This window comes from Urocitellus parryii, chromosome 15, assembly GCF_045843805.1.
Source record: "Urocitellus parryii isolate mUroPar1 chromosome 15, mUroPar1.hap1, whole genome shotgun sequence".
Taxonomy (NCBI): domain Eukaryota; kingdom Metazoa; phylum Chordata; class Mammalia; order Rodentia; family Sciuridae; genus Urocitellus; species Urocitellus parryii.
The window spans coordinates 17,386,266-17,448,435 of NC_135545.1; the positions used below are offsets into that span (position 1 = coordinate 17,386,266).

Consider the following 62,170-nt stretch of genomic DNA (forward strand, 5'->3'; position numbering starts at 1 on the left):
GGAGGCATTATGCTTCCAGAAAAATCTCAAGGAAAAATATTGCAAGCAACAGTAGTAGCTGTGGGATCAGGCTCTAAAGGAAAGGGTGGAGAGATTCAGCCAGTTAGTGTGAAAGTTGGAGATAAAGTTCTTCTCCCAGAGTATGGAGGCACCAAAGTAGTTCTAGATGACAAGGATTATTTCTTATTTAGAGATGGTGACATTCTTGGAAAGTATGTAGACTGAAACAAATCACTGTTGAAATGGCATCCTATGAAGCTGCCCATTCCACTGAAGTTCTGAGATCTTTCATCATGTAAATAATTTCCATGTGTCTTTTATAATAAACTGATGATAATCTAATAACATCCACTGTCTCAAAATCTTAGTTTCCCTGTACTTGTGTAAACATTTCCAAATAAAATATGTAATGAAAATAAATAAATAAATAGATAGATAAATAAATAAATAAATAAATAAATAAAATAAAAGTGCTTTGAACGAAGTGATCACAAAAACTAAAATATCAGAATCCCTGGAATGAAACAGTGATCAGATGAATATCTATATCCTAAAGTACCTCTATCAGAAAGAAGCTAGGTTGACAATCAAATTATTTTCAAATTAAGTAATAGAAAGGAAAAAATAAGAGTAGGAGAAGAAGTATATGAAATAGAGAAGAAATAATACAGCTAAAAGTTGATAAAAATCAAACAAGTCTAATAAAGAAAAAAGAACACAAAAATTATATCAATGGAGAGGAAGCTATCAAAATAACCCTATAGATGCTAAAAATATATGAAGGTAGCATTACAATTGCGTGCCAACAAATGTGATACCTTACATAACATGGTCTACATTAGAGAAGGATCTGCATGCTGCTAAAAAGAAAGACATTGATGGATGAAATATTTTATATATGTCTGTAAAGTCTAAATCATATATTGTATTTTTAGTTCTATGACTTCTTCATTTAGTTTTTAAAAATATTTTTAGTTATAGATGGACACAATACCTTCATTTTGTTTAATTTTTTTCTTTTGTTTAAATGTGGTGCTGAGGATCAAACCCAGTGCCTCATGCATGCTAGGCAAGTGCTCTACCACTGAGCCACAACCCCAGCCCTTTATTTAGTTTTTGTTTTATTTAGTTTTATGCAGTGGTGACAGAGGCATGTTAAAATCACTTAGTATTATTTTGTTGTGGTCTATCTGATTCTTGGGAGCTAGAAGGGTTTCTTTGATATACATAGATGATCCATTGTTTGAGGAATAAGTATTTATGATTGTTTTGTCTTCTTGAAGTATAATTCCCTTAAGCAGTATGAAATGTTTTCCTGTCCCTTCTGATTAACTTTGGCTTGATGTCCACCTTATCTGATATGAGGATAGAAATCCCTGCTTGTTTATGAGATCCATGTGAATAATGTGGTTTTTTCCCATTCTTTCACTTTCAGACCATGAATATCTTTGCCTATAAAGTGAGTCTCTTGGAGACCCCATATTGTTAGGTCTTGTTTTTTAAACAAATCTGCCAGGCTATGTCTTTTTTTTTAATCTACAAACTAAGAATATATATATATATATATATATATATATATACACACACACACACACACACACACACACACATATGTACATATATATGAAATATAAATAGAAATATATGAAATAGAGAATAAATAATACATATATAATATATAATACATATATATTTCATATATTAAATAGAGAAGAAAAATAATTCATATATGTATTTCTTAGTTTGTAGATGGACACAATACCTTTATTTTATTTATCTATTTTTATGTGGTACTGAAGATTGAACCCAGTGCTCAGGCTATGTCTTTTGATTGATGTGTTTAGTACATTTACATTCAATGTAATTATTGAGAAATGATTTTTATTCCCTTCCATTTTGATTTCTGGTTTTTATTTTGAAGTAGTTTCTCCTTTCATTTACTATTCTTCTAGTTTTGTTCCTCCCTTTGTTGGTTTTCACTTTTATTTTTCATTTCTTCTTCATAAAAATACTTTATTTGTTCTGTTGTGCAGGCTTTCTAGTTGTAAATTCTTTTAACTTTTGTTTATCATGGAAGGCTTTTATTTCATCAATTCTGAAGCTTAATTTTGGTGAGTCTGGTATTCTGGCTGGTATTCTTGGCTGGCATCCATTTTCTTTCAGAGCTTGGTATATATTATTCCAAGACCTTCTAGCTCTGAGGGTCTAGGTTGAGAAATCAGCTGAGATTCGGATTGGTTTCCCTCTAAATATTATCTGCCGTTTTTGTTTAGAAGACTTTAAAATTCTATCCTTATTCTGTATGTTAGATATTTTCTTAATAATGTGCCTTAGTGTATATACCACATTTTCTTTATCCATGCATCTCTGTTGATAGGCACCTGAGCTGGTTCCATAATTTGGCTATGGGAATTGTGCTATAATAACACACATGGATACACATTTATCTCTAAAATATACTTTAATTCTTTTGGATAAATACTAAGGAGTTGTATGGTTAAGGCCAGATTGCAATAAATCACCGAGTCGACTTTAAAGCAGGAGATGGAAACTTTATTCACCAGTCTGTGGTCCGGATCCAATAGCTGGCAGGCCAAGGGGTAAGCTGCAGTCTATAGACTTTGACCCACTTCCAGGGTTTGAGTACCATATTAAAAACCATATTAAGGCATAAATGGCTGTTGCTATGATTCAAAACCATAAACAAACATCATGAGATTTAAAATCATAAACAGAAAAAAGAATGGGCCACAACATCCCTAGTTGTGTACAAGTTAAAGAATGGTTACTAACATCTAGACAATCACTCTCTGACAGGGTCATTGTCCAAGAAAAATGGGAACCAAAGAGATAATACTTTTATATTGTATAAGAATTGCCATTTTGTGTTGCCAAATATGCTATGCTAAGCAACTATTGTTGGGTGAAGAGGTGGGGCTTTCCCTGGGAGAAGGATTTCTTACATGATATGGAGTCTCAGGCAAAATGGAGTCTGTTTGGTCATTGCCCATATAGCCTGGCCCATAACAGTATAGCTGGATCATGTGATATATCTACTTTTAGCTTTTGAGGAAACTCCACACTGATTTCCATAGTGGCTGTATTCATTTACATTCCCACCTTATTTCAAGCATTTGTTGTTAGTCATATTCCTTTTGAAAATATCTTTTTAGTTGTAGATAAACACAAAATCTTAATTTAATTTATTTATTAATATGTGGTGCTGAGGACCAAACCCAGTGCCTCACGTGTGCTAGGCAAATTCTCTACCACTGAGTCACAATCCCAGCCCTGTCGTATTCTTTTATTATTAGTAGTATTATATATTTTGATTGTAACTGGACACAACATCTTTATTTTATTTATTTTTATGTGGTGCTGAGGATAGAACCCAGTGCCTCACCTATGCTAGGCAAGGGCTCTACCACTGAGCCACAACCCCAGCCCCTTGTCCGTTATATTCTTGATACTTGCTATTCTAACTGGAGTGATTGGGATCAAAAAGCTTTTATTCTACTGCTCTGAGGCTGCAGCAAACCTTATTCTGTCACTATTGATTACAGAAAAGATGAATCAAGTACTTCCAGGAAAAAAAATGCCTAATTCTGACTTATCAAAATACTTTAAACTTTTGTTTTTAAAAATTAATACCAGCCAACTTCATAAATACATATATATCAAGTATATGATTGGATATAGACTCCAGAGAGAGAGAGATAGCCCTTCAATTCATCTAACACACATCTTTTTTTTTTCTTTTCTTTCTTTCTTCTCAGTGCTGGGGATGGGACCCAGGACCTGTGCATGACAGGCAAGTGCCCTACAAAGAGCTATGTGCCAGCTCCCTTGAGGGAGCACCTACCATGTGTTGGATTCTGTCCTAGTCCTAAGACACACAGCGAAGCCCTTGCTCTCCTAAGAGAGTGAAGGACAAACAACAAATACTAGAAGGCCGAGCCAAGGGCCTCTGTTGACTCAGGAGCTAGTCTTCTTCCAAAACACACATCTCCTCCTTCCACAGCACCTGGCACTTCCAAGCTGTGGCCTGGGAGAGGGGGAAGAGTCCTCAGACACAGGCCCTTCCCTGTCCTCCTGTGGCACCCAGAGCAGGTATAAAAGGGCCCTGGGCTTGGCAGGATGCATCTGCCACCTGCACCATGAAGCCAGCTAGTGCTCTTGTGCTGCTGGGCACTGCTCTCCTCCTGATCTTGGGTGCAAGTGGGTGCCTGGGTCACCACCCCAGATGCCTGGGGATGTGGGTTTCTGAGGGGTTCTGACACCTTCCCAGGGCAGTTTTGATCATGCTGGATGGAGCGGGGTGGGGTGGTGAATGTGTTCTGATGTGTGTCTTTCAAGGGAAGCTCAGCTTGTCTTTGTGTTCCAGATTGTGATATTTGCCCGGCTGTGAAAAAGGATGTTGAGATTTTCATGAAGGGTACTCTCGAAGAATATGTTGCATACGTGTCAAGATTCCAAAGTAACCCTTTAGTATTGAACAACGCTAAAATACTAAAGCAATGCATTGATGCCAAACTGACAGAAGAGGATAAGGATCTGGTGCTCAGTGGGCTGGTGAGTCTACTGAACGTGTCTGGGCCTCTGTGCTGGCGGGGACATCTGCTCATCCCCATGCAGTGGGTGGGGGCACTCATTCTCGTCCCTGTCATGGCTCCTCCCTAGGAATCTGAAAGGAAAAACTCCTTGTGGATGATGGGGTAGGGGCGGTGGGACAGACACCTGCAGTGGGGGGGAGGACCAGGGGAACTCGGGGTACCCCGGATCGATGGGATGGGCCCTGGCTATTCAGTTTGCTGGACCCACCTGAGAACGTCCAGGATCCTCTGTCTGCAAGGCACCACGTGGCTCCTGTGTCAGAACCTTGACTCTGGTCTCCCTGACTCCAGCTCCCCTAAACTCTGCCATATCCCCTCAAGCCTCTTTCCCTTCTGTCCCAGACTCTGCTCCCACCCTCACCCCAGCAGGGCGGACCCTCCCCTCCTCTTTGCTGTATGGGCAGGAGTTTTATAAGAGCTTCTCAGGCACCCCTTGGGATGCTCTGGTGATGCAGGAGATTTGGGGAAAAAAAAACATCTTCCTTTATCTGCTCAGATCCAAGAGCCATGCTCCAGACAAGGCTGCAGGCTCTGCCTGGAAGTACCCAGCAGAATGTGCCCTGTGGCCTGATGTCTTTCACCCCTGACGCCTCCTCAGGCTTCCTGACATTCTCTTTGCAGGATAAAATATACGCAAGCGATCTGTGTTGAGGGAGCCATCTTTCCCAGGAGACCCAAGGAAGCCATTTGCCCGATCACTATGTAGTCCCAGCAATCCACCCTGTCCAGGTGCCTGACTAAAGATTCCAGCAATAAATTCCTTGCAATGCATGAAAGAGTCCTTAGTCCTTGGAAGCATGATAAGGCCTTCCGGTGGGAGATGGGACATGGCACAGCAGGGACAACTAGTGTGACTTCCACCTGCAGCTGGATTTGAGTGCTGTGAGAGGTTGTTCCTCCACTGGATTTAATAGATTTGTCGAGGTAACAATTTCCAACAGCCAGAGTTGTCTAATCATTTCTGTGGACTGGATCCTTAGGTCACATGCATAATCTACCAAGTTTTAGCCTCCCAGAAACCTTGAGAGATGAGAGTAATCTTAGTCTTGCAGGTGAGGGAACTCAGGCCTCAGAGAAGTAATGTATCTGCTGAAGACCATGTAAGTTCTGGGCAGCAGACCCCCTCTAGCCACTGCTGGGGGGGACCCAGGCTCACTGTGTAGCTATGCATGTCCAATAGTACTTCCCTGAGCCTGATTCAATAATACCTCCTCTCTCCACAGCTGTGGTGAGGCCAAAGTAAAATAATGGTCGAGAAGGGGCCCCTTATTTAAGTATCTAACAGGGGAGAAAGAGCCAGAGGGTTGAGGTGAAGTACTGATCCTAGCCAGGACCAGGAAATCAACTCTCACGCCCCAGTTTATCCTAATGCAAACCACCAAACTGTGGGATCAGCTTCCTCCTATGATCACATTACAAGCTGTGTCTTACGCACAGAGTGGGGATCCAGGGTCCTAGAGTGTCAGAGCTCCTCCCATGATTCTCTGTCATGATCCTGGAGCCTTTCTCAGGCCTTGCTGTCTCCTATCAGGCTCCTGTGTCCTGGCCTCTGCCACCTCCTTTACAACTCCATCACAACCCACTGAGAGTTGCACAGATTAAAGTGTGCTGGACACACACCACAGGGCTTTGCCCAGGAGGGGTCCTCACAATAAAGAGCCTTACAGAAGGCCACAAAGGGTGATCCTGAGAGCACCTCTTCTCTCCATGTGGGGCATGACTTGAGGGTAGTAGGATATGTTAGTTTGTTTCCTGTTACTATAATAAAATGCCTGAAGCTGAGTACTTATAGAGAAAAGAGGTTTTTCTTAGCTCACCATTTTAGAGACTGAAAGTCCAAGACCAGGTGGCCCTATCTGTTTGTCCCCTGATGAGAGACACCTTGGCTCTCCCAACATGATGAAATAACAAACAGAAAGGGAACTGGGCACAGGGCCAAGCATGTGGGGTGGCCTCACTGAATAACCTCTCACTCAGGAGAACTAACTTACTCTGAGAGACCAACATTAATCCCTTCCCAGAGCAGCATCCCCAGGACCTAACACCTCCCACTTACCTCACCTCTTGACGGTTCCACCACCCTTCACCTCGCCACACTGGGGCTCAAGCTCCTGAACCCTTGGGGGATACACTCAAACCGTATTCAGCCCAGATATCACAGGAGAAGACCACCTTGCCCAGAGTGAGGCCTGGCTGTCAGCGACCCACTAATCTAGTTCTTGAGGGTCTGGCTGGAGGCTGCTTGTGAAATAGGGGGTTCCTGCCTCTGAAGGACCCAGGGGAGTTTAGGAGACACGAGAAGACTGTGGGGCAGAGACCTTCTAATCCCCCCACATGTGGGACCCAGGAGGTGTATCCCACCGCTCCCCCACTCTACAGAGTTAAAAGCTCCAGGGCGTCTAAGAACTGGGGTGCAGCTCAATGGTAGAGTGTTTGCTGAGCGTGTGCAAGGTTCAGGGTTTGTCCCCAACACTGAAATAAAAAGCTCCAGGGCTTCAGAAGGAGAGCTGCCACCCAGATGAGTGGAGGGGGCTGGATCTCCGTTGTCTTGGGCACCTGAGTTTGGAGGTGTGGCAGGTGCCCTATCTAAAGATGAGGAGAGATGAGTGATAAGGAGTTTGTCCTCGGGTAGAACACGGTCCTTGGGCTACAGCTCAACTTCCCCAGTCCCTGGGGACTCCTGGACACCAAAGGGACATCTTGATATTGTCCATGTGCTCTCTCCCCTCTCGTCCCTTTCTCCAACCTGTCGAATCTTTGGATTACCTGTGATGGGGAGTGGGGGGTGAGTGGGGTGAGGATCAGATGTCCGGCCAAATCTTTCTGTCTGACATCCAAACCTAGGGTTTAGATGACATTGTCAAAAGTTTATGGGTTTTGATCTCTTATTCTAACGGGACATTTCCTCCAGAGTCATTGAAGTCCCCCCTCATTTCCACCCCCACCTACCTGGGCCACCTGCAGCTGTGGCGGACTGTCCCCTACAGGCAGATCTCGGTCCACTGCTGTCTCCAGCACCTGGGAACCTGTTAGGCTCCCTCTGAAAGTATGAGGAGTTAATGTCCACGGGGCCACCCTCAAAGGAGGCAGACCCCAGGCCCCTTGGCTTCTGGAGGACTGGCTCTGGCATGAGTCCCTAGTTGCCCGTCCCATGTCTCTCCTCATTTTTCAGTTTCATTTTCATGTGAGCACCCTGAGATCACCTCCCAATAAACTGTCTGCTCCCAAGTCTTTGTGTCTGGGACTCTTTTGATGGGAACACAAATTAACCCTGGGACCCACGTTCGTCGACCTACTCAGGAAGGAAAGGTGACCAAACAGAAGAGGTTCAAAGAGGGCAGCAGGAGGAAGGGAGTTGGGGTCTTCTGGTTGGCTCTTCAGAGGCTTCGTCCTCTGCCATAATAAGGAGGGATGGGAAGATGCCCTCTCGCCACGTCCTTCTCTAGGGACCTTGTATCCCGGGATATTCCCAAACCTCCTACACACTGCAGTGGTGCACCCCCTGACCCCTGCTCAGGGGACTCCTAGGGATTCCTGGCAGAAGTATAGACTTCTCTACGGGTCAAGGCCTGGAATCCAGGAAAAGACAGAGCCAAGGAAGCAAACTCTGGGTACGGGACTGAGATTCCCACCAAAGAGGGAGAGACCCCAGATCCAGCACACAGCAGGATTGCCTCCATGGCTGCAGTGAAGTTCTGCATTGGTGAATGCACTCCTTGGTTGTCACCACCTTAGCAGGAAATTTCTCTTTGCTTTCTTTTCTTAAAAATTAGGGGCTGGGAGATGGGGTTGTAGCTCAGTGGCGGAGCGCTTGCCTCTCACATGTGAGGCACTGGGTTTGATCCTCAGCACCACACAAAAATAAATAAACAACCCGGGCACGGTGGCTCATGCCTGTAATCCCAGCAGCTCTGGAGGCTGTGACAGGAGGATGGCAAGTTCAAAGCCAGCCCCATTTTCATGTGAGCAAAAGTGAGGCCCTAAGTAACTCAGGGAGACCCTGTCTCTAAATAAAACAAAAATAAGGCGGGGGATGTGACTCAGTGGTCGAGTGCCCCTGAGTTCAATCCCTAGTACCAAAAAATAAATAAATAAACAAACAAAATGAAGATACTGTATCCAACTATAACAATATATATATATATATTTTTTTTTTTTTTTTTAATTAGGGGCTGAGATTGTGGCTCAGCAGTAGTGGCTCACCTAGCATGTGCAAGGCCCTGGGTTTGATCCACAGCACCACATAAAAATAAATAAATAAAATAAAGGTATAAAAAATTATATAGCACTGACTCATGTTTCAAAATTATAACGTATTTCCACGCATCCTCAGTCTGCAGTGCTAGCAGACCCAGGAGTCAGGAAACCTGGCTCAATCCTCAAATCCAGTCTCTGAAAAGGACTGTTAGACCAGGATGCAAGAAAGGACCACTGACTCCAACTAAGATCAAATTAAAGCAAGCTTACTATTTCGACCGGCTGGGCTGCCTCTCCCAACAAAACCCAAGGGAACAAGACAGCCCCACAGCTTTCCAGCAGCCCAGCTTTATAGCCCAGAAAGTTACACAAAGGGGGTTACAGATAACAAAACTCTGATGAGCATCACACAAAGGCTAGTTTACATTTTTGCTGGCCCCGATATCAGAATTCATGAAGGTCATTAGAGCCTCAGAGAGGGTCGTTATCTGGCCAGCGAAGGCCAAGATTTGTGAGGAGTCACTAAAGTTTCAGAGAGGGCTGCTCTCTGGTCAGAGAGCCAGGCAGGGGTGAGTTCAAGGCACGGGCAGGCGTTCCAAGCAGGTTCAGAATTCGCAGTAAGTTATAGTAAAGCTGAAAGTAGCTTTTCATGGCTTTGTGGCGAGATGGCTCCCAATTTTAAGAGGGAATCAGGCTGGATCCATCAGACCACATGGAAGGGACAGGTGTTCTTTTGTGTACCCCAGGATGGCCTCCTCAGGAAGGCACAGAACTTCATGAGTCCTCAAGGGGACTCAGCAAAGGAAATAGTTGAATAAAACAGAAGTACACTCACATCTAGTGCCCTCTGTGTGTGATATGAATTGTAATGCATTCCACTGTCGTATATAACAAATTAGAATAAAAATTTAAAAAAAAAATATGCTCACATCTCATGGACACTACAGAAAGAACATGAAGACTCATCATCTCCTTCCTCACTTTACTGAAGGAACTGCAAACCCACAACCCAGGTGTGGGCAGCAGCAGCAGAGACGCTGGCATAGGCCACCACAAGACGCCAAAGAAAGGCACCCTCCCATGAGAGAGGGCAAGCCCCGGGACAGTCACGCCACCCTGAGGTCGGCTCCAATCATCAGAGCAAGACCTAAGATCTGAGGGGAAGACCCAAACTAAGAGAGACCCAGAGGAGTCTCAAAACTCATCAAGGCCTGTGCTAAAAAATGGGTGCATTCAACTACAAATGAATTGTCAACAAATGCATTGTTCCACTACTAAAACTACACATGCCTGCAAACACTCCAACACCTTTCTAGATAACACGTAAAGAAGAGCGACTTAGAATGAGAAGAGGGGAAAATTTTAACTGATTATGTGTAAACATCTTATTTTTTAATTTAAAAAAAAATATGATTATGTGAACATATTGTTGTGTCCCTTTCTGGCAACTGAATTGTCCTCCGAGAGAGTCAGGGCACCTAAATGGATGCTTCATTAGCTTTATGATCAAATGTGCATCTGCACTGGAAGCTGAGAGTTGGAAATGGGTGAGATAGAGCAATGCACAAGGATTTTATTTTTAATGGTTGAGGAGAAGTGAAGTAAGCTGAGGTTATGTATCATCAACATGTATTTGAAGTTATACACTAGTTTTTTTGACATTTTTGTAACAATGCTCCAGCTCAACGGGAATGGTATGATTCATTTTTCCTGATACAGGGGTTGTCAGCAGTACCCAAAGAAACAGCCTGAGACAAGGCTTACCCCAGGGTGCGGAGGGCCAGAGAGATGAGGGAGGTCAGGAAGGACAAGATCATGTGCAAACATGAACAACTGAAAGGTCGGGGTGTTTCAAGGACCCTGCAACCATCTTGGTAGGTTCTAATTTACCACCACTTGGTCTTGGAAGTCCTTAGAGAGGCTCATCTCCTGGGCACTGCTAAGAAATTTCTGGATTCCCAAAGAGACAGCTGATGCCCCTTCCAGGCAACCCCATCAGGTTAGGTGGCCTGGCCGAATCTAGGAGTTGCCAGAGGAAACTTCCCGGCAGCTCACTGAGTATCTTTAGTACTGGCTCAAGTCCCTTCGGTCCGTCCAGCCAGAACCATCCTTGATAAAAGTAGGCGCCCAAAAGCACGATGGGAAGCAGCCCTGGCACCCTGGGGCACAGATGTCAGCTCCCCTGCCTGACACAGAGAAGCACCCACATGGACCCAAACGCCTACAGGAAATGCCTACGGAAAGAGACAGCACACTCCCAGGTTTGTCACATCAGGACAAACTCATCTAGAAAATATTTGTTGAGCCCGACTAAGAGGAGAGCAACATTGGGAAAGGAGGGTGGCCCCACCCTTCCCTCTTGCTGCCCTCCCTTTCCCAGCTCCAGACGTTTGCAAAGGGGGGTTTCCTTGAACTCTGACCTCGTGGCTTTTCTGTCTCTCTCATCAGCCACAGCAGATGCTTGCCTGGGTTTCTGTCAATTATTTGTGCATATTGCATGAGAGTCTGCCAAACACCAGCCCGACTTGTTAACTGTGCAAACTCAAGCTCCAGCCGTTTTATGCCAATGACTTGGAGAAGCAAAGGCTCGTGAATAGAAGGCTGATGTTGAGTACATCCTTGAAAGATCTGCACACGCTGTACCTCCTCAAGTCCCAGGGCGTGTAGCCCGGGAGGTGCCTTTCTTTCCCTCTCCCCACATTCTGAGCAAAATACCACATCCCAGGATGCCAGGACCATACAAAACTCCCACTCACTTCAGCCTCGCCTCTTCCAGATCATGACCCAGAGGTGGAATCCTGGAGGGGAGCATCTCTGCCTGTTGCCCTTCAGGGGACCAGGCACACAGGGTCCACAGTCAGGGGGTCAACTGACTGACTCATACACAAACACCAAGTGGTCACTTAGAACAGCGTTAGTCACTGAAACAAGACAAGGAAGTCCTCTTTCACCACTTCTATTTAGCATCATCCTTGAAATCCTAGCCAGAGCAATTAGACAAGAAAGAAATTAAAGGGATACAAATAGGAAAAGAAGAACTCAAACTGTCACTATTTGCTGATGACATAATTCTTTATTTAGAAGATCAAAAAAAAACTCCATCTGAAAACTTATAGGACTCATAAATAAATTCAGCAAAGTAGCAGGATATAAAATCAAAACCCATAAATTAAATGCATTCTTATACATCAGTGATGAATCCACCAAAAGAGAAATTAGGAAAACTACCCCATTCACAATAGCCTCAAAAAAATTAAAAATGAAAATAAATACTTGGAAGTCAATCTAACAATAGAGGTGAAAGACCTCTACAATAAAAACTACAGAACACTAAAGAAATTAAAGAAGACCTTAGAAGATGGAAAGATCTCCCATGCTCTTGGATAGGAAGAATTAATATTGTCAGAATGGCCAGGCTACCAAAAGCATGATAACAATTTAATGCAATTCCTACTAAAATCTCAATGACAATCTTCATAGAACTAGAAAAGGCAATCATGAAATTCATTTGGAAAAATAAGAGACCCAGAATAACCAGAGCAATCCTCAGCAAAAAGAGTGAAGCCAGAGATATCACAACACCAACCTTAAACTACACTTCAGAGCCATAGTCACAAAAAAGGCAAGGTCTTGGCTCCAAAATAGACATGTAGACCCACGATACAGAATAGAAGACACAGAAACAAACCCTCACAAATACAGTCATCTCATACGAGACAAATGTGCCAAAAGAAAGGATTGTCTCTTCGCCAAAAGAAAGGATTGTCTCTTCAACAAATGGTGCTGGGAAAATGGGAAATCCATATGTAGCAAAATGAAGTTAAACCCCTATTTCTCACCCTGCATGAAACGCAACTCAAAGGGGATCAAAAACTTAGGCACTAGAACAGAGACCCTGAGCCTAATAGAGAAAAAATAGGCCCAGATCTCCATCATGTCGGATTACGCCCCAACTTCCTTAATAAGACTCCTATAATGCAAGAATTAAAATCAAGAATCAATAAATGGGATGGATTCGAACTAGAAAGCTGCTTCTTCTCAGCAAAGGAAACAAGAATGTGAAGAGAGATCCTACAGAATAGGAGAAAATCTTTACCACACGCACTTCAGATAGAGGATATATAATATCTTTATATATAAAGAGCTCAGAAAACTTAACACATGCACACACACAAATAATCCAATCAACAAATGGGCCGAGGAACTGAACGAACACTTCTCAGAAGATGATATACAATCAATCAACAAATATATGAAAAAAAAGTTTCAACATCTCTAGCAATTAGAAAAATGCAAATCAAAACTACTCTAAAATTTTATCTCAGTTCAGTCAGAATGGCAATTATCAAGGATACAAGCAACAATAAATGTTGGTGAGGACATGGGGAAAAAGGTACACTCATGCATTGCTGGTGGGACTGCAAATTGGTACAATCACTATGGAAAATAATGTGAAGATTTCTCAGAAAACTTGGAATGGAACCACCATTTGACCTATTTATCCCACTCCTCAGTATATACCCAAAGGTCTTAAAATCAGCATACTACAGTAAAACAGCCCCATCAGTGTTTATAGCAGCTCAACTCACAATAACTAAGCTATGGAACCAAACTTTGTGCCCTTCAACAGAAGAATGGATAGAGAAAATGTGGTACTATACACAATGGAATATTACTCAGCTTTAAAGAAGAATGAAATTATGGCATTTGCAGGTAAATAAATGGAACTGGAGAATATCGTGCTAAGTAATAGAAGCCAATCGTAAAAAAAACTAAAGGCCCAATGTTCTCTCTTCTATGCGGATGCTGAGTCACAATAGGTGGGGGGCAGGGAGAAGTGGAGGTTCGCTTGATTGGACAGGGGAGAGTGGGGAGAAAGGAAGGGGATGGCAATGGGAAAGACAGTAGAATGAATCAGACATAACTTTCCTATGTTTATATATGAACACACGACCAGTGAAACTCCACATCACGTACAACCACAAGAATAGAAAGTTATACTCCATGTATGTATGATGTGTCAAAATACATTCTACTGTCACCTGTAACTAAAAAGAACAAATTTAAAATATTTTAAAAAGAATTTCATTAAATTCAAAGCTATGGCTGAGTCACTTATCATCCTTTTGGATAAGGTCAAGTGTAAAACCTTAGAGTTGCTGCCTGGGCATTCTGCTCTCCAATATCTGGGAACCCAGGAAAGAAGAACCAGCTTTGAGGACCAATTGACCCTGATCATCAGGGGGAGAGAGGAAGGATTGCTTTTACTCAATGGAGGCAGAAGAATGTGCTTGGCTCCCACATATTTCCCTTGGGCATCCCTGGTTTGTTTGTAATCGTCAATGGACACATGTGGTGACCAGCTCCAGATCTCTTTGTGGAGTCAGTAGCATCTTTGGGGCCTACACTGGAACTTGACTTCTTTCTCTACCAAATGCTACTCACTGCTTACTACTTTGCCCAGGTGTTGCTCCCAAGGGTAGTCCTTCCTGAATAAACACCTTGGACACTAAGCTCCTTTCACAGTTGGCTTCCTAGAGAACTCGACATGCAGCAGTTTCACTAATCCTATGATTGACAAAACCAATATAGAACATGGGAGTGGATTCTGCTAAGGTTAGAGAAACAAGTTTTTCCACATCGTATGGATGGCATCCTTAGAAATAAACGGAAATTACAGAAGAAACTTTTTTTTTAATTGTATAAGATTACTTTAATTTGTGTATCTTATAAGCCAATAGTTCTCAAAGTGTTTTGCATGGTCCTTGAAGGGTCCCCAAGATTTTTTTCTGGGGTCCCATGAGATCAAAAACTATTTGAATATTGATTTTGTTTGGATTCTCAATCACTTTTCAGAGAATAAAGGATTCTTGAGACGAAAACAAATGTTGGCAAAACACTGATCTAGAGAGATGGAGTGGGGGAAGAAATTTTATTTCACTGGTCGCAGCTTAATTGTATGCTATAGACTTTAAATAGCTGAAAAGACAGCAGGATAGATGAATAGGTGGACAGCAAGGATGGATGGTGGATGGAGGGAGGGATGATAGAGTCACAGCTAAGGTTCATTTTTTATTTTATTTTATTTTTTTGTGGTGCTGGGGATCGAACCCAGGGCCTTGTGCATGCTAGACAAACACTCTACCAACTGAGTTCTACCTCCAGCCCAAGGTTCATGTTAATTTGAAACAGAGAAAGGTAAGAATTAAGGACACGTGGGACCTCATCCAAGCTCTGTGCTCTTGCTTGGTGCAGGACTTTGAGGGCAGGAACTCTGTCCTTATGACTTTTGAGTTATGTGAATGTAAATGGCAGGTCATGTCCTTGTGGTATGATCTACGAATAATCTTCTTCAAAGTCACTTTTAGCATCATAGTGAAATTTTGCCTACATTCCCAAGTGCCCACAAGCCTTGCATCCAAGGACACTCTTGAATTTTTCGTGAAGAAATGAGCAAACAATGGGCAAACTATTTTACATCCTATTGACTCTGACCTGGATGATAACAACTAATCCCCGCTCCAGGCTTAGTCCCTATGAGCCACTCACCCACCAGGCTCCATCTGAATACTCTGTCCTCAAAGTCCTCAAGGACTCTTGGTTGTTCTTTCTCAGAATGAAATTTGGACTCCTTGTGGATCGTTCAAGGACTCCATCTTCTGTCACAATTCACCGGCTGATGGAATACTGTCCCAGAATCCAAACTGTCTCTAGGAATGAAGGTAATGAATGGATAGGGAAACTTGTTTGACTGTTGTAATTATTTCACTATAATATTGTTATGGCTTGGATCTGGAAGGTCCCCTCAAAAACTCATGTGGTAGGCTGTGCAGCCATGTCTGGAGGTGAGAAGACTGGACTGTAAGGGCTCTGACCTCTTCAGGGGGTTAATCCATTTGATGGATCCATAATTTGAATAGACCACTGGGTGGTCACTGTGTTGGGGGCAGGGATGACCAGAGGAAACGGGCCTTGAGGACTATATCTGTCCCTGGCCCCTTCCTTTCTCTTCTCTTTACTCTTCCCCCTCCTCCTCCTCCTCCTTCTCCTCTTCCTCTTCTTCTTCTTCTCTCTCTCTCTCTCCTTCTCAGCTGCCAGGACCTGGGCAGTTTCCCTTCACCACACCCTCCACCATGTTTCTGAAATGAAGTTGGTTGAGCATGAACTGAAACTTCTAAAACCATGAGCAAAAATAATTTTTTCCTCCTCTAGGTAAGTTGTTCTTGTCAGATATTTGATCACAAAAACCAAAAGCTGACTGACACAGAAATTGGTACTCACACAGAAACCGTGGTCATTGGCGACTACACCTAACCAAGTGGTTCAGAAGCCTTTGGAACTGGTTTGCAGAAATTTGAAATTTGAAGATGCAAACTAAAGAATATTATAAGCAGAGGGGCTGGGGAAACAGCTCAGTTGGTAGAGTGCTTGCCTAGCATGCACAAAGCCCTGGGTTCAATCCCCAGCACCACCGAAAAACAAAAAAGAACGTTGTAAGCAGAAATTAATGGGAAATTTTGATGGGAGTTCAGCAGACCAGAGTACCAACAGAAATGTGGTAAATAATATGCTCCTGAGGTTTCAGATTTGAATGAGGACTCTATTGGGAATTGGTTTAGAAGCCATTCATGTTACATTCTGGCAAAGAATCTGTCTACGTTTTGTCCACATCCCAAGAGTTTCTGTGAGACTGGAGCCAGACACCATGTTACACACCTGTTATCTCAGTGACTTAGAAGTCTGAGGCAAGAGGATCACAAGTTTGAGGCCAGCCTCAGCAACTTAGTGAGAACCTGCCTAAAAATAAAATAAAGCTGGGGTGGATGTAGGGCCCAGTGGCAGAGCACTCCTGTGATCAGCCTCCATATTCAAAAAAATATCACACCCTTCGTGAGCTCAGATGTGCCAAGCTGAGAGTGTATTTGAAAACTGTTGCTTTGAGAAGCAAGCTCAAGTTCTGGGGGTGCTCTTATAGACGCCCTCAGAGGCTGGACAGCCATAGTCCCAGGAGACCCAGCCTGCTGAAGCTGACAGCAGAGCTTGGGGTCACCCACTGCCACGTGGATGGCTCTGTAGGAATGCAGGAACCATGGAATCACACAGTCACCCAGGCTTCCCCTGAGATTTGAAAGAGAGGCCTGGAGGCCAGGAAAAGTGTAGAGGGTTGGAATCCCTTGTGGGCCGCCCCTGGGGGGCAATACAGGAAGCTGTGAGAACAAAGCTGAAGCTGCAGTGGACAACCCCAGGATTAGGAGGTGACAAACCACGGACCTGCTGCTGAGGAAATGCACAGGCTTCAAGCAAACTCAGCCTAAGAGGGAGGCCACGTGGGTTGCAGCCAGCAAGGCCCAAGAGTTCTCATATCTAACATGAGAACTAAATATTTCACAGCAAGGCTTTTGTAGCTCTTATCTCACTACCTTTTATGTCCCAAGTGGCAGATGGAGGTGGAGCTACAGGACTTGTCTTCCCGCCTGGGTTTCAGTCTTGCTTTGGTTCCGTTCCTCCTTTCTATGCCCCAGCCCTCCCTTTTGAATGGGAATGTTTACTGCACGCCATTGTTTATGGACTCGCTTTTGATTTTTACGGAGGATCACAGCTACGAATCTGTCTTGAGTGTCCTAAGAGACTTTGGACTTGGACATTTGAGCCACGTTGGAACTGTTAAGACTCTGAGGACTCTTAACAATGGACTAAGTGCATTTTGCATTGTGAGATGGACATGAGCTTTTAGGGTCCAGGGGCAAAATGTTATGGTTTGGATCTAGAATGTCCTCCAAATTGTTGATGTGTCATGTTCAGAGCTAAAAAGATTTGGCTGTGAGAACTCTGATCTCATCAGTGAATGAATCCATTTGATGATTCTTAATTTGAACAGACTCCTGGGTGGTGGCTATAGGCAGGCAGGGCATGGCTGGGGTGAGGCTGTGGGCACTGTATATACACTATCTATCTGGCCCCTCCTTTCTCTCCCTCTTTCTCTCCCACTCCTTGCTGGCTCCCATACCTTTCCACCGGAGTCCGTGAACCAGGAACTGAGACCTCTGAAACCATGAGCCAAAATGAATCTTTCCTCCTCCAAGTTTTTGTCAGGTATTTGGATCACAGTGACTAAAATCTGACATCTTTCTTGTGATAGACCCAGGGGCTGAGTTTAGCGCTGCGACTAAACTATGAAATCTGAGATAGATAGCTATCCGGTGATACACTTTTAATATTTACAACAAAAAAAATTTCTGGGCTGAGAAGTTCAAGACTGGCCTTAACAACACAGTGAGCCCACACCTCTAAATAAATAAATAAGTTCAATTCAGAAAATACATATATTTGATCACCTCTCAGGCCACAGCCAGATTCATGTGGGAGCCAGGCTGGCCAGATGGGCAGAAGGCCCGGTTGAGTGTGCCCAGAAATATCCATCAGAACCTCAGCTCAGCTGGAAGACTGTCAAGTTCCTCAAAGGGCTGGGGATTAGTGGCAGGAAGCTTAATGTCATATCTCACCCTAAATTCCAATCCCAGCCCCAACCCTAAATTCAGCCCCAGGGAGATCAGGGTTTGGTCTATCACAAAAACATGGGTGTCTAAAGGCTAGATATCTAGTGATGTGGTTGAGGGAAGCAGATTTAGTCAGCCTGCCCCATGACTCTCTCTACTGAACAGACTTTCATCGAATAACGCTGGGTTCTGCTCTATTGTGTCATGTCGTATTGCATTGTCACGTCATATTGCATTGTCTTTTATTGGTTTTGTTTTGTTTTGTTTTGGTATCGAGGATTGAACCCATGGGCACTTTACCATTGAGCTACATCCCCAATCCTTTTTATTTATTTTGAGACAGTGTCTCACCAAGGCTGGCCTCCACCTTGAGATCCTCCTACCTCAGTCTCCCAAGTCTCTGGGATTACAGTTGAATGCCACCATGCTCAGCTGTCTTTCATTGTTCTTGCAAACCTCATGTCTGGGAGTTCTAGGGACCTGGATTCTCAGGAGTGCCCAGACACTTGTCAGTCTTCAGCAAGGCCTGTATCCCTGATGCATCTTTCCTCTGGCTCATCCTGCTTGCTCTTCACACGGACTCCTCTGCCACTTACCTGTCCCTGATCACCCTCACTTTGAGACCAGCCCCCAGCAGGAGCCATCTCTCCAACCACTCCTCCCTCTCTATCCTCCAGCACACACCTTTCTAACAGCAACGGGGTATTGCGCTAAATCCTCTCTCAGTCCCTCCACAGCTCCAGCACCACCTCCTGTTCAAATATTTGACACACGGGATGACCTCACACTAGCTCTTTATTACAGCTCCTTCTTGATGGTCTCTTTGCTGCAGCACGGGATGCTCTCTGGTCCTGGATCTTCTCTGGGCCTTTTTCTGTGCTGCTGGTCACAAGGAGAAACCCCCAGAATTGCTATTCTCCTCCTAGAATGTCAGTTCTGAGATCAGCCATGATGGGGGTGCAGGAAGAATGTCTCCCTTCTGCACTCAGTCCTACCACTCTCCACCCACACACTAAGCAGCCCCTTACCAAAAGAAGGGCTGAAGACAGCTGGAGAGAGTGGGGACATACACAACTTACCCCGTTGCTCAGCTCTGGGGAGCTGCATCCCAAGAAGTGCCAAGGCTCCTCTTCCAGGAATACTCACCCCCATATCCATGGTTGTCTTTGGTCACCTTAGACAGTTCCCAGGCTCACTCACGGTGGCTAGATTTCTGACCTACCCCTCCTATTAGTTCACATCCTCTCTTCTGACCCTAACCTTCTCAAAACCTTCAAAATACTTCTACTACATCTTCCAGAAATGAGGCTACCATCAGCAAAATGTCCTCTAGCTTGTTCTGGGGACATTTCCTTCCCCTTCCTGTTATAGTTGAACTTGACCTTTGCCTTAGTGTGTTTTGTGCTGCTACAACATAACACCTGAGACAGGGTAATTCATAAGGAACAGAAATTTATTGGTTGTCCTCCGTATTTACCTAAAAGAATTAAAGTCGGCATATACCATAGCAATACACACACATCCAGGTTTATAGCAGCACGATTCACAATAGCCAAGCTATGAAACCAGCCGAGTTGTCTATCAAGAAATGAATGGGTAGTGAAAATGTGATCTAGACACACAATTGAGTTTTATTCAGCCTTAAAGAAGGATGAAATTATGACATTTGCAGGAAAATGAATGGAACTGGAGAACATCGTGTTAAAGCAAAATAAGTCAGATTCAGAGAGTCTGAGGCCATATGCTTTCTCTCACGTGTGGAAGCTAGAGAAAAAAAAAGGAGTAGGGAGCTCAGGAAAATGGCTCTTGAAATATATTGGAAGTCATTTATGTCAGCCAGCAAAACAGATTGTTTGAACACATTACTGAAGTCACAGCATGCAGATTTCAAAACTTCACCCATGTTTGTAAGAGCTTGTTTAGCTTTTGCTGCTGCCCCTCCTGGTACAATCTGTCTGCTAGAAGGACCCATGACTGTCTGCCCAAGGTGTAAATGTCCTGTTGGCCAACACTGCTGGGCTATAGGGAAAAATGTCCCCTCCGTCTGTTATGGCGCTGATCACCTTTTTGATGGAGAATAACATGACTAATTCCTCTTTCTTGTGCCTCTCTGGGAGAAAAAAAAAACCCTGGCTCACAGTTCTGAGGTTGAGTGTCCTGTTATCAAGGTGCCATCATCTGACAATGGCCTTCTTGCTGCATTAATACATGGCAGAAGGCATCGCATGGCAGGAGCAAAACCAATAGAGAAAGTGAAAGAGGAGAAAACCCAGTCCCACAATAAAAAATAAATTAATTTTTTTTAATATTCCCCTAACAATGGTCCTGATACATTCATAAGAGCAGCACCCTCAAGACCTAAACACCTCTTCAAGGTCCCGCCTCTAAACACTGTACAGTGGCAGTTAAGCCTCATCAAGCACTGCGCAAGGGACCCACATTTAAACTACAGCATCCTTCCTGTAGGGCCTGCTATCCCCTCAGTCGGCTCCAAGGGAAGCTGTTATCTTCTTCACACCCACTTCTCTCAGGATCAGGAACCACATCTTCCTGGGCTGATCGGTGAAACAGAATCTCTAGGAATGACACAGAACGAGGTATTTATTACAGGATTCACCCTGGTGCCACGGTGACAACTGCTTATCCAGTCCATGTGAGGCTGCTGCTTCTGCCTCTGGTGCTGGGTCTGCGGTCAGCAGGCAGGTGGTCGGGGTGAGGGCTGGGGGAAGCTGAAGGAGGAGATCTAGCAGGCACCAGAGGAGCTGGAGACTAGGCTGTCTTAACATCGAGTGAGACAGAGGAGGAGCCACAGTGCAGTGCCCAGCACCAACCTTCCGAGCACAGAAATGTGGCTGCTGCTCCACGCTTGGCTTCTGAATCTCACATGAGGATATGTGATGGACACCAGTCAAGAACTATGCATGGCTGGTGCACACCTATAATCCCAACAGCTTGGGAGGCTGAGGCAGGAGGATCGCAAGTTCAAAGCCAGCCTCAGCAAAAGTGAGGTACTAAGCAACTCAGTGAGACCCGATCTCTAAATAAAATACCAAATAGGGCTGGGGATGTGGCTCAGTGGGTCAAGAGCCCCTGAGTTCAATCCCCATTATCAAAAAAAAAAAAAAGAAAAGAATTTTGCAAGGAGGTCCAGCCCAGCACAAGTCCACCACAGGCCACTCTTGACAATCTGGCCTTCGAATACACCTCCTGCAAACATGCTTAGCTTCCAGAGACCCCATTAATTATGCTTCCACCTTCAGGATGCAACTGTCTTTTGTAGAAATGAAAATGCACTAAGTCACCAAATGGGGTGCCAAGTCCGTTTATCCATTGATGAATGATGTCCATTCTCCTTAATGATTCACATCCTTGATACCCTATTACCTACTGAGATATGAGATTAACTAGGGACTGGGCATGTGACACATGACTGTAGATCCAGCTACTCAGGAGGCTAAGGCAAAAAGATTGCTTGAGCCTGGGAGTTCTGCCAGAAGCCAAGTGCCAATGTCTCAGCTTGGCTTCTGGCAGAGTTCAAGGTCAGCCTGGAGATCCTGTCCAAAAAAAAGATCAACCAGGGACCTGGGGGATATAGCTCAGTGACAGAGTGTTGCCTAGCGTAGCCAAGGCCCTGGGTTTAATCCCCAGCACCAAGAAAAGGGGAAAAAATTATATACTATTACATATCTTTTTTTTTTCTCTTGGTATTAGGGATTGAACCTCAGGGGCACTTAACCACTGAGTCACATCCTGAGCCCTTTTTAATATTTTACTTAGAGATAGGATCTCACTAAGTTGCTGAGGCTGGCTTTGAACTCGAGATCCTCCTGCCTCAGCCTCCCGAGTCACTGGTATTATAGGCGTGTACCACCACACCTGGCACTATTACATATCTTATAGAGAATGGTAAAAGAAAGAGAGAAGGGAACAATAGTTAAAAAATACACAAACATATACATGTTAAAATAAGAAAGAAATACTCATAACCACTACAGCCCACTTCTACAAATCCTCATATGCCATAGCTAGCACTTAGGATCATATTTCCTACTGCCTTTTCCACTATCCCATTTCATATCCTCTTTTCCCAGAGCAAACACAACTCCCTAGACCCCTCCCTGAAGGAGAGACCGAACCTTTATCCCAGAAGGAGGGGGCCATTACCAGTCCTGTCTGCAGTGGAGAGTCTCAGCTTTCCATTAACATCGCCACAGGTTAAGGGAGTTCTCTGACACTCCAGACATATCCTTCTTGTCCCCATTGTGCGGTAGTCACCTCTTTCCTCTTGATGAACAAGGTTAGTCACGCCAGTCATGACAACAGATTCTCTGCCTGCCCACTGGGGTGAGGACATGGCCAGGAAGTGCTCTCAACTTCGATTTCAACAGAATCGTTTCCGTGTCCCTTGGTGGAAGTATCTCATGAACTAAGGCTTCTAGATCCCAGAGTTGCAGGGACAGAAAGGAAAAATGCTGCCCCCCAGGAAGTGCCATCACACCTCTTCCAGCTGACTGACTTCCAGCACCAACCAAATGCTGGGGGACATTGCTCCAGGGTCCCCAGGAGCCACTGCCCAGCTTACCACCGTGTCTGTGTCTTGGAAAACCCGTCCCTCCCACTAGCAGCCCAGCCAATGGAGCCCTGCTCCCCAAGGTCAGTGTGACTTTTCTACCTCGCAAGCCAAGAACAACACAGCAGTGGGGGACGCGAGAGGAGAGCTGGGCTGAGCGGGGACAGCTCAGAGGAAGTAGAAGGGAAGGAGCCCGAGTCTGTGTGGCAGGATCTGCGTTCCAGAGTGGCCTTGGGACAACAGTTCCTGGCTGAGACCCACACAGCTGGGCCATGTGACCATCCCTCAGGCCCACGTCCACCTCTACTGAAGAGCTGGACCAGGCCAGCCTCATGGTTGGGATATGAGGTGTCCCCCAGAGCTCCTGTGTTCACGCAGAAATGTCTGGAGCTGAAATGATTGGATTATGAGAGCTGTCACCAATAGTCCATCCTGGTTTGAATGGACTGAGAGGTGGTCATACAGGCAGGGGACAGGGCCGAGGAGGTGGCCCTGGCAGTACACTCTACAAGGGTTCATTTTCTCTGTGGCCCCTTCACCTGCTCTCTCTGCCTCCTGCTGCCACGAGCCGCGCCCTTCCCTCAGGCCCTCCTGCCACCATGTGCTGCCTCACCTTGGAACCCAGAAATGGAGTCGGCTGGCCACGGGAAGGGACAGGCGAGTGTTCATCACAAATTATTATGGGACAGGTACACAAAGACCACTCTGAGCACACACCTCCAAGCCTCAGGGTGCCAAAGTGTCCTCAGGGAGCCTCCCAGCCCTCTGTACCCTCAGAGGACCCTCCCCTCTGTGGAGGGCCTGGGGAAGATGCCCGCCATGCTCTGGGGCCCAGAGCAGGAAGATAGACAAGTGGCGTGGGGCAGCTGTCCAGCTTCCCTGGCCCGTGCTCACTCACCTGGGCCCACCTGGCCACGCTCATGGGCCCGACCCCTTTCATCTGTCGTCCTCCACAGTTCTCTGTCCCCAGGATGCACTCATGTAGTGAGTGCTTCTTCCCTCCAACCATCCCTCAGACCTGTCATGCCAAGAGTCTGGTTTAGGTGAATGTCCCTGGAGACTGTCACCAAATCATGCAATGTCAGGAAGAGTCCCCCAGCCCTGAAGGCTCTTTCCCACCATTCAGCACCATGTCACCCACCTCCCGCAGATCTCCACCTTCCCATGTTCAGCCCTGGCACACACACACCGGCAGAGTCAGGCAGACAGTCATTCACAACCACACCACCACACAACCACACAATCACACAATCACACTCATAAAACCACAGCGACTCTAAACACAGCTTCACAGGCTCCTAAGTCCCATGGGCCCCATCAAACTCACAATGGCACATATGCCCCTCAGGGTATCCGACCCACACACTCACACACCTCCGGTGCTCACACACACACACACACACACACACCCCAAGCCTCTCACCCCAGCACACACAGTGACGGTTATACACATAATGTGCCCTATTTCTCCCCCAACTGGGGTCCTGAAATCTTATCCTGACCCTAACTACATGGAGTTAGTGCCACACCCCACAGATAAGAGCACACTTAAGAACAAAATCTTCCACGAGACCTCCCCTCACTCCAGCCACACCTGGAGACCCAGCCCACCCACACCCCTGACAAACTAGCTACAGATCTTGGGGTTCCCACAACCCCTTCATGTTTGATTATTCATCAGAACGACTCACAGAGTCAAGAAAGTGGATAAGGACTTCTAGGACGTCCAGAGAATGACTATACTCACAGGTTGGTCTGGAAAAAAAGGACCGAGCTTCTGTGTCAGTGTCCATGTTCCCTCCTTGAGATCACCCGGAGGCTGCACCCAGCCCCCATGTCCAGAGGTTTGATTGGGGTTGCCCTGTCCAGGCAGGATTGCCCTCCTGTCTCTCCAGAGCTCAGGCAGCCCAGAGTCGGAACTTCCTACTCTGGTGCCTTTGCTGCCGCTGCCCCTGGGGTGTGACCCTTACCATTCACCTGTGGAAAAGCATGAATCGAAGGGGAAAGAAAATAAAAAGAAGCAGATTCCAAAGTTCACCCTTGACTGCACTCATCCAGGAGAAGATAGAGTCCCAGGTGCTGCCAATTCCAAAAAGTTTCTCCAAGAAACTAGCAATGAGAAGCAGTGAAAGAAAAGCCCAGGACCAGACGGAGCCTCAGCTGAATTCTACCAGACCTTGAAAGAAAAACTAATGCAAATGCTCCTCAAATTACTCCAGGAATAGGAACCTATATGTCCAAATCTATTCTATGAAGTCAGTATCACCCTCATACCAAAATCAGACAAAGTCACATCCAGAAAATAAAATGACAGACTAATATTCCTGATGAGCTTAGATACAAAAATCCCTAATGAATTATTAGCAAATTGTATTCGACAACATATTAAGAATATTGTACATCATGGGCTAGGGTTGTGGCTCAGCAGTGGAGCACTCGCCTTGCACATGTGAAGCACTGGGTTCCGTCCTCAGCACCACATAAAAATGAATGAATAAAATAAAGGTATTGTGTCCATCTACAACTAAAAAAAAATTCAAAAAAGAATATTGCACATTATGATCAAGTTGATTTTATCCCAGAGATGCAAAGATAGCTTAATTATGCAAATCAATAAATGTAATTCCTTACCTTGGAATTAAGGACAAAAATCACTTAGTTATCTCAATAGATGCAGAGAAGGTTTGCAACAAAATTTAAGCACCTATTTGTGATTTAAAAAAAAAAACACACAGAAGAAACTAGGGATAGAAGGAACCTACCTCAACATCATGAAGGCTACATACTAAAAACCCAAAGCCGACCTCATAGTACATGGGGAAAAACTAAAAGCTTTTCCTTTAAAATATGGAACAAGAAAAGGATGTCTACTCTCACCACTCACATTCAATATAGTACTAGAAATTCCAGCCAGAGCAATTAGGGAAAAGAAGGGAAATGAAATGATAAAAATAGGAAAGGAAGAAGCCAGTTATCACTGTTTGCAGATGATGTGATCTCATACTTAGAAGATCCAAAACACTCTACCAGAAGACGGCTAGAACTCATAACAAAATCAGCAAAGCAGCAAGTTACAAAACCAACCAACAGCTTTCCTGTGTACTAATAATGAATCTGTTGAGAAAGAAATCAGGAAAACAATTCCATTTACAACAGCCTAAAAAAGAAAATACCCAGGAATAAATCTAACCAAGAAGGTGAACTGCCTCCACAATGAAAACTATAGAACATTGAAGAAAGAAATCGAAGACCTCAGAAGATGAAAAGACCCTCCCCACCATGTTCATGGGCAGGCAGAACTAATATTGTTGAAATGTCCATACTATCAAAAGCAATATACAGATTCAAGGCAATCTCCATTAAATTACCAATGACATTCTTCACAGAACTAGAAAAAACAGTCGTAAAATTCATTTGGAAGAACAAAAGACTCTCTACAGCAATTCTGAGCAAAAAGAATCAGAGACGTCACAATCCAGATTTCAACTTATACGACAGAGCTAGAGTAACAAAAACAGCATGGTTTTGGCAGAAAAACAGACACATAGATGAATGGTCCAGAATAGGAGACACGGAGATAAACCCACACAGATACAGTCACTTGATCTTTGACAAGGTCCCCCAAACATAAGTTGGAGAAAAGACAGCCTTTTAAACAAATGGTGGTTATCCATATATAGAAGAATGAGACTAGACTCTGATCTCTCACCCTACACAGAAACTAAAATGGATCAAAAACATAGGAATTAGACCAAAATCTATGCAACTCCTAGAAGAAAATGAAGAGTCAACACTCAAATATATAGGCACAGGCAACCACTTTCTCAATAGGACCCCTAAAGCTCAGGAAAAAATGTCAAGAGTTAATAAAGGGATGGCATCAAATTAAAAAGCTTCTGCACAGCAAATAGAACAATAAGAAGGTGAAAAGAAAACCTAGAGAATGGAAGAGAATCTTTGCTGACTTCTTTTCTGACAGAATTAATATTCAGAACCTATTACAAACTCAAAAAATTTCACACACACACACACACACACACAAAATAACCCAATTAATAAATGGGAAAATGAACTAAACAGACACTTCTCAAAAGAATAAATACAAATAGCCAACAAATATAGTTTTTTTGAATGTTCAACATAATTAGCAATTAGAGAAATGCAAATCAAGATGGCACTGAGATTTCATCTTATTCCAGGTAGAATGGCAGCCATCAAGCATACAAAGAAAACTAACAAATCCTGGGGATGATGTGAATAAAAAGGAATACTTTTACGTTGTTGTTGGGACTGTAAATTAGGACAAAACCACTATGGAAATCAATTTGGAGGTTCCCAACTATACCACTAGCTATACCACTCCTCGGTCTGAATCCTAAAGAAGAACAGTCAGCTACTATAGCAATACATGCATATGACTGCCTATAGCAGCACAATTCACAATGGCCAAGCTGTAGAGCCAGTGTAGGTGTCTTCGAACAGATAAATGGATAAAGAAAACAGATATATACACAATGGAGTTTTATGCATCCATAAATAAGAATGAAATTGTATCATTTGCAGGAAAATGGATGGAAACTGAGGACATGATGGTAAGTGAAATAAGCCAAACTCGGAAAGCAAAGGGCCATAGGTTTTCCCTGATATGTGTAAGCTAGAGAGGAAAAAGAAAAAAGTAAGTTTGGGGGTATTTCCTAAAAGCTGAAGGAAGAGATGGATCTGGAGACTATCATGCTAAGTGAAATAAGCCATCCCCAAAAAGCCAAAGGTCGAATGTTTTCTCTGATATGTGGATGCTAACACACCACAGAGGGGTCAGGAGGGAAGAACAGAAGTTCAGTGGATTAAAGGGGAATGAAGGGAAAGGAAGAGGGATAGGAATAGGAAAGGGTAGAATTAATCGGACATAACTTTCTTAGGTCCATATATGAATATATGCCCAGTGCAACTCCACATCATGTACAGCCTCAATGGGGTCCTAATTAGAATAAGTTATATTACATATATGTATAATATGTCAAAATACAACTGTCATATGTATATAAAAAGAACAAATAAAAAATTGAAGGAAGATCAGTAGAGTAGAAGTAAGGGAACAGAGAAGGAAGGAGGGAAGGAAAGGGGGAAATATTGGAAAAATTACAATACTATATTGTGTGCATGTATGAATAGGTAACAATGAATCCCATCATTATGTGCAACTATAATGCACCAATAAAAATTAAGGGAAAAATGAAAACACATAGGATGTTTCAATTAACATAAAGTCCTCAAACACTCAATACTAAACAATAAATTGTTTAAGGATACGCACAGGGGTGGTAGAACTATACAGAGAAGCACAGGAAAGATCGCCAAGACTCAGCAATACAGTAGGTCCTCACGGAAAGGATGTGATCAGAACAGGGCACACTGGGGCGAAGAGTTAAGTGCTATTTCTCAATCTGGAAGTAGACCCAGGGCATGTTCTTGTTTCCTTTAACTTGTACATGTAGAATTGCTAGCCTTAGTATATGTGGAGCATTCTTACACAGAAAAAGGGGCTGCGGGTATCTCTAAATGATAGATCATTTGCTTGGCACACATAAGGCCCTGGGTTCAATCCTCTGCACCAACAGAACAAGAAAGAAGAAGGAGGAGGAGAAGAGGAGAGGAAAGAGGGAAAGGGAAGGGAGAAAATGGAAAAGAAAGGTAAAACCATGACTCCAAGCTGACTCCTGAAGGACAGGGTCTGAGTCGAGGGAGGGTCTGGAGTGGAGGAAGCTGGAATGTGCCCAAGAGTCACTCTTCCTGTGAGGGCAGCGGGGAGGAGGCCAGGACTGCTGCAGGTCAATGAGTTTATGTTTGAGAAGGAAAAAGAGGAGCCAGCGGGCCTGGTGGCACTCACCTGTAATCCTGGCAGCTAGGGAGGCTGAGGCAGGAGGCCAGTTCAAAACCAGCCTCAGAACTTAGCAAATTAGGGAGCCCCTGTCTCTAATAAGAAATAAAAAGGGCTGGGCTCAGTGGTTAAGCATCCCTGGTACCAAAATAAATAAATAAAGGAACCAAACCTCATTTCCCCTGGCTCAAGGCAGGGGGAAGGGTCTTGCCCCAACCCTGAGCAGAGTTGGGCAGGTGAGGCTTTAGGGACAGGAAAAGGAGGTCGAGGGCAGCACTGATGGGAAAGATGAGCTCCTGCAGCACGCGGGGGCAGGTGAGCAGAAAAGAAAGCAGTGAACCCCAGGGAGGACTTGCAGAGAAGGCTCCCCAGAGGGCCCTGGACCCAAATCTCCACCTCCAGCACAGACATGGCCCTGGGGGCACCGGCTGAGGGCTTACAGCTTGCTCGTGGGCTCCCTCTAGTGATCAGGCTGAGTCAGGCAGGAACAGTGCTGTGACCTCAAGACCAGACATCAGACCACCCAGCAGGGACCATGAAGGCAGCTGCATGGTGGTTTCACATAGGTTCCCATTGCTGAGTCAAGTGTCCCTGCCAGCACACATTCTATTGAAGAGGCACAGACCAGTCACACTCAGGGACCCACATACAGACTGCAGAAATACCTTATTCCACATTCATTCACCTAAGCAATAGCAGCAACCTGCCCCGAGCATTTGTTATGTATTTGTCAGTATTCCAAGATGTTGACCTGGAGAAACCCGGTCATTTAGCCACCATTCACCCACCCTGTAGGGGTCAGATGCTGGGAAGAGGCTGCAGTCAAAGACCTTGTCCCTACAGAGAAGACGGTCCGGTGGGAAGGCAAAGTTGCAGGGTATAATCACAGACATGGGCAGAGAGCCTCACACAGAACTCAACATCTTCTCTAGTTGGAATCTGAAAGGCCCACGTGTTAAAAGACTGAGTCTCGGGGCTGAGGTTGTAGCTCAGTGGTAGAGCGCTTGCCTAGCATGTGTGAGGCGCTAGGTTTGATTCTTAGCACCACATGAAAATAAATAAATAAATATATTATATATAATATATAAATATAATACATTTATATTATATAAATATATTATGTGTATATATATAATATATTATATGTATATAAAAGACTGGGTCTCCAGCCTGGTGCTATTTGAGATGGTAGAACCTTGAAGACATGGTGCCTAGGCCAGGCCCTGTGGCACACACCTATGATCCCAGCAACCCAGAGGGCTGAAGCAGAAGGATCGAAACTTTGAGACCAGTGTGGATAACTTACCGATACCCTGTCTCAAATTTTAAAAAATATTTTTTTAAAAGAGCTGGGCTGTAGCTCCATGGTAGAGCACTTGCCCAATACTTACAAGCCCTTGGGCTTGATCTCCAGAACTGGGGAGAAAAAATAGTGGAGCCTAGCAGGACATCTTCAGGTCACTGGGGATGTGCCCCTGGAGGGGATAGTTGTGGGAGGCCAACCTCACACGTGACTGAGTTACACTCCCGGCTGGGTGCTGAGGCTCTCAGACACAGAAATGTGGCACCCTTCTTGGGTTCGAGGGTTGGTGTCTCGTGCATGGGTGTGCCTTCCTACAGCCCCATGGGTGGAGCTACGCTCACCTGTTCCTTTGTAATATAACCCCTTGCCCTGTTTAGGATAGAATCTTCCGTGGAAGTGCCTTGAGTGTGTCCCCTTCTCTTACTGTGCCCTTGGGTGTGGCCTACCCAGGTGTCAGTCAACCTGCTGACAGTGGACATCATGAAGATAGACTCAGCCCCTGAAACCTGACCCCTTGCCTCATTTGAATAGCTTCTCCTCAATAAAAGGGGTCAGCGTGTGCTCTCTCTCTCTCTTCTGTGGACCCTTAAGGTCAGAGGAGCCGTCACAGCAACCCCAAAGAAAAAGGTATTTGTGTCTCTTGTGTGGTTATTTCGTGCAGCCCAGTCAGCCCAGTTCCCCTGGAGTGACCCCTGAGCCTTTTAGTCTCGAGAACAGAAACCCGGCAGATAGTAAGACATTCCTCTTTCTCTGTGCTCTCTGGCCATGGGGCAAGCAGTTCTGCCCTGCACTGTGCCCATGATGTGCCACCTTGCCGTGAGCCCCCAAACAACGGGGCCAATCAATCATGGACCAAACCCCAAAGCTGTGAATCAAAATTAACTTTTCTATTTTTTTTGTGTGTGGGGGGGGGGGTACTAGGGACTGAACCCAGAGGCACTTTACCACTAAGCCACATCCTTCAGCCCTTTTTATTTTTTATTTTGAGACAGGGTCTCTCTAAGTTGCTTAGGGCCTCACTAAGTTGCTGAGGCTGACTTTGAACTTGCAGTCCTCCTGCCTCAGCCTCCAGAGTCACTGGAATTATAAGGGCACACATCATGCCCAGTTAACTTTTCCTCTTTATAAGTTGATTACATCAGATATTTGTCACAGTAACAGAAAACTGATGAACACAATATCCTAAAAGAATTCACCCAACCCCAAAGCCCCCATCGGCAGCTGTACTTCTCCCCAACATGCTCAAGAATAATCAGTTTCTCCCCCACTTCCTTCTCTCCCCTTATCTCAGTGGCCTCTGATCTACTTCGCCATTATTGCACTGAAGCAGCTGTCACAGATTCATGGTGGCCCGTGACCTGCGTCTTTCCAACACCATTGCTCACCCTGCTCCTCCTCTCTCAGCAGCCCCATGACTGACCGCCGCCTTCCTTCCTGAGCCCTCTTCATCTCACACTTCCTTACTCGACCTTCACTCCCTGCCACCCAGCCTCACTGTCCCCTCGGCCCTCCGTGGCACCTCTGGTCTCACACTCGACCCATGTGATCTCATTCTCAACTTCAAATGCTTCTAGCCACAGCTGCCTTCCCTGATGCTGTCTCGGCCCTGACTCTCCCTTAAGCTCCGGACTGACGTCTCCCACTGCCCACTCCTCGTGCCGCCTGTCTCCTCCACAAACCAGAATTGTAGGTTCACACTCCCACATATCACCCAGTTGCTCAGACCAAGTATAATAGAGCCTTCATGTTTTTGTAAACAAGAACAGAGAAGGAAGGAGGAAGGGAAGTGGGGGTGGGAAGGAAGGAGCTGTCCAAACCACAGGTCAGTGCCACCCTTCCCCACTGACCCTAGCAATGAGGCTTCCCCAGGGATTCTGCTGTCTTCTCTCAAGGCTTTGTGGCCTCTCCGCCCCGACCCCATTGATGGCTCCTGACCCCTGCATGCACTGGGTCAGCAGGCACAGGTCTTCCAGTCCATGTGCACAGGCAGCCCCGACTGCTGCGCTCTGAAGGAGACTCTGTTCCCAGCTCTGTACCTGGCCATGGGGTCCCTCACATCCGCCCACGAGAGCTGTCCCCCACATAGAGCCCCCCCAGTTCCCAGGGTCAGACTGGACAAGTTGTTGGAGGTGGAAAGAGGAGGCTAAGTGGGCAGGGCTGTGGGAAAGTGTGGTTCAGGAACAAGCTGAGACTCAAGGCCCCACTCTGGCCACAGGGACACATTCTGGCTCAGGCTCATGCAGTTGAGTCATGTGGCAATACCCGGCAGGGGGCTAGGCAGGGAGCCTGGCTGAAGGTAGCTGGAAACCCTCACTGGCATGGCTACCTCGACTGGAACATGGGGACCCCAGAGCAAAGAGGGTAAGTGAATGTCAGGCCTCTCTCTGCTTGGAGCCCAGGGTCTGCAGGGCTGACCGAGCAAGGAGGAGCCCAGGTGCAGGCACAGGGAGGGGAGCAACCTGGCTGTTCAACAGGTGACCACAACAGGTGGGTGGGAGAGGTAACTGCAGGCAGGTGAATGTAGAATCTGTGGGAGAGTTGTGTATTCAGAGGGCAGAACTACCCTGCCCACCCTGGGACTGTGAGGACCCCTTATGCCCAAGACCCAGGATGCTCCAAGAGCCCACCGTTGACCCAGCCACCACACACACACATACACACCCCATAGCTCTGGTCACTTAGAGGAGGTGGCCTTTTCCATTTGCAGAAGATTCCTGAGCAGAGCGACTAAGGCCGAGAACCCATCCAAATATTTCCAAATCTCCTGGCTCTGGGGAACCCCACCCCTTAGGAAGGGGGTGGCTTCCAGGCTCTGTTGGCCTCGCTGCAGGAGTTCAGTCTCCCTTTCCCTCCATCCGCCTCCACACCATTCTCTCCAACACCCAGACTCCCTCTCCACCTCTCCTTCTCCGTCTCCGTCTCCTATCCTCTCCCCCAATCTCCTGACCGCTCCCTCACAGCCTCTCATTTTTGTCTCAAATATTCAATCTTTCTCCTTCTCTCTTTCTTTCTCCCCACCTTCATGCGCGCGCGCACACACACACACACACACACACACACACACACTCATATATATACACAGAGCAGCAGCAGCAGACCCAGCACCCAAGGGTCTGTCCCCTGGGCATGAGTGCTGAACAGAGGCCCCATGTTAAGGCACCTTTGTACACATATTGCATGTGGCAAACGGGCACAAATTTTATGTGCATGTGTGCATAGTATTTGTGTAAACCCTTGCTCCTGGGCCTTTGTAGGCTGCCTATGGCTCCTTCACTGGATAGTTCAGACTAAATTTGGGCATGCTAATCAAAGGGGGCAGGGCTAAGCAGAGCACCTCTGGCTCTGGCCACAGTACCAGCCCCACACCAGGTACTGCAGAGACAAACGTGGCCAAGACGGAGCCTGTCTGTCTGTGGCTCACTACCTAATGGGGAGAAGGATGTCAAGAGAATTATTGCTCAGATACATGAAAGTACGTGTGAACAAAGGCACAGCTGGAGGTGTTGCCAGGGAGATATCCTAGGGACAGGTGGGTCTGGGAGGGTCCAGCCCATCTTCCAGGCTCTCACACTATTCCCTCAGTCCCAGATCAATGTAACTCCTGGAAATGGACTGGAGATGCTGCTCTTATTAAATAAACTTGGAGGGGCCCAAAATTCTAAGTGTCACTGGAGTGTAGTAATGGAGCCTGACTTCAGGGTGTCTGAGATCTGAAGGATGTGATGAGAAATGAGAGCACTGGGCACAGTGGCTCCAGGCAGGGGGAACTGCACAGGTAGTGGCTCTGCAGTAGGGTACAGTGGCTGTCACCAGTCCTGACATAAGGCCATATGGGGCCCAGAGAGAAAGGGCAGGGTGCCCTGAAATGAGGCATATCCTTGGTTCTGATCCTGATAAAGTATGGGGGCTCCAGACGGTGGGGACTCAGTCCACCTGGGTCAGGGGAGCATGGAACCAAGATGGAGGGGCATGGAGGGCAGTGGTGACCCCCACCGCCAGAGAGCAGGGGCCACCTCCACCGCAGACAGAGGAAGAGAGTTGGACTGAGTTTGCGACAAGGAGAAACCACGGCCAAAGCAGGTTTGAAATGGGAAGCAAAGAAGGGCACTCAGAAGAAAGCTTTGCAATGAACTGGCTAGAAAGCAAAGCACCCGGCTCCAAAAGAAGCAAAGACCAGAAACGGAGCCTCGCACTCCTGGGATTCAGTCTTCTGGTTTTGATGAAGTCCCCTTCTCTGGAGGAACACCTCCCGTATCTCATAACTTAATTATTGCATTAAGTAATTTATTAGCCACCATCAAACTTCCATGTACTTGCTTCTCCCGCCCACCAGGGGGCCTCCCAGCTCCAGGCCTCAGGGACTGGAAGTCACTGTCCTGCTGTCCTCTCCCGTGCACCCGGTTGGGATTCCTAGCACCTTGATCTTGGCAGATTAATGATTCTACAAGCAAGGAGACCTCCCCTGTAATGGTGTGTGTGTGTGTGTGTGTGTGTGTGTGTGTGTGTATGTGTGTGTGTGTGTGTGTGTGTGTGTGTGCGCGCACGCGCGCAAGAACAGCAGCCAAGAGGAGGTGGTGGTGCTTTCATTCATTCAAAACAGTCCATGAAAACCAACCACAGTTGGTCATGACCAAAGCCCCCCCACTCCCCACCCCCTCCAAGTGTAAATCCAACATCACGGGTCAGTGAAAAATCTGGGCCCCAATGCTCATGTGTGTTTCAAAGAAAAAAATCGAATCTACATTCCCCAAAACACAGTTTATGAGGTCACAGCTCTTACGACAGTGACACACAACACCCTCCTTTGCCCACTAAGTTCTGAAATGCAGGTACACCTTGTGAGGTTTTGGAGGAATTTACACAAAAATAGTTAAGGGACAATGTTGTTACCACCCCAAATCCAGCTGTGTGGTATACAATAAGACCTCTGTGAGTCTGCTGTAATTTTAAGAAATAACCACCCCAGTCCAAGTTCTTACAAGAAAACTATATTCTTTTAAAGAAAATGAAAATATCCTCAAAGGAAAAACTTAATTTAAGTCAAATCACATCCGTTTGTAGTGGAGCCTGGTACACAGCGCGCGCGCACAGGGGCTTCCCGGGCCGGCGCGCAGTGCGCCCGCTCGCGGCCGCTCCTCGCCCCCACCTGCGGCTGGAGCTGGGAGCGAGGTCCTGGCCGGGGGCTGAGGATGGTGGGGAGGGGCAAGGCCCAAGCCAGGGGCCAGGGCAGGGGAAACTGTGGCTGAAAACACCCTCGAGCCCCCATGGCCAAATCCCACAATGTTCCCACAAAAACAAGACACCCTCCTCACCCACCAGCGGGCAAGGCACTTAGGAAACACAAGCCGACCTGTGCCCTCCGCGACCCCAGGGCGCACGCTTGGAGAGGGTCCCAGGCGCCTTCCGAACCAAGGAAAGTGGCACCCCGTGGAGAGTCCCCGCCAAGGAAGGAGGACCTCTCCACCTTTCCCGCCCAGCGACCCACAGCCCAGGAGGCTGCAGGGGCACAGGGAGTCCTGGAACCGAAAGCTGGTGAGTGGGCAGGTGGGAGGCAGCAGGGCACCCGAGGGAAGTGGCTTGGGGAGGCACAGACGGTGAATAAATAGAAGTAGCTTCAACGCGGGGGTCCGGCCCCTGCGGCAGGCCAGCAGCTAGGTAGGTGTTGGATGGAGTGGGTGGAAGCGGCGGCAGGGCCCACGGGACACTGACCAGGGCCACCCTCCCTCCTCCCACGTCCACGCCCACCCCACCCCAGCTCAGAGCTCAGTGACGTGCACAGCGGGGGAGGGAAGTGGGCCGTGCCCGAGGCGCCGCAGGTGGCAACGTCGGCACAGCAGGTGGCCCTCCAGGGGATAACAGCGGCGTCCGTCCTCTCCGCTCAGCTGCAACCCGCAGTCCTAGGAAAGAACACAGGCGGGGACACCAGAGTAAGAGGGGAGGGGGCACAACCAGGATAATCGGAGGTCAGGGAGTGGGGACAGATCGGTAGGCTCTGGACAACACGGCTGGCACTCTGCCAGGGGCAGAACAAGGACCCCTGTGCGCACTGGAGGTGCCTCTTGGACACCAAGAGTAAGGCACCGATGTGGGCCCGGAGGGAGGGGACAAAAAGCTGAGCCTTGGAAGAGGAAGAGGCAAAAGAGACCGGAGGAGAAAATGCAAGCGAGGAAAACCAAACCCGGTGGGTCCTGGGGACAGGGAGGGGGCCGGGGAGGAGGGGCGGCCAGTGTGCAGGAAGTGCTCCACATCAGGGGAGCGGAATGTCTGACCCAAGCGGCTTCAAGAGCGACCTTAGGGGGACTGGGGGTATGGTGCAGGGCTGGAGTATGTCCCATAGCCTAGTGTGCAAGAAGGGGACCTGGGTTAGAGCCCCACCAGAGGGGGGAGGGGTAACGTGACACAAAGCCTCTGAGACCCAGCCTGCCCCACTCCCACCGTAGGGCTGGGCTGCCGCCATGAAGTCACAGCCCCAGGTCCCAAGTCACTCCTGCTGCAGGTCTTCTCCTATCCTTCCTCACACCCCTACCTTGTCCTGCTACTTGCCCCTGCCCACCAGAGGGGAGGAGGAAGGGAGGCTGGACCCCTAGCTCCACCCACAGCCTGGGGCAGGGGCAACAGGCCCCAGCAGCCTGTTGGGCTTCAGCCACTGGCCAAGGACTGTGGTCATCCCCTGGGATGGCTAAGCAGGCAGAGGGGCACTGAGGCCCTGTTAGTGCTGGAGGGGAAGCCATGGCCCCTCTAGAGACTACAGCTCTCCTCCTCCTCCTTCCTGGGTCCCCCAGCAGGACTCTGCTCCCACTGGGCCATCTGCCCCCACCAAACACCTCACTGTTCCTACTGCAGACCCCCCTTCTCTCCTTGGGACTCTGTAACCAACGTACTCTCCTTGGTTTCCTACCACTCCTCTGTCCTCCCTTTCCCGCCCCTTAATACCAGTATTCCTGGGGTTTTCTCCTCCCTCTACAACCCTCCCTGGAAGGCCTCATCTGTTCCCCAGCTTCCAGTGCCACGTGTTCCCTTGACAAGCTCCCCTTCCCCTGTGGCAGAGTGATAAGAATTGGATTTCCCCTCCAAACTTTTTTTTTTTTTTTTTTGGCACCAGGGAAGGACCCCAGGGGCTCTTAAGCACTGAGCCACATCCCCAGCCCCTTTTCTGTATTTTCTTTAAAGACAGTGTCTGGCTGAGTTGCTGAGGCTGGCTTTGAACTCCAAGCTACTGGGATTACAGGCGTGCACCACGGTGTCCAGCTTCCCCTCCGACTTTGACTGTAAACCAAACAGGCTCCTTATATGAACAGTGACTCTCAGACCCACAACAGCAAACAAGGCAGTCAGTGATCCCTGAGAAGGGAGGCCAGGAGATAACCTTCCACTGCCCATCTCTCCGGAATTCCTACAGCTGCTGGCGGAGTCTGATTCCAGCACATCTGGAATTCAGTCCACCAGACATCTGGAGTCTCCAGCTACCAAAAATAAGAGGAGCTCATCCCTCCTCCGTCGCCATCACTGCTGCAGCCTAGATGTGGAACAGCCCCCAAGGCCCAGCCCATGATGCCCCTGGAAGGCAGCGGAACTCCTAACGGGTTTAAGGCTAGGTGCAGTGGCACATTCCCGCCATCCCAGTCACTCAGGAGGCTGAGGCAAGAGGATCATAAGCTTAAGGCCAGCCTGGGCAAGTTAGCAAGACTCTGTCTCAAAAAATTAAAAAAGAGCTGGGAATGCAGCTGGGTGGTGGAACACCCCCAGGTTGAGGGCACACCTTCAACAGAACTTTGAACCCCACACACACTGCTTCTTCCTCCTTCTCTTCTGTGTCCCAGCCAAGAGGTCAGCAGCTTTGCTCCATCACACACTCCCCCCAATGATGTGCCACCACAGGCCCCAAATGACACAGCCAACCAATCAGGGGCTGAACACTCTTAAAACTATGAGCCAAAAATAAACCTTTTCTCTTTATAAATTGATTGTCTCGGGTATTTGTTACAGCAACAGAAAGTTGACTGTCACACTCTCTGCTGGAGTCCTGGTGGACTTCCCACCCCCTCGAACTCCTACATCCAATCACCTCCCAAGTCTAGTCCCTTCTCCTGCCTTCCTCAAGTCGGTCCACGTCCCTGAACCCAGGACTACAGCCCTGACTCTGGCAGCCTCCTCAGGACCTCCCTACTGCACCCGCTTCCACTCTCTGCGTGGATGTGTGTGTCTTCTCTGCAATCCAGCGCAACCTGTCATTCCTTTTTGTCTCCATTGTCCTCAGGCTAAGTCCGCGTTCCTTAGGCTCCCGTGTCCTTTTGTTCTGTTTTTTATATTTTCTAGTTGTAGATGGACACAATACCTTTATTTTATTTTTTAAATTTTTATGTGGTGCTGAGGATCCAACCCAGTGCCCCACACACACGAGGCAAGCGCTCTACCACGGAGCCACAACTCAGTCCCTCCTGTGTCATTTTGTCCCCAGCTCCTGCTCACTTCTCCAATGACACAAAAACCACCATCCTCCCTTTGTACCTAAGCACATTTTGGTTCTGTTGCCTAGAAATGCCCTTCTCACTGCCTTTTTTTTTAATATATAAGTCATCAATAGACCTTTATTTCATTTACTTATATGTGGTGCTGAGGATCAAACCCAGGGCCTCACATATGCCAGGCAAGTGCTCTACCTCTGAGCCTCAGCCCCAGCCCATCTCAATGCCTTCTTGGCTCTTATTATTCATCATTCAAGTCTTGGCTTGGTGTCACCTCCTCCAGAAAGCCTTCCCCGATTTTCCAAGGCCTCCCCTGTGTTCTGTGCCCTCCCCTGAACAGCACCCATCACCCTGGGCAAATATAGCCGAGTGGACATCCCTCCCGGGCAGCAGGAACTGATGATGCTGTCATAACTGTAGCACCCCCTATACTGTAAATAGCAAATATTTGATTAAATGGGAAAATGGGGGCTGGGGGGGTGGCAGAGAGTGCTGAGAGGAGACGGGCAGAATGGAGCAGGAGCCGTAAAAGAGGAGGTGGGCCTGCAGGACACCGTGGGGCAGGAGACCTGAAGAGGAGGGGACCACCCGGCCACAGGCCTTCCGGGGGGGGGGGCCCAGGCTCACCTCACAGTGATAGCATTCCACGTGGTAGTCTCTGTCCATGGACACCACGCGGATGGTGGTCTCGCAGCCCTGGAGGAAGAGTGACGGACACGTGAGCAGCTCACTGGACCTGGAGGCAGACTGTGCCAAGTGCATACCTGGCCGTCTGCACCACTCATCTACCACCCAGCCCAGCACCCCACCCTGCGGGCACAGACCCAGCACTTCCTGAGGCCACATCAGTGCCCAGGCCTCAGGCCCCCCCACCGCCATGGCCAACAGCTCCTCGGGTGTCGTGAGTGTCACAGGGTGCCACAGGGTGTCCATGTGAGTGTGTGTGACCTTCACTTCTGGAGGCAGGGAAGGTCACCCTGAGCCCTGCTTGTCCAGGCAGCAGCCCGGGACAGACAGCTCACGGGGCAGAGCCCGGCCCTGAGACGGCCGCTGTGCCCCAAGCTGGCAGCTGCCCAGACCTCCCTCGGCCTCCCCCACCCACCCAGCCTCAACCTGCAGAGTTCAGCAGACCCAGGAGCCACCTCCCTCCATGGAGAAAGGAGCGGGGAAGGAGTGGGGCAGCCACTGGTTCCTACCTGTGCAGGGAGGATGGGACGGGCACAGGAGGCACATTTTGGTGCAAAAACCCTGGAGGAATAAAGGAAACCAGAAGTGACCAACAGTGTGACCACAGGCCAAGGACACAGGTCCACCCACCCAGCCCCAAGACTTGGCCCAAGCATCAGGCCTTCCCTCCTCCTGTGGCTGCTTCCTGGCTCCCGCTGTGCCTTCTGGGTACTGCCCTTTCATCTGGCTCCCAGTTCCCCTCCACCCTCTCCCACCTCCAGAATGCCCTCAGGATCTGTCCTGCCATCTCGCTCATGCTTCCTGGGAGTTCCGTGCCACTTAAAGTCCAGGTTTGGTTCACCCCTGCTGAGACCTCTGTGAGACCTGGCTCCACCCTGAGTACCAGGGACAGGTGGCCAGGACCAACGCAAGAGAGGCAGCAGCACAGGAGCGAGCCTGGGCCTGGAGCCGCAGCAAGGGGAATGGACCACGGGCCCCAGACAGAGAGGAGAAGGGGTCTGTCAGGACTCGAGTCCCATCCTGGGGGAGAGGCCCAGCCCTGGAGTGGGGAGGGCAGTTAGGAGAGTCCCCGCCACTTGGAAGAGGGCACCCGCAGGCGGAGGCAGGCACGGCTGGTGGCTGAACTGCCCGAGAGAAGTGGTCAAAGCAGACGTCAGAGTGTTCAAGGGCGGGTCAGAAGAGGACAGACCAAGGATGGAAAACACAGACAGCCAGGCCCAAAAAATGCTCCCCGGGGTGACAGCCCGGGTGGCGCCTGCTTCACGGCAGCAGCCACTCACGTGTGATAGTCCCTGACGCAGTAGATGTTGCTGTCCACGTCCACGGTGAAGGGCACCCCGTCCAGGCACTCGTTGCACACGGAGCACCGGAAGCAGCCCGGGTGGTAGGACTTGCCCAGGGCCTGCAGGATCTGGGGGTGGGAGGCACTGAAGGGTCAGCGTGGGCAGAAGGCTCAGCAGTGCCCCCGGGGGAGGCTGTGACTCTGAGCCCCTGGCAGGTCTGGAACAGGTGAGAGGGTGGGGTCCTCAGACTCCGCCAGTGTCAGAGGGGCCCCAGGAGGCTAGGGGAGGGTCTCACCATCTCCATGATGAGGTGTCCACACACGCTGCACTTGTCAGCTGTTTGCTGGAACCCGGAGTACTGGGAAGGGGACACAGGATGCAGGACGTCATATGACAAAGGGGCACTCGATGCCCAGTCAGCACCTACCTCCTGGCCTGAGGCCTCCATGGGAGTCAGAGGGAGTCCTGCCCCTGCTCCCACCATGGCACGGCCAAGGGCACAGCCTGCACTCACCAGGAAGTCCTCCTGGCAGTACACCTTCTCTCCCACGTTGTAGAACGCCTTCCCGCGAAGTCGTCTCCCTGTGAGGACGAGGGGTGGCAAGGGGGACCCTGGAATGCCGAACAGGATGGAGCCAGCGTCCATCTCTCGGCTCTCTCCTCCAACCGATGAGAGGACGGACGGATGATGGATGCATTTTAAAATTTCCCCTTAATGTCATTATTGTTATAATAATAAGCATTTCAAAAAAAAAATCAGAACACACTGTCAACAGAACACTGGCAAGAGGCTGTCAAGGCAAATATGAGAACGATTTTTGGAGCTGGATGCCGTGGTGGTGCACGCCTGGAATCCCAGAGGCTGAGGCAGGAGGATCGCAAGTTCAAAGCCGGCCTCAGCAACTTAGCAAGGTCCTAAGCAACTTAGTGAGACCCTGTCTCTAAATAAAATTTTTTAAAAAGGCTAGGAATGTGACTTAGTGGTTAAGTGCCCGCAGGTTCAATCCCCAGTACCAAAAAAGAAAAATAACTTTTTTTAAAATTTTTTTTGCAGTGAGGGGATTAAATCCAGGGCATCTCTGATGTATGGCAAGGGCTCTAACTTAGCTATTCCCCCAGCTCTTCGTATTTGTTATTTTGAGATAAGATTTTGCCAAGTTTCCTAGGCTGCTCTTGAACTTGCACTCCTCTTGCCTCAGCCTCCCAAGTGGCTAGGATTACAGGTGTGCACCATTGCACGCAGCTACAAAATGAATCTTCTTAATCTATAAATATTAGAAATACAACTCTTTGGGGCTGAGATTGTAGCTCAGTGGAAAAGTGCTTGCCTCGCATGCCTGAGACACTGAGTTCCATCCTCAGCACCACATTAAAATAAATATACTGTGTGTTCATCTATAACTAAAAAATATACATAAAAATATTTAAAAAAAAAAAAGGGGGCTGGGGATGTGGCTCAAGCGGTAGCGCGCTTGCCTCACATGCGTGCGGCCTGGGTTGGATCCTCAGCACCACATACCAACAAAGATGTTGTGTCGGCAGAGAACTAGAAAATAAAAATATTTAAAAAAAAAAAGAAATACAACTCTTTTGCCCACTTTGAAAGAGCATTCTGGTCAGAACAAAAGCTGCAGCCAACCTGGCAGCTATCAGAGGCTTTCCCATCACCATTAGGTGTCAGTTCCTGACTAGCAACAAGAGGGAGTATCCTCAACCTAATAATGGTGTCCCTGAGAAGCACACAGCTAGCACCCAGTATGACAGTGAAATATTACATTGTTTCCGCTTTAGATTAAACTTGTACTAAAGGTTCTCGCAGTGCAACAAATGAAAAACAGAAAGGCAATAAGTACTTGGGAGGCTAAGGCAGGAAGATCAGGATTTGAAGGCTGACCTTGGCAATGTAACAAGACCCTGTCTCAAAATTTTTGAAAAAGAGAAAGGAGTGGGGATGTTAGGGATTTAGCTCAGTGGTACAGCACTTGCCTAGCATGTGTGAGGCACTGAGTTCAATCCTCAACATCACATAAAAATAAATAAAGGGATTATGTCCATCTACAACTAAAAAAAAATATATATATATATATATATATATATATATATATTTAAACTAAAGAATAAACTTGCCAGGTGCAGTGGTGCACGCCTGTAATCTCAGCAGAGCTCGGGAGGCTGAAGCAGGAGGATCGGGAGTTCAAAGCCAGCCTCAGCAACAGTGAGGCACTAAGCAACTCAGTAAGACCCTGTCTCTAAATTAAATTCAAAATAGGGCTGGGGAATGTGGCTCAGTGGTTGAGTGCCCCTGAGCTCAATCCCCAGTACCCTCCCACCGAAAAAGAATAAAATTATGGAAAGATACCTATGACCTTATACTGTAAAATCAAACTTAGCTGAGAGAAATTTAAAAAGACTTACAATAGAGCTGGGGGCATAGCTCATCAGTAAAGTGCTTGCCTGCCATAACATGAGACCCTGGTTGAATCCCCAGTACCACAGGGGGCAAAAAAAAAAAAAAAAAGACCTTTACAAATACAAAAAGACATACCATCAGTAGACAACGATTTTCCACTGAAGTTTCTGCAGAGAGAGGGCTGGGAGCTCTCATTCTGGATTCTCTTTTCAAGAATATTTGCACAGCAAACTACTTAGAAGACAAGAGAGTCCTCTGGGAACAGAGGGCAGGTCTGTTTGCATCTAGTATTATGAAAATAAAAGGTTCCTCCAGGATAATGGTCAAGCAGCTTTGCTGGCAGCCTACTATAAAACAGTAGGATCCTTGCTGGGGTGGTGGTGCATGCCTGTAATCCCGGCCACTCAAGAGGCAGTGAGCGGCAGGAGGATCATTTGAGCCCAAGAACCAAAGACCAGCCTGGACAACACAGCAAGACCCCCCCCAAAAAAAAAGTCTCAAAAAAAATGGGTTCCTTAAGCCCCTCGGCCCTGACATACACCACCCTCTGTGTGGATCGTCTCCCTAGCCACTCTGTGTCAACTCTGTGGGACTCCAGGGGGAGGCAGAAGGGAAGAGAACAGGGAGCTCAGGCAGGGAATCTCCAACCACAGGCCTCTTGTCTTCTGTCAGCATCACAGAAGAAAGGCTGGTTATCCTGTCAGCTTGCAAGAAGGGTGAAATCTCAGACCTCCACACTTTGTAACAGTCACGTTCATGGCTTTGAACCTTAGGGGATTAATTTTTCCCTAATGCCATCCAATCAAGATCTAGCACTCTCTTTTCTTTCCTTCCTTCCTTCCTTCCTTCCTTCCTTCCTTCCTTCCTTCCTTCCTTCCTTCTTTCTTTTTCTTTCTTTCTTTTTTCTTGTAAAAACTGATATGCCAACTCTAAAATTTATGTTAAAATTCATTAATAAACATGCAAAGAGCCGGGCATGGTGGCACATGCCTGTAATCCCAGTGACTCGGGAGTCTGAGGCAAGGGGATTGCAAGTTCACAGCCAGCCTTGGCAACTTAGTGAGGCCCTAAGCAACTTTGCAAGACTCTGTCTCAAAATAAAAAAAAAAAATAAAAAGGGCTGGGGATGTGGCGCAGTGGTTAAGCACCCCTGGGAACCAGAATTGCCCAAGTAATCTTGACAAAGATCAGCCAACCTGGAAGACTTATGGTACCTATTTTATAGGCTTATAGCAATCAAGATAATATTGAGATAAGGAAAGACGCAAAAAAAAATCAACAGAACAAAATAAAGTCCCAAATACTTATAATATATTTCTTTTTTTTTTTCGGGGCGGGGGGTTATAAAGAATTGAACTCAGGGGCATCCAACCACTGAGCCACATCCCCAGACTTATTTTGTATTTTATTTAGAGACAGGGTTTCACTGAGTTGCTTAACACCTCACTGTTGCTGAGGCTGACTTTAAACTTGCGATCCTCCTGCCTCAGCCTCTGGAGCTGCTGGGATTACAGGCGTGAGCCACTGCGCCCAGCTTAAACCCTAAACATTTCAACAAATACACAAGGAGGAAAATAAATTCTTCAGCAGATGGTGCAAGAACAACTGGATAACCTTATAGAAAAACAATAAAACTCAATTCCTTTCCTTACACCATCCACAACAATTAATATGAACTGGTCATCAACCTGAACATGAAACCTAGCAACTTAGAGCTTCCAGAAGAAAATTACAGGAGACGATCACTGTGACTAAGGGAGGACAAAAACTTTTTAAGTCACAGAAAGCGGGCTGGTGACGTAACTCAATCATAGAGCATTTGCCTAGCGTGTGAGAGGCCCTAGATTGGATCCCCAACACCACAAAACAAACAAACAAACAAAAAAACATCAAAGGACATCATTAAAAATGTTTTTAAGAATCACACTAGAGGCAGGCTTGGTAGGTCCTGTCTGTAATTCCAGCAACTCAAGAGGCTGAGGCAGGAGTTTGAGGCCAGCTTGGGCAACTTAGAGAGAATGTCTCAAAATAAAAACTTTAAAAAGGGCTGGAGATGTCATTTACTGTGTGCCTAGCATGTGTAAAGCCCTGGGATCAATACCTGGTTCTCAAAAAAAAAAAAAAAAAGAAAAAAAAAGAAAGAAAGAAAGAAGAAGAATCACACTAGGAGAAAATATTCATAAAACATGCATCTGACAATTTATACTCAGAATAAATATATATATGTAAAATCCTATAATTTAATAATTAAAAGATAGCTGGGTGTAGTGGCACACACCTGTAATCACAGCAACTCAGGAGGCTGAGGCAGGAGGATCACAAGTTTGAGGCCAGCCTCAGCAACTTTAGTGAAGCCCTAAGCAACATAGTGAGACCCTGTCTCAAAATGGAAATAAAAGGGGTAGGGAATGTAGCTGAGTGGTTAAATGACCCTGGGTTCAACCCCCAGCAACAATTTTAAAATTGTACCAACTCCCAATTCTAAAAAAAATAATAATAATAAAAAAAATAAAATTAAAATAAATAATAAATAAATAAAGGTAGTAGTCATGAACAAACTTTCCAAAATATATATTAATGTCCAAGAAGCAAACAAGATGTTGAACCTCATTAGTCACCAAGGAAATATAAATTAAAACCACATTAAGATACCACCCATTAAAATGGTTAAAATTTAAAAGACAAAATGCCAATTGTTGGAAATATGTAGACTAGCCGCACTCTCTTCCATTTCTACTGGGAGTGTAAAATGGAAGAACCCCTTTGGAAAACAGTCCAGTGGTTTCTTATAAAGTTAAACATACACTCACCCTGTGACCCAGAAATTCCACTCCTTGGAATTTACTCAAGAGAAATGAAAACATATGTCCACAAAGTGAACTCTACAAGAATGTTCACAGAACAATCTAGTATCTATCAGAAGTTAATGGATAAACAAACTGTGGTGTGTTCATACAATGGATTCCTATTCAATAATAAAAAGGAGTGAGTTACTGATATACACAATGTAATGGATTGGGGAAAAAAAAGGCATGCTCAGCAAAAGAAACTAGCCACCAAATGGGACATACTACACAAATGCATTTATATAAAGTTCCAGAAGAGACAAAACTAATCTGTAGCTAGAAATCAGAATACTGAGCTGGACTCAGTGATACCCACTTGTAATCCCAGCTATTTTGGAGGCTGAGGCAGGAGGAGAGCAAGTTTGAGGCCAACCTCAGCAACAACTTAAAGAGACCCTGTCTCAAATATAAAGGAGTGAGGCCAGGCATGGTGACACATGCCTATACTCCCAGCTGCTCAGGAGGCTGAGGTAGGAGGATTGCAAGTTCAAAGCCAGTCTCAGCAACTTAGGCCCTAAACAAGTTAGCAAGAACTAGTCTCTAAATAAAATATAAAAAGGGCTGGGGATGTGGCTCAGCAGTAGAGTGCCCTAGAGTTCTCCTGTACCTTAGGAAAGAAAGAAAGGAAGGAAGAAAGAACTAGAATACTGGCTGGGCAGGTCTGACAGGAAGAACACATGAGAATCAACTGAAAACTGGCAAGATGGCGTCCAGGCGTGGGGGTGCAGACCTGTAATCCCAGCTGCTCAGGAAGCTAAAGCAGGTGAATCGTGAGTTCAAAACCAGCCTCAGCAATTTAGCGAGGCCCTAAACAACTTAGTAAGACCCCGTCTCAAAATTTAAAAAATAAATAAATAAATGGTAAGTTGAACTTTCTGAGGGTGTTTAAAACTTCTTATATCTTCATTAGGGGTGTGAACGTACCCATTCCTCCAAACCCTTTTTGCTGTGTGCCTAACGGCTGGCTCTGTAACTCTGGGGTGGAGCAACTCACCTCTATGTACCTAAGATCTGTCTGTTACACTGAAAGTAAATTGTTCTCAATTGATCTGCAGAACCACAAAAATTCATTAACTAATTAATTACCAGTCGATGGGGGAGGGGCCTAAAGGAATCTCCTGGGTGTGGAAAGGCTCGACAGGATCCGGGTGGTTACAACAGAGACCCATACGTACATACATATGATAAAACATATCGAGCTGGAATATACTTAGGATCTATATATTTTTCATTTTAAATGTTGATAAACACAAAAGAGACTATCAAAAATGCTGAGGCAGATTTGGGGGAAAAAAAAAAAAGAACCAAAGGGAACATCTAGAAATATAACAGTTCAATCACTGAATTGAAAAGCTAAACAGAAGAGTTAAACAGAATATTGAACACAGCTGAAGAGAAAAATCAGCGATCTGGATTTCAGATTTTTTTTCTTTTTATTTCAGATTTTTGAGAAGACAGAGCTGAAGAAATTAGACCGAGGGGCTGGGGCTGGGGGCTGGGCTCAGTGGCAGAGCGCTTGATTGGCATGTGTGAGGTACTGGGTTCGATTCTCAGCACCACATATAAATAAATAAAATAAAGGCATGCTGTCCATCTATAACTACAAAAAAAAAAAAATTAATTAATTAATTAAACAGAATTCAACAGGGAGGAGAGGGTGGGCTCAGTGCCAGAGCACAAGCCTAGATAGATGGGAGGGGCCAGGGTTCCATCCCCAGCACCAAATGGAAACAAAGAGAGTAAACAAAATAAACAAAGGGAGGTGGAGAAGTAGATAATATGCAGGGGAGGTTAAGAGACAGAACTGCACTGTGTGCCTGTAACCCAGCTCCCAGGGAAGCAGGAGGCAGGAGGACCACAAGCTCAAGGCTAGCCGGGTGGCACAGCAGAACCTCCTCTTTCTTTTTATTTGTTGGGGGAGGGTTACCAGGGGCTGAGCTCAGGGGCACTCAACCACTGAGCCACATCCCCAGCCCTATTTTGTATTTTATTTAGAGACAGGGTCTCACTGAGTTGCTTAGTGCCTCACTGTTGCTGAGGCTGGCTTTGAACTCGTGATCCTCCTGCCTCAGCCTCCTGAGCTGCTGGGATTACAGACGTGAGCCACTGTGCCCAGCTAGTACCTCCTCTTAAAACACACACACACACACACACACACACACACACACTGGAATGAGAAAACCTCATATTTCTCATTTGGATCCTAGAAGGAAATAACTGAGAATAAGACAGAAGCAATTTTGGAAAATAAAACAGCTGAGATTTTCCCCCAGTCAATAAAAGACTTGAATATTCAGGAATCACAGTGAGTCCCAAGCAGGACAAATATAGGAAAACACACCTAAATACAGCAAACTACAAAAACACTACATTTTCTGTACTTTCTATATTCTAAGCGGTAATCCTTGAAGGTGTACATATGGCAGTGTATTGCTTTTGTTGCTACTGCTTGCCCTTCTCATCATGGCATCATTTAAAAAATAAGTTCTGGGGCTGGGATTGTGGCTCAGCGGTAGAGCGCTCGCCTAGCATGGGCGGGACCCGGGTTCGTTCCTCAGCACCACATAAAGCTTCAGCTTTACATAAAAATAAAGGCATTGTGTTGTGTCCATCTACACCTAATAAAATAAATATTAAAAAAATAAAAAATAAGTTATTTTTTGTTTCTATTTTTTTTTTTTTTTTAGTTTTAGTTGGTACAATATCTATTTTGATTTTTATGTGGTGCTGAGGATCGAACCCAGTGCCTCATGCATGCCAGGCAAGCACTCTACCTCTGAGCCACAACCCCAGCCCTTGTTTGGTTTTGGTTTTTGTTTTGCAGTATTGGAAACGTGCCAGGGAGCACTCTTACCACTGAACTACACCTCCAGCCAGCCAGGAATCTAACCATCCATCCATCTATTTATACTAGAAATTGAACCCAGAAACACTTCACCACTCAGCCAGATCCCAAGGCCCTTTTCATTTTTTTGACAACTTGCTAAATTGCCAAGGCCTGAAATTTGTGATCTTCCTGCCTCATCCTCCCAAGTGGCAGGAATTACAGGTGAGCACCACACTGATGAGTATTGTAATTCCAATGCAGCCAAAATTGTCATTGTCAGTCTCTGCTTTTACATTCAGTGTGACTAAAGAAAAACAAAAACAAAACAAAACCTTCTTACCAGAAGACTGGTCAATAAACATATGGTCCCTTTATTCCTAGAAGTATCAAGTTTTGCTGGGCATGGTGGCCCACACCTGTAATCCCAGGGGCTCAGGAAGCTGAGGCAGGAGGATCACGAGTTCAAAGCCAGCCTCAGCAATGGTGAGGTGCTGAGCAACTCAGTGAGACCCTGTCTCTAAATAAAACACAACATAGGGCTGGGGATGTGGCTCAGTGGTCAATGCCCCTGATTTCACTCCTAGTACCCAGTACCAAAAAAAAAAAAAAAAAAAAAGTATCTAGTTTTTGCTGTTCACATTAAATATTTGCTACATCTGGATTTCTTTTTTTATATGGATAACCAATTTTTCCAGAACCATTTACAATGACACCGCTATCATCTATCAAGTTTCCATGTGGACGTGAGTGGGTTCTAGACTCTGCATTTTTTTTTCTTTTTGTTTTTTTTTGTACCAGGAATTGAACTGAGAGCATTCAACCACTGAGCCACATCCCCAGCCCTATTTTGTATTTTTTTATTTAGAGACAGGGTCTCACTGAGTTGCTTAGCACCTCACCATTGCTGAGGCTGGCTTTGAACTCGTGATCCTCCTGCCTCAGCCTCCTGAGCTCCTGGGATTATAGGTGTGCACCACCATGCCCGGCCCTGGACTCTCTATTTTGTCCTGCAGGTCTGTTTATCTTTGCATCAACACCCAGGAAAGCAACTGTTATGGTTTGGACCTCTGATGTCCCCTGAAGAGCTCACATGTTAGGCAAGTATCCGTGTTTAGATTAATAGTCTGGAAGGACTACTGGAGGGTAACTGTAGGCAAGTGGAACATGGCTAGAAGAGGTGGGTTACTAGGGGCAGGCCACCGGACTCCATCTGTCCCTGGTTCCTTGCTTGCTCACTCTCTTTGCTTCTTGGCTGCCAGGAGCTGAGTAGCTCTCCTCAGCAGCTACCCTCACGGCAGCTGGGAACCCGCTCACCATGATGTTCTGCTTCACTCAGGCTCAGAACAATGAAGTCAGTGGACCATGAACTGAACCTCTGAAACGATGAGCCCAAAAGAAAGTTTCCTTCCTCTAAGTTGTTCCTGTCGGATATTTTAGTCACGGGGCTGAAAAGCTAACACAATAATTAATGTAACTGTACAATAGGTATTGATACCTAGTAGTAGAAGGTTCTAGAACTTGTTCTTCTTCCTAAAAGATCTTCTTGACGATTTGTAGTCCTTTGCTTATCCATTTAAATTTTAGAATTAGCTTGTCAAAGTCATGAAAATCTGCTTGATTGGAACTCTAATGCATTTCTAGATCAATTTAGGAAAAACTGACATCTCTACACTATTGAATATACCTATGCAAGATTACGGCATTTACCTTTGTCCACTTTAATGACTAGGTTGTCCAGGAAAAAGCTAAATAGAAGAACTGATTATAAGAATCATAGTGGCTTTTTTATTTTAAGGTATATTTTTCTAGCCAGGCATGATGGTAATCCCAGTGGACGGGAGGCTGAGGCAGGAGAATCTCGAGTTCAAGGCGAGCCTCAGCAATACAGCAAAGCTTGAAGCAACTTAGTAAGACCCTGTCTCAAAAAAATAAAAAGGGCTGGGGATGTGGCTCAGTGGTTGAGCATCTCTGGGTTTAATCCCTCATGGGGTGGGGGAAGGCATCAGAATTTAGCCACACTATTGGCTGCTGCTTTATCATAGAACCTGAACTCACTGCACATCCACCCATAAGCCTGGATTCCTTTACCCATACAGAGTACTGGTTCAGAGACTCAGGCAAGTCTGTCAATCAAATCACAGCACACCCATTAGCTACAGGAATTGGTTCAGGTATGGATGTGTGAGATGACCTGGCCAATAAGATACAAAGAGGTCTGGTAGGCAATTTCTAGAAAAGAAGTTTCCCTACTGCAAGGCACTGCCCAGAAGAGACATCTCCCTTTTCCCCAGACGGGTGGAATGAAACTGAAGTCTCCAGCTGCTACCTGGACATCTCAGCACTAATGAGAGAAATTGTCCTAAGGATGAACCCAAAAGTAAGGGCAACCCTGTTGAGATAATCACAGGACCTGAGCCACTAGAACAAACCCTGCCTGCAGCCAGGCCTCTCAGGGGCTCAGAACTAAGGCTTCCCCAGCAGCTTCCCTGTTAGCGGCAGCTGAACGCCTGCAGAAAATAGTGAACTCAATCCGGAGAGTATGCATGGGAAGGGACAGAAGGAGTGCTTCATGAGAGCTAGAAGGCAACTGGCTCAGACTGACAAGGGGCTCCCCACAGGGAAAGGGGTTAATGGAACATTTGGTAGTGTGGGGGAACCCTGAAGGTATAATAAAGCAAGAAAATAAAGCGTTATAAGAAAAAGCCTTTTTTTTTTTTTTCAGGATTGAACCCAGGGTTGCTCTACCACTGAGCTATACCCCCAGCCATTATTTATTTCTTTATTTGTATTTTGAGACAGGATCTCACTAAGTTTCTGAGCCTAGCCTGAATCTGCAATTCTCCTGCCTCCTAAATCGCTGGGATTACAGGCGTGAGGGAAAGCACCCGACTGGAAGAAAACATTTTTTAAAAGAGACCCTGTCCCCCTGGCTGGGGATGTGGCTCAAGCGGTAGCGCGCTCGCCTGGCATGCGTGCGGCACGGGTTCGATCCTCAGCACCACATACAAACAAAGATGTTGTGTCCGCCAAGAACTAAAATATAAATATTAAAAAATTCTCTATCTCTCTCTCACTTTCCTCTCTCATTAAAAAAAAAAAAAAAAGAGATCCTGTCTCTAAATTAAAAATGTAAAAAAGGGCTGGGGATATGGCTCAGTGTTAAGTGTCCCTGAGTTTAACACCTGGTAACAAAAAAAGATACTTTTCAGGCCGGGTACCACGACACATTCTATAATCCCAGCAACTCAGGAGACTGAGGCAGGAAGATCAAAAGTTCAAGACTAGTCTCAGCATCTTAGCGAGACACTCAACATCTCAGTGAGACCCTGTCTCAAAATTAAAAAAGTAAAAAAACGGAGGGCTGGAATTGTGGCTCAGTGGTAGAGCACTTGCCCTGCATATGTGAGGCACTGGGTTCCATCCTCAGCACCGCATAAAATAAATAGGTAAAACAAAGGTACTGTGTCCCTGTTCAATTAAAAAAATAATTTTTTTTTTTTTTTAAAGAGGCTGGGGATGTGTCTCAAGCGGTAGCGCGCTCGCCTGGCATGCGTGCGGCCCGGGTTCGATCCTCAGCACCACATACCAACAAAGATATTGTGTCCGCCGAGAACTAAAAAAATAAATATTAAAAAAAAAAATTTTTTTAAAGAATAAAATTTAAAAAAAAAACATGACTGGGATTGTAGCTGTCGTAAAGTGCCCCTGGGTTCAATCCTCAGTACTGAGGGAAAGAGAACTGTTTAATGTAACACTTTGCATACATTATTCTGTAATAAAATGTTAAAATGTTTAGCACAAGCAAATAAAAGATGTCTGCTTCAAGGCAAAGTCTGGAAGAACAGTGGGAAAATCAAGAATACAGATCTATTAGGGCAGTAGGATTACAGTTACTTTTTTAGTTTCATAATTTTGTTTAAGTTAAATTATAAAATTTATAGTTTATACTGTGTGTAAAATAGGGACCAAAAATAAAGGGCAGGAAAAAAGTATCAGGCCTATGTCCAGAAGACTGTCACGGGCTCCACACCTGCTCCCTGGCAGACACCAGCACCTTGCACAGGGGGAAGACCCCAAAGCAGGGGAGCAGAAGGACAGCCTTTCCCTACACCAGCAATAGGCTCCTCACTGGCTCCACAGCTCCCCACCCAGGCCCTAGCAGATCCCCCCAGCAGCCTGTGCCTCTCAAACAGGCCAGACCCATGTGCACGGTAAGACTGTGACCAGCCTACTCCACACTCTAACCTGGGCCAGGGCTGGGTGGACCATCTGCCTAGGAACTGGGTGCCTGGGGTTCAAGAGGGACAGGGAAGGGGTTACCTACCGCAGGAGTCACAGATGAAGCAGTCGGTGTGGTACAGGCTCCCCATCGCCTGGCACGCCTGCCTCGCTCCATAGATGCCGAGCCCACACTTGATGCAAATGCCTATAGGAGGAGAGGCAGGACAGAGCAGTGGTTGGCGCCACGGACTCTGGAGTCAGATGGACAGACATCTACCTCCCAGTCCTGATGCCTCCCATCTGCCTGGCCTTGGGCAGGTTAACTTCTCTAGGCCAACATAATTTAGTCTCTAATGACACAAGGGGACCCTAAAGGAAACCCACTACTGATACTATCGTCTGAGGATTCCAGAGCACCTGACACAGGGTCAGAGCCAACTGAGGTCAACCGCGTAGTTATTAGACGCATCAATACCTAGAAATGTCATCCTAAGCCCCGCATTCTTGGACTAAGAGAAAAATCCTTTCTGCTGTCCATGAACCAAATCCTATTCTTCAGAATCAAAATATGTATTTTCTGACCCAGACACAGAGAGTGAAGACCACACAGGTGCACCCAAGGCAGTCGCCGACCCTCCTGGGGCTCCCTTCCTCATCTGTACTACAGGCCCACGCCGTCTCCTGTTCAGTCAGCACACAGACATGCACCGCCTGCCACACAGCCCACAGGCGCTGGAAAAATTCTACCATGGACTGAAGTCCCCTCCCCCAAGGAGCCTGGATTCCATGGAGGTGACAGACAACAGCAGCTAAATAATGTGTCAGGTAGAAACAAGCAACAGAAAAAAGTCAGGCTGGGAACAGATCTAGGGGCCGGGGTGCAGCTCAGTGGTAGAGTGCGTGCCCTGCGTGCATGAGGTCCTGGGTTCAATTCCAGCACCACCCCCCCACCCCACCCCACCCCACACACACAAGAATATGTCTGAGACTGTGATTTTTAAAAAGAATGATCAGGGAAGGCCCTGCTGACAAGGCGGTATTTGAACAAAGACCTGAAGAAAGTAAGATAAGTCACTGAGCAGGCATCTGGGACTCCAGGATGGAATTGGGGACCACTCTTAGCTGAGGGAAGGGAGCAGGGGTGCCCCATGGGTCTGGTAGTGGGTGGAAAGGAGAAATGACCAGGAATGCCAGGATAGAGCCTGGTTCCAGCCCTAGTGGACTCTCTGACCAGCCCTCCTGGAGACCCAGCAGGCAGCCAGCCTGAGTAACTCCTCAGGGAGTTACTCAGGGCCCCCAGTACCCCACAGGGCATGAAGGTGGCTCCACCTACACTCCAGGCCCTCAATCTACAGCTGTTCCAGGACATACTGCCATCCCCCTCCCTCTTGCCTTCTCTGTCTTTACATGGGTTAAGTATCCCTTATCTGAAATGCTTAGGATCCAAAGTGTTTTCAATTTGGGGGTTTTTCAGATTTTGGAATATCTGCAGACTTTAAGCTTCCCTCACCAGAAAATCTGAAATCAAAAATGCCAAAGTCTGAAACTTTTTGAGTGTCAATTTCATGCTCAAAAATGTTGTGGATTTTGGAGCTTTTCATATTTTCAGATTAGGGATGCTCCATCTGTGTGACCATGGCCAAGTCTCTCCTACCTTTTGTATGCTCTTTCCCATCTGATCTCACCTCCTTTTTGGTTTCCAGGATTTAACCTACACCTGGTTTCTCCCCTCCCAGCTCTTCTGGTTACTCCCCTGCTCAGTCCTGGCCTCTGAGGTGTGGGGAGGATCAATTCAGATGCCTCAAAACCACAGGAAGCCGGGCATGGTGGCGCATGCCTGTCATCTCAGCGACTCCAGCTCTAGAGGCTGAGGAAGGAGGATTGAGAGTTCAAAGCCAGCCTCAGCAATTTAGCAAGACACTTAGCAACTCAGCAAGGCCCTGTCTCTAAATAAAATACCAAAAAAGGGGGGGGGGGGCAGCTGGGGATATGGCTCGTGGTTAAGCACCCTGGGGTCAATTCCCAGTACCAATAAATAAATAAATAGATAAAACCACAGAAGAGCTGGGGAGGGTGGTTTGCTCCCAGCTACTGAGGAGGCTGAGGCAAAAGGATAGATTGCAAGTTCAAGGCCAGCCACAAAAAAACGTAAGGAGACCCTGTCTCGAAATAAAAAAATAAAAGGGTCAGGGGTGCAGCTCAGTGGGAGAGCACCTACCTAGCACGCACAGGATCCTTAGGTCAATCCCCAGCACCCCAACTTAAACCAGGCAGGAACACACGGATGGCCGGGGGGACCCAGGTACGGTTCTACAGATGGCTCCGAGGTGAGAAGGCAGGCCCACAGGCATGGCCAGAGACCCTAATTTTTCAAGAAAAGCTAGACATCTAGATCTGTATATGAAATCCTTCTATTCTGAAATTAATTACTAACTTAAGTGTTCTCAAAATGTAGAGACCAAGCAAACCCTTGCTGCAGGTCCCTGTGCATGGCCGCAGCTTCCCAGGTCTCCTGCACAGTCCCATCTTCTCACCCTGCCCAGGGCTCCAGGTGTGACCTCCAGCCTGGACTCCCGAGTGCTGGTTCCCCTCTCAGAAGGCCCCAGACACTCTGTGTGCAGACACAGCTGCAGACTCCCCCAAACCACTATAGATTGTGGCTCCCCCTCAGGAGATGGTGTGTTCATGTACCCAGGTTCTGGGCTCTTCAGGTGGGTGCCTCACCCTCACCTCTAGTTGGGAACCTCTGTCCCCTCACCTTGACTTCACTCCTTCCCCTCACTCCCTCTGGCCTCCCAGCCTGGCCCCCAGTAATCCATTCCCCAAACTGCAGCCAGACTGCTCATTCTTGTCCATTAGCTTTGAGAATCGGACCTTGTCATTTCCCTGATTAAGCTACTGGGAAAACAGAGAAAGGAGAAAAGAAGAAAACCCGGGTGCTTCTGGAGAAACAGAAATGAAGGGTGGATAAAGAAAGGAAGAGCCGATTCTATTCTGCATTATTCATTTTTGCATTTTATTTGATTTTTCTCTAAATATGTACATACACCACTTTAATAAAAATATACTGGGCTGGGGATATAGCTCAGTTGGTAGAGTGCTTGCCTTGCATGCACAGGCCCTGGGTTCAATCCCCAGCACCACCAAAAAAAAAAAAAGAAAGAAAAAAAAAAAGAAAAAGAAAAAGAAAAGAAAGAAAGAAAAATACACTAAAAAAGAAGCAGGAGCATGAGAGACCCAGAAATTAGGAAGCAGGATGCTGTGAGGAGAGCAAACTCCACATTGTTGGATACCACAATGAGATGAGACATTTCGGGCTGGGGCCTTGCATCACTAGTGTCCTGTGTGAGACGTGGGCCAGTCAAGTGAGAGGAGATACAGCAGGTGGCCATGGGGAATAGGAAGGTATTTAAATTAGCAAAGATGATCTCAGCAAAACACTGGGAGGGGAAGAATGTTTGAAAGGGCTGGGGCGTCCTTCATGGGGTGTGGCCATATAGGTTTGAGAGTCATCTTTACTCTTTACTTTTTTTTTTTTTTTAGTGAAATACCCTTGTGCAAATTTATAACAGGAGGAAAGCTGAAGATGGAGAAGGTGGAGGTTGGAGACAGAGGACTCTTATCCTCTTAGGTGGCAGGAGCGAGGGGCTGGCTGTGGACAGGAGAGAGCCTGGGGTTGAGAAACAGGAAGCCAGCGGAGACAATATTGACCACAATATTCTATGTGAAGTGGAAAGCAAGGATGGACATCAGAGGGGAGAGGAAGGGTGCTCAGGAAACGGAAGAGCCAAGTGACCTAGTCTTAGGGAGACCACTGAGGCTGAAATCCAAAAATCTGCTGTGGTCCCAGGAGCATCCTCTGAGCCCCTCAGCCTGGGGGAGCAGCAGGAAAGGAGCAGCGGGAGCCAGGGTCACGCTGGGCAGATAATTGAGAGGAATCTGAGGTCGTGGTGAGAAGCAGCTGCTGGAACTGAAGGTGCTGGAGAGAAGCAAAAGCAGGGTGTGGCCCCGGAGTGGGTGGCCAGAGAGAAGGCAGCAGGCTACGCAGCGGAAAGAGGTTCCAGGGGCCTGAGGTTGGTGACAGGCTAGTGGCAGGAGACCTCAGGGAGGAGAGGGAAAGTTCCAAAGACATCACTGAATGACAAAGAGTGACCAAGAGGTCAGCGGGCACCAGAGCCAAAGAGAAGTGACGAAGGATGGCACAAAGAGAAATGCTCTGTGCATTAGGTTTCTCGAGATCGCTGGTGCTCATGCTACCTGGAGACGACCTATTATTCCAATTGAACTTATAATATTACTTTTTTTTTTGTACTGGGGTTTGAACCAAGGGGTGTTTTACCACTGTCACATTCCCAGTCCTTTTAATTTTTTATTTTGAAGGCAGGGTCTTACTAAGTTGCCCAGACTGGCCTCAAACTTCTGATCCTTCTACTTCAGTCTCTGGAGTTGCTGAGATTACAGGCACGTGCCACCCCACCCAGCTTAAAATTGCCACTTTTTTTGGTGGTGAGGGGGGAGGGGTACCAGGGATGGAACTCAGGGGCACTCAACCACTGAGCCATATCCCCAGTCCTATTTTGTATTTTATTTAATATATAGAGAGAAGGGTCTCACTGAGTAGCTTAGCATCTTGCTTTTGCTGAGGCTGGCTTTGAACTTGCAATCCTCCTGCGTCAGACTCCCAAGCCACTTGGATTACAAGCGTGGGCCACCACCGGGCCAAAATTGCCACTCTTGTACCTCAAAAAAGTCAAATGTCATTAGAACCATAATGTTTATCTAAATCTCAATTTCTGGCTGTTCTTGGGGGGAGGACAATCTGTCTGTCCTCTCAGACTCCCAAATGGCTACAAAGCTGAGCCCCAGCTCCTCTTTAGAAAGGATAGCCCCCTGACCTCTACCATTTTCTACTATTGGCCCCTTCACTTCCAACATTACCTGATGGGACTAGGGCCACCCAGAGTAACATAATGATTCTGGGTGGCCATGGATACTCAGCCACACCCCTCACCCAAGCTCTGCAATATTCAAGGAACAGAAAAGGGCCACTATTTCCTCAAGAGAGCACTGAAGAGTGTTCCTTTTGAACGGAATGGCTCTGCTCCTGGCATCTGCCTGGCACAGGAGGCAAGAGCTCCTCTCTCATCTCTTTGCTACCAGCAGCCACCAGACCTGCCAAACCACAAATTCTCACCCTGTCTCCCCACATGGGAGGTGCTCCCCAACCCCCAAACAGGCCAACCCTTCAGTGCACACATGCCCTTGACCCCCTGGCCCCTCCTGGTTGCAATCCTCTGGGGCCTTCTTAAATCTTCCTTGGCCTTGTTTTGCTCACTTCCTTCTCTCTGCCTGGGATGCTCCCATCTGGCCTGCAATATACAGCCTCCTCATCTCTCAAGATCCAGTTCAGGGCCAGGCACACAAGCATAATTCCAGGGCTTGGGAGGCTGAGGCAGGAGGATCCCGAATTCAAAGTCCCAACCTCAGCAACTTAGCAAGACCCTGTCTCAAATTTTTAAAAAATATAAAAAGGGCTGGGGGTGTGGCTCAGTGGCTCAGCGCCCCCTAGGTTCAATCCCAAAAAATCCAGTAAAGCGCAGTCCAGAGCCGCTAGCTCCATTGAGTGTAAGAAAGATAGAAATCCCAGGACAGCCTCATTCCCAGGCTTGATCACCCTTGACAATCATCTGTCTAAAGCCAGGGGCCTCCACCCTATGGGTTTATCAGGAAGGGAGGGAGGGATACTCTCTCCTTGGGCTCTATAATACTTCTGTGCCCCACCTCTCCCGAAGAGTTGTTGAAAGGCATGAGAAAGCCAGGGAGGGGCTGGGAAACAGAAGCTGTCAGACTGGTGAGCTTTGCAAATTCATAAGAAGCACAATTCCTTTAAGATACACATCCACAGCACAGCCTCGAGCAGCCCAGTGTGCCTGGCTGGGTCTTCCTCTCCCACAAGGTGGGCTCTTCCTCCCTCCCACAGTCTCCACCTCCCGCCACTAGCATCCCCACAGCCTCGGGTCAGGCGGGTCCAAGAGTACCCAGGGTTCTCCACCTTCCTGTTCCTGTCCACACCCCCATACTGCTGGGGGCATGCCGGGCGTCCCTTCTGATCACGAAACATCAAGGAAGGTAAACAGAAGCAATCACCAAGGGTTAAGAAGAGATGCCCTGGGCTGGGGATACAGCTCAGTTGGTAGAGCGCTTGCCTCACAAGCACAAGGCCCTGGATTCAATCCCCAGCACAGAAGAAGAAGAAAAAGAAATGATCAGGGAAAAAAAAAATTGCTTATTCTATCTGCCAACCTGACTTTTTCTCTAACTCTCTAAGCGCATCAACTTACTTTGCTAGAGCCCCTTCTGGCGGGAGACCTAGACAGTTAGCTGCTGTTCGCAATAACTGGGCTATTCGCAAAACGTCGCCGGCTCGCTAGCCCCGCGGGCGACACAGCTTCTTAATCCTGGTGCCTCTTCCACCCGCCCAGTGCCTGGCCCACCCGGAGCTCTCCTCTGTCTCGGGCCAGCGCGCAGAGGGCTGCGCGGCCGAGTTCGCTCACCGAAGTAGTCCCGCGCCGTGCGCGCCTCCAGCGCCCGCTCCAGCTCCCGGGTAAGCGCCTCCAGCCGTCGCTCGGCCGCGCTCGGGCCGCCCTCTCGGCCCGGGGGCAGCTGCAGAGAAGGCAGAGGGAAGGGGGCCGGCCCAGCAGGCTCCGGGGAGCGAGCCGGAGCAAGGCAGGCGCCGGGCAGGAGCAAGTCGGCATAGGCGCCCGCCGAGCCGCGGGAGCCCAAACTGGACACGCTGGAGCGGGCACTGCCCACAGACGACGGACCTGGGCCCGGACGCAGGTCGGAGCGACCGGAGCGTGGGCTGCCGTGGCGTTGGTCGTAGCCGAGGCTGATTCCGCTGGAGCGAGTGCTACCGCCGCCGCCGCCACCGTCGGAGCCCGCCAGACTGACCCGCGGGCTGCCCGCCGGCTGCGCGCTGAGCTCGGGAGCCACTGCGCGCCGCGGGCCTCTCTCCCCGCGGCTCAGTCCGTCCGGCCCAGCCTCGGGGCCGCCGCCGCCCTTGCCTCTGCGGCCCAGCGCCTGCACCGCCTCCTCTCCCGGCCCGGGCCGCGGCCCCCGTCGACCCCTGCCTGGAGAGTCACCACCCGGCTCCAGCTCCCGCAGGGCCAGCCCAGCCAGGAGTAGGGCCGCCTCGTCCACGGCCGCCCGGGAGCGCTGCATGGCCCGGCCCGCCGGCCCTAGCGCGTCACCTCCGCCTCCGCTTCCCGCCGCCGCTCCGGCCGCGCCGCCGCATCGTCCGCCCGAAGCCCGGAGCCCGCCCCGGGACCCCTGGGCACGGGGCGGGGCGGGGCCGGCGCCCGGCCGGGGTCGCTCCGCCGGCCACGCGCGGGCCAGGGGACGCGGCGCTCCGCTCAAGGGCGCGCGCGGCGGAGGAATGTGCGCTCTGAGGCGCTCGGCCGCGCCCCCTCCTCCCCGCGGCCGCGCGGGGGCCGGAGGGACTCCTTTGCGGGGGCAGGAATGCGAGGAAGGAGACGGCGCTGCGGCCTCTGGAATGTGGGGGGAGTGGCGGCGGCGGAGCCGCAGTGTCCGCGCTGCGCCGGGAGCTTGGAGGGGCGCGGAGGCCGCGCGGGGACGCTGGGGCGGGCGGCTTGCAGCTGGCCCTCGGTGGCAAAGCGGCCAACCGTGGCGCCGCGGAGAGTCCGAGGCCTGTGCTGCGCCCGGGCCGTCGGGCCTCTGAATAGGTTCCGGATTCCCGAGGGCCGAGCTGGAGAAAGCTCCCCCAATCCCGGTTGGAGAAATTTATTCAGTAGACAGACGTTTCCCACATCGTCTCCCATCTTCCTTCCCAGGGCCACCTCGGTTTCAGGCGCTGGGCCCAACAAGCTCAGCCTTGTGCAGACAGCTCTGCGCCCGCACCGCCACTCTAGAACCCTGGGCATCTCGTGCAGATGCGCCTTTAGGAGCTTGCATGACCCCGGGACCCCCGCCCGTCTTGATGCCAAATGGTAGCTCACTAGCGTCGGGCCACCTCCTGGGTGTGGAGAAGGCGCGCCTAGAACTAGGAGCTGTGTTTGGTGGGGACTGGTCCCCCACCCCCACCCCGGGTTGCTGTACACAGGCCCTTCGAAGGCCAGGCCAGGCCGGAAGCAGGCCTCAGGCTCAGAACCAGTGGGTAGCAAGCCTCAGCTGCAGTGACAACAGGGAGTTACCCTGAGGTGGAGCTCAATGGTAGAAGGCTTGCCTAGCACACGCGGCATCCTGGGAGGGAAGATGAGGGAGAATGTCAAAAGAGCACCTGCCCAGCCCTCTGATTTTGGCTGTAGCTCAAAAGGATGCTCCTGAAAGCACTAATGTTGCTGAAGGTCCTGGGACACATACAGCCATAGAGGCCACGTTGGTAAGAACAAGAGGTGACTAAAGGTTTATAGGTTTATCCCACAAAACAAGACCTTCTTCTTCCTTTTTTTTTTTTTTTTTTTTTTTTTTGGAGACGGGTCCTGCTAAGTCACCCAGGCTGGACTCAAATTCATGATTCATGATCTTGCTGCCTCAGACTCCCAAGTAGCTGGGATTCCAAGCGTGCATCCGTGCACCTGGCAGAACACCATGCAATTTTCTGTCAAGACTGGTGAATCCAGGAAGACCGTCTTTTTTTTTTTTTTTTTTTTAAGAATATAGGAAGACAGTCTTGAGGGAGGAATTCCTTCACTCTTTTCCAGACATCCTTGCTCAGAGAGTTCGGGGAGGGTACTTCCTGTATCTCAGGGACAGGTAACTTTCGTGGGGAATTGTTCTGCCTAGATCGATCAAGGCAGTCTGGGCTCAACATTGCTAAGGAACAAGCTGTGAAGCACAGTGTTGGATCCCAACACCTCCCTGAGCTTGCAGAACTCCAGCCTCTGCCCCACCCTTGCACAGGGGACTAGCAATTTAAATGTTATCACATTTCACTGATTATCAATCATTTAAAAATACTGCCAAACTGTTGAAACAGTTGCACATATAATACTGGTATAAGTTGGTATAACCATTCAATTTCAGTAATAACAATCCAGTGGTTATCAGCATCCTCACTACATAAACCAAGCAACACAACCAAAAACATTCATAAACAGCAGTGCTTCTTGTGAGAATCTATTTTAGGGGAACAATCCAAAATACAATTTAAAGACAAAAGTTTGCCATAACATTGTTTGCAAAATCTATACTGTCCTCAGACCTCCAGCCTTCCAAAACGGAGCTTAGAGGGGGCTCTTTGCCTTTACAAGCAATTGTGAACTAAGTGACTAAGTGTTCTAGAGCTAGGGATGTAGCTTGGTGGTAGAGTGCTTACGTAGCATGTTCAAGGCCTTGGGTTCCATCTCCAATACCA

At 47.6% G+C, this 62,170-nt stretch overlaps 2 protein-coding genes and 1 pseudogene across 2 annotated transcripts; 2 read left to right on the forward strand and 1 right to left on the reverse strand.

The window, feature by feature from the left end:
• LOC144250459 (10 kDa heat shock protein, mitochondrial pseudogene) overlaps positions 1-347 on the forward strand; it is a 435-nt pseudogene extending 88 nt beyond the window's left edge.
• A 3,810-nt stretch (positions 348-4,157) lies between these two features.
• LOC113184479 (major allergen I polypeptide chain 1-like) lies at positions 4,158-5,264 on the forward strand. Its single transcript, XM_026391196.1, has 3 exons — positions 4,158-4,218; positions 4,385-4,572; positions 5,235-5,264. The coding sequence occupies exons 1-3, from the start codon at positions 4,158-4,160 to the stop codon at positions 5,262-5,264; spliced, it is 279 nt and encodes a 92-aa protein (XP_026246981.1).
• A 29,755-nt stretch (positions 5,265-35,019) lies between these two features.
• On the reverse strand, positions 35,020-60,046 carry Wtip (WT1 interacting protein). The gene is made up of 8 exons (XM_026391233.2): positions 59,352-60,046; positions 52,901-53,002; positions 41,008-41,075; positions 40,789-40,851; positions 40,491-40,621; positions 39,720-39,771; positions 39,151-39,219; positions 35,020-35,955 (listed from the first exon to the last, which is right to left on the reverse strand). The coding sequence occupies exons 1-8, from the start codon at positions 60,016-60,018 to the stop codon at positions 35,815-35,817; spliced, it is 1,293 nt and encodes a 430-aa protein (XP_026247018.1). The 5' UTR covers positions 60,019-60,046; the 3' UTR covers positions 35,020-35,814.
• Between the last annotated feature and the right edge of the window lie 2,124 nt (positions 60,047-62,170).

Excerpts from the sequence above, each read along its gene's own strand:
- Wtip (XM_026391233.2), bottom strand. The coding sequence starts at position 60,018 with ATGCAGCGCTCCCGGGCGGCCGTGGACGAGGCGGCCCTACTCCTGGCT. Across the intron at positions 41,076-52,900 it reads CTTCATCTGTGACTCCTGCG|GGAGACGACTTCGCGGGAAG; the intron begins GTAGGTAACCCC and ends TCGTCCTCACAG. Across the intron at positions 40,622-40,788 it reads GACACCTCATCATGGAGATG|ATCCTGCAGGCCCTGGGCAA; the intron begins GTGAGACCCTCC and ends TCCCACCCCCAG.
- LOC113184479 (XM_026391196.1), top strand. The coding sequence starts at position 4,158 with ATGAAGCCAGCTAGTGCTCTTGTGCTGCTGGGCACTGCTCTCCTCCTG. Across the intron at positions 4,219-4,384 it reads CCTCCTGATCTTGGGTGCAA|ATTGTGATATTTGCCCGGCT; the intron begins GTGGGTGCCTGG and ends TTTGTGTTCCAG. Across the intron at positions 4,573-5,234 it reads ATCTGGTGCTCAGTGGGCTG|GATAAAATATACGCAAGCGA; the intron begins GTGAGTCTACTG and ends TTCTCTTTGCAG.